At 41.8% G+C, this 71873-nt stretch overlaps 3 protein-coding genes across 9 annotated transcripts in view; 1 reads left to right on the plus strand and 2 right to left on the minus strand.

Moving 5' to 3' along the window:
• Positions 1 to 1079: 1079 nt before the first annotated feature.
• REEP5 (receptor accessory protein 5) lies at positions 1080 to 17225 on the minus strand. Its single transcript, XM_077347788.1, has 5 exons — positions 16854 to 17225; positions 15928 to 16021; positions 6705 to 6843; positions 4976 to 5144; positions 1080 to 3659 (listed from the first exon to the last, which is right to left on the minus strand). Exons 1-5 carry the CDS (start codon positions 16969 to 16971, stop codon positions 3610 to 3612), a joined length of 570 nt encoding a protein of 189 aa, XP_077203903.1. The 5' UTR covers positions 16972 to 17225; the 3' UTR covers positions 1080 to 3609.
• Positions 17226 to 27608: 10383 nt separating this feature from the next.
• On the plus strand, positions 27609 to 49759 carry DCP2 (decapping mRNA 2). 3 transcript variants are annotated; one of them, XR_013233147.1, is made up of 12 exons: positions 27618 to 27810; positions 33077 to 33228; positions 34672 to 34799; positions 35761 to 35859; positions 37380 to 37532; positions 38177 to 38289; positions 38409 to 38516; positions 40056 to 40188; positions 40753 to 40854; positions 43927 to 43978; positions 47155 to 47561; positions 47668 to 49759. XR_013233147.1 is itself a non-coding variant. In XM_077347786.1 (11 exons), exons 1-11 carry the CDS (start codon positions 27758 to 27760, stop codon positions 47310 to 47312), a joined length of 1251 nt encoding a protein of 416 aa, XP_077203901.1. In that variant the 5' UTR covers positions 27618 to 27757; the 3' UTR covers positions 47313 to 49759. The 3 variants fall into 3 exon arrangements, 2 of the variants coding, with proteins under 2 accessions (XP_077203902.1, XP_077203901.1); XM_077347786.1 differs by having other exon boundaries at positions 47155 to 49759; XM_077347787.1 differs by lacking the exons at positions 43927 to 43978; positions 47155 to 47561; positions 47668 to 49759 and adding an exon at positions 42766 to 43904 and having other exon boundaries at positions 27609 to 27810.
• A 6596-nt stretch (positions 49760 to 56355) lies between these two features.
• Positions 56356 to 71873, minus strand: part of MCC (MCC regulator of Wnt signaling pathway) — a 204752-nt gene continuing 189234 nt past the window's right edge. For all 5 annotated transcript variants that reach the window (XM_077347792.1, XM_077347791.1, XM_077347793.1 and 2 more), the window contains 2 exons: positions 63079 to 63201; positions 56356 to 62861 (listed from right to left, as the gene is read on the minus strand). In XM_077347792.1, coding sequence (XP_077203907.1) covers positions 62681 to 62861; positions 63079 to 63201 — 304 coding nt within the window. In that variant the 3' untranslated portion in view covers positions 56356 to 62680. The remainder of the gene's footprint in view (positions 62862 to 63078; positions 63202 to 71873) is intronic.

Raw genomic sequence — 71873 nt, forward strand, 5'->3', positions numbered from 1 at the left:
GTAGTATTTCAGGGGATCATAGCAAGAGAGGGAAAATTTTCTTTAATGAATAACAAATTACCCGTTGCAATTATTATAAGGTGACCAGATTGTCTCACTTTTGGAGGGTCATCTGGGGGTACCTGGCAAATTGTACTTATGTTGAAATTAAAAAATATAAATTACAATACTATTTTTGCGTTCTATGAACATTTTTGGTGCTCCATATAGACCAAATTTTAAATCAAGTACCACTCCCCCCCCCCCCCCCGGTCAATGGTGTCCCGCTTTACCAATGTTAAAATCTGGTCACCTTAAACTATTAACAACCCTAGACCTGGAGTCGGTGTTTCAGAGCTAAGATCAGGCCATAGTTGATGCTTCTATTTTGTATAGCCCTGCTTTATTACATGTTGAATATCCAATTTTTCAGGCCTCCTGTGCTGCTGTGTGTGAATACTAGCTTCCTTTCCCATTAGCGGTGGTTATTTTCAGTGAAACCAATTCATTTCTTTTTTGTGCTACTTCAGGTGATCCCTGTATGCACAGCCCCAAGTGGAGTTGATGGTTTTCTCTACAGCAGGCTTTCTCAACCAGGATTTCATGAAACCTTGGGGCTTCTTGATAGCCCTGGGAGGATTTCCCAAAGGTGTGGGAGTCAATTTTTTATATATATATATTTTAAAATTTCTTAAACATTTATGAAGTGATATGACTATATATGGTCATGTCAACTCCCCTCCCAAAATGGCCAATGATGGGCCTGGTGGGAAGGAGTGGGGCACCAGGTGAGTGTGTATATAGCTGTGATTCCCAACCATATTCTTGCACCACTTCTGGGTTTTCTTGCCTGAAAAACATGTCAGGGTTTCACAATAAAAAAGTTGAGGAAGGCTGCTCTACAGATTTGTCAGCTGACCCTTCTCTCCACTGAGTACTATACAACTGTAAATAGTAAGAGAAGTCAAGTATGAAGACTTTTAGATGAGTTTGGTACTAGCATTCAGGGACAAAATGAATGCCTCTATTGTTTATTCCATTACTCTGATCTTCCTACATGCAGTATGAAAGTTTTCCATAAAAAAAATGTAAACACTGCATTAGTGTTGGATATTTCTTTATTTGTATGTGTTCTTCTAAATACATTACATCTTCAGCACAGGCTGGCTAAGACACTAACTTTTCCAACACTTGCCAAGGGGAAAAAGACACATTTTAACTAAGTCCAAGTGAAGGCTAAACTGTTTCAAGGCTACTGCATTCCATCAGACTCTCAACCAAAAGAGGTACACCCAATGTATGTAGCTGCGAATAATCTCTCACAAGAAGGGCAACCATCTCTAAGAAAGACAGCTTTGCTCACTGGCTTTGCACATTCAGTTTCATGATTTTCCTGCAAGTCCACATGGCACCATGACATGAACTACCTTACACAAAATATATTCAGAGCACATAAAAATGAAATAGAAATAAAGCCCACAGTACGCATGCAAAGCAGTGGTTCTGCTGCTAAAATTTTTAGCATTTTCTAAATTCTTTCAGATTGGCTTTAATTGCAACACTTATTTGACAGATATGAAGTCCACCATCTGTTCTAGTAAAGCTTTGTTTTTCAGCTCCATGGCAGTACAGAAGAGGCTGGCACAAATCACTTGCAAATTAGCAACCCCTGCTAAGGGCAGCTGCCATAGCTAAGCTGTGTCTCCATCTGAGGAGAGACCAATAATGCCAGGACCGTGTTTCATGTAGAATGAGCAGTGCCAGCACTTTCAGGTCTGTCAACTGAACAGAAGGAATTTGACTGAGAAATCTATACATCATGCCCAGTCCAATGATGCAAGATGTTTTAAGGGCACTCTTGGTCTCTCCTCTTCCTCTACATGCAGTGCATTGTTACATAGCTAAAATTTTTGCCTCCTGGCATGACCGTGTCTTTATGTCAAAGAGAAGTTATGCTAAGTGTGATAGAGAAAAACATTTCAGGAAAATCTGCCCACTGCATCTATGTGAATCAAGTTCCATAAAGGAGACAGATCCTCCTCTGCCCCTTATGCATACGAGTCTAGGTCAGAAGAGGCACTTCTGTTTTGTTCTCTATCACGATGGGGCAAAACTATACTATGGAATTAACGGCCACGAAATATGATCACTGCTGAATGCATTCACGGAGGTCAGGCCACTCACAAAGGTTGAATCTGTGTGTCACGAAGACCCACATATTTCATTGTCACACAGTGGAACCCAACAGCAGAGACTGGTTGTCATCCAGGTGTTTTGCTTCCAGGGGTGGAAACAGTGCTGACTTGGTTGGCTCATTCATATGAAATAGCAATGCAGTTTTTAAATATTTGCTCATGGACTGAAATAGTGCCCCCTGTTATAAATAACAGAGAGTTTTGGATCGGTCAATGCAATTCTGCTGGAAACAAGGATTTGGAATAACTGTTTTAGTTCTTGCTGTTAATTCAGGGAGTATGATTCCCTGGCAAGCCCCATGCCAACTGGTGAATGTTGCATAAGAGACTGTCTCATTTTAAATCAAGTAGAAGGAAACAACATAGTCGGATCTGCTTTTAAAAATGTCTAGCTTCAGAAAAATCACGAGCAACCTGGAAACAAATTTTTCAGTTAAAATTATTACTTACCTGTTTCATGACTGGGGGCAATCCTACCTGCTTCTCTCTGTAAGGCAACTGTTTCCTTCTTTATACCATGTACTAAGAATTAAGGCCTGGAGTGAAGGGTAGGTAAAGTTAAAAAGCACCTGGATCTGATAGAGGCCACTTTATGAAACTTCCACAAAGAGCAGAATGCAGTTTAGGTACCACTTTGGAGGGGACCCTTAGCTGAGGCCATGCCTGTGCTGCAAAGTAACTGAGAGCCACCTGACAAGCCAGGCATTCCACACTGCTTATGCTGTGTCCTGAAGTAGGATGGGACTCAGAATATTCAGGCAGAGCTTCCCTATTCTGCTTCAACCATTCAGTGCATCCAACTCTGGCAAACCAAGTTTGGAGTATGTGGTCAACAACAGCACAACTCATACAGACGCATCTACCATAACACTAGCAAGTTGCTAGTGGTGTGTGCAACAATGAACAATATCAGTGGTTCACCACAGCCTGCTTTCACTGTTAACAATATTGTTGCGTGTGGGAAGGAAGATACACATCAACACATGCATCTTTCTGATCATTATTCCCTGCATATGCACATGTGCACTTGCATGAAAATCACCATCATGATATTTTGCTATAAAAGTACGTTACAGTGAGAACCAGTCAAATATTAACAGACATTGCATGCATGGAGTGTAATGTTCACAGCCTGGGGGATATTTTATTTAAATTTACATTAACCGCAAGACAAGACATTACTGAAAGACTTTTCTTTCTTAGGAGACACATAAACTAACCAGCATAAGCATTAGATACCACTCACTGCAATGGTTTGACATAAAATGCTTACTTTTAATACAGCGAACTGCAGAAGAGCAAGCAACTTTAAAAACACATTCCTTTATTAAATTAAAAACAGTTTCCAAGGCAACATTATTCAAATCACCATATCACAGTCCCCAGTAATATCAAGCTGCGGAAGGGAAATGATGAGGAAACTTATTTTCCAGTTTTAGGTGCTTTTCTTTTCATCCCCCAATAGATTTATTGTTGCTTTTTTGGCTGAAATAGAAAGGAAAATCTGTTATGTTCTAACAACAGTGAACACTGCTAAATAAACTGATATGAGCAGAGATGGAAGTTGTAGGAGGCTAGCCTCAACACTTTTAACAATGTGACATTGGGCAAAGATCATGGAGAAGACCATCTGCATGCCTATGCTCATGTGCATAAGGTGCTGTTAAGTTGTAGCCATCTTATTGTGACCCTGAAGGGTTTTCAAAGTGAGAGACAGAGGTGGTTTGCCATGGCCTGTCCCTATGTAGCAGCCCAGGACTTCCATGGTGACCTCCAAGTACTAACCGGGACCAACCCTTCATGGTTTACAAGACTGCATGAGATTGGCCTAGTTTGAGCCAGCCATGTTAGGCATACCGCTTAAGGCACCTAATTTCTAAGCAGTTGGGTAACCAAGCTCCTAGAATTTTGCTATCACACAGGAATGGTATATTACTTTTAAAAGCTTATGTCCAGCTTTCAAAATTCTGCACCTAGAGCTGAATACCCTTATTCTGCATATATTATGCAAATCAAGTTGATGTACATATAATTTGCATGATGGGGTAGTCTTTCCTTTGGCTGGTAATCATGTGAAAAAGTAAAATGTACATAAAGCAAGGAAACCCCTGCTTCTAGTCACTTGAGCACATGAAGCTATCCTATACCAAATCAAGCCATCAGCTAATCATGACCAGCATTGTCTACTCAGGCATACAGTAGCTCTCCAAGATTTCAAGCAGAGGTCTTCCACACCATCAACTACTTGGTCCTTTTAGCTAGAGATACCCAGGGGTTTAACCTGGGACCTTCTGCTCAACAAACAAATGATCTCTACTGCTGAGCTATGACCTTGCTCCCAAGTTCTGTTCAGCAACATGTTTCATTTTTTCTCTCCCCCAGCTTGCTTTTGAAGTTTCACAAAATATAGATAATACATGTTTTAAACCCTTTCTCTGCAGCCTTGAAGAGGTAGAGACTCCTTGCAGATTTGTGAGAAATTAAACATGAGATTCTTGTAATGCAGTACCAACTTCCATGCTTATACGGTACATGCACGGAACTGCATAGTAAACACAGCCCTACACCTCATGAGTTTCAGCTGTTTCACTATAGAACCCAACGCTAACCTAACTCTTCAAAGACAAGAGAAATTGGTTTGAGGTCTGAGGGTAGAAAGGTCTAGAGCACCTTCTTCTAGCAACTATCCCACAGGATTTCTCAGTATGCCAACCACTTCACTAATTCTGGATAAAGTCAGCTAGAAGACTAATGTGGAAAAAACTCTTTGAAGAAAGTTGTAGCTTTTGGCTCCACCTCACCTTCTTTAGTAATCGTATCTGCCGTCTCTGCAGCTTTGTCTTTCAGATCCTTCACTACGCTGTCCAGTTGCTTCTCATGCTTCAGGAAGAAAGGGCGAATAATTCGGTGGTACAGAAACTCTGCTCCATTTGAGGGACTCGGGGCCATGCACCATAACAGGAAACCACACTGCACAAAACAGAGCTCATGAGCTGTGATGCTGCCAACCAGCAGTGGCATAAAAATATCCATTATGAGAGCACTAGGATGCCATAGACAAGCCATTATGTCTCAGCAGCCCACCATAACTTAAGGATAATACTGGTCTACCTTGTTGTAAAGCTTAAGATATTTAAAGTGTAATTTAAACGTTGGACATTAACATCTGAAAAACATGTGGCTACACCTGCAAGCAAACTAAGTTCAATATGCCTTGTATTCAAATAAACATACACGTAGCATGCCTTTGGAGTTAATGTATTTGTCTCTATGTTGTTTTATGGATAGCATGGTGAGTAGAGATATCTTATTAGCTAATCTGTAGTGGTTCTGAGGATACAATCCAGTTCCTCAGTCATAAAGTCTGACTGCATGCTGTTGGGTGGAGTATACTGTTGAATATGTATAGAAGACTGGCAGAAACTGGAAAGGTAGTGAATAATTTATTTAAAATAAAATAAATGCAGCATAAATTAATATATTAATACATTAATTTAATAATGTATCAATGTGTTAACATTAATATAGCATGCATGGGTCTTGGACACAAGCATCTCAGAGTACGTGAAATCAATCAAATGTGCTACTCCAACTTTTTCTCTCATTGTATGAGAGGTTGCTTTTTTTAGTCTCAGTAGAGTGAGCAATTAGGGTGGGGGGAACCACATGTCCAACTGTTAATTAAGGTATGTGATTAATCAGGGTAACTTAATTCAGGTTTCTGAGTGCTATGAGTAGGTGTTGTGCGGGTGAACATTCTATGACCACAGAACACTGGTAGACAGTTGAGGAAAAGTATCTTGTTTTGGTTGGTTGTTGGAGGCTCACTTAAAGGAGACACAACTACTTTTGGTTCCTTATCCTCTTCCAGGAAGGGAAGGGAGGCAACAGAAATAATAAAATATTTGCATTAGAGATTATATTCGGTCAAATGTCCTTGCGAATGTGGACAAACCATTGCCTTTAAACTGTCATTGTACTGATGGTTCGTTCCCAGATGAAGTAGATTAACAGTAGTCTGTCAATATGACTACAAAATGCTGTCTTATCTGGAAGCTGACAGAAGGCCTCTTACTTTATAGCCTGCAGCGCCTCAAGAAAACCTGCACACAGCCTTAGTCCAATAAGCTGATGTGCAGGAAGTCTCAGGCCCTATGCAACCACATTCTTTATGCCATCTGCCACCAACCGTCTCTCCTGATGTCAGCCTGCATCAAGGAAATGTGTTGCTGCTAAGGAGAATGGTCAACAATCACCTCAGGGGACTGATTGGAAGATGGGGTTTCAAAGAATTGCCCCAAGAAACTGTCATTCAATGGTAGTAATTTCCAGTGTTTGGCAAAGGTATTGATTAACATCGCTAGATGCACAACCCAAGCTTACATGCTATATCTAAAGAGCCGTTTATTCTAATCAAATCAACATTTAGTGTACTGAGAGAAAGGGACCCCTCTAAGAAATGATCTGATATCCAATGGAAATTTCCAGCTCCATTTTGTTTTTACTGGGGCAAAGTGAGAAACAACAAACCTTCATCATGTAGTAGAAAGGGAACCAAGACAGAAAGATGTCAGAGAAGAATTCTGCTATGCTGAAGATGCCATAAACCACCCAGTAGGTCAGCCACTGTGTGTCATCATCTTTGTTAGGACTTTCAATGGCCTTGATACTGAAAGAGAAAGGAGCCATCTTAGAATCACCTTCCTTCCATCTACAAGATCCCATTTGCATACAATACAGTCTTTTGAGTAATTTTCTTTGGTTCTATTTCAATCTCAGGTAATAAAGGACTCTTATGCCAAAATAACTCTAATAGTCCTCAAGTGCTCTAGAACTTTGTTGCTATTACTACAACAGATTAACACCTGAATCTGCATCTGTGTGGATGAGGGAAAGGGACTGCTTCTCTGTCACAGGCTAGCGATAAGATGGCAGTGCAGCTACATTGATGCCCAGGATCAGATAGGAAGGCTGAAAATATTCCACAGTGCATATACTTCGAAGTAAGTTCTAGTGATGTCATCTGTTCTTATGCTAAGCACCTCATCTAATAAGTATACACCTCTTACTAAGAACATATGAAGCTGCCTTATACTGAGTCAGATCATTAATCTATCAAGGTCGGTAGTGTTTACTCTGATTTGCAATCCAAATTAACTGGAAATGCCAGAGATGGAAACCGGGACTTTCTGCAGAAAGTTTGTTTTACAGTATGATGGCTACTACACCAGACATGAGTATTAAAGGAATCTCAATGAGAATATTACCCGTCCTGCCACTTACAACGGCATTATAACCTAAATAGTCACACCTATACAAGCGGATGGTCACTCTCCCTAGATGCTGCGGCCTCTTAAAGATCATTCATTTCTGTCAGATGTTGAAACACACAGTTAAATACTAGAGCAGGCTTTCTCAGCCATGCTTATTGAAACCCTGGAAGAGTTTCCCAAATGGGAGGGAAGTAATCTTTTATATATTTTTTAAATTTGTTAAACGTTTATTGGGTGATATGACTATATATGGGCATGTTGACCTGTCTCCTCCTCCCAAAATGACCAATGATGGGCCTGGAGAAGGTGGGAAAGAGAAGGGCCAAGGGTGGGCATGTACATAACTATGATTCCTAACCATATTCTTCATGATCATGCCACTTCTGGGGTTTCTCAAAGCCTGAAAAATGTTTCAATAAAAAAGTTGAGAAAGGCTGCACTAGAGAAAGCGTGTAATTATGCTGTTTGATATTCCTTCAGTGAATCCCAATGCAAAAATGAAAACTGATGTTTCTAAATTCTCACCATGTGACCAAGAACACACACACAAAAAAAGGGATTCAAACATGTCATACTGAAACAAATGAATATATTTAAGGTTGTGCTATTGTATATATTAACTTTTAATTAAATGTTATTTAAACAACAGGCCTCATTTAAAAAAAAGTGTTAAAGAATAGTTTAGAATAGACATGTAACTAGACAACTAGACAAACATCTTAAGAAATATTGCCTGTTTAGATGTTTGTTGACAATTGTAGGATGTGTTAGGAAATTGAATTGTTCCTGGCCATTCTGTTTCAATGGCTTTTATGCTTCTGGATAACCATCACTCTACTATCCTATCACCAATACCCTGCTAATGGTGATAAGAATCCCCTATTCTACTAATAAGCAACAGGCACATTTTTCCACTGGTTCAGAGACCAGAAAGGTGACTAGAATGTCACTCATCTCTTCAACAGGAACAAGCAGTTGTTGCCCTTAGGCAGTGTGGCTGCAACTACACAACCACCAAAAACAGAAAGCCTCACATCCAAAAACAGCACAGTGAGTCTGATTCCTCTTTTTGCATCTCAAGGACAAATCAGCTATCTAAAAACTGTACAGAATCAGCACAGATGATGTAAAAAGGGATAAATATTTTAAACTCGGAGCAGGTTGAGAGATAATTTCCTGAAAGGGAAGAAACAAGGAGAAATTATGGAATACACAAAAGGATGGTGCTGAAATATCCAGAAGGTAATCCACAAGGCAGCGGACCCATTATGGGAGCTCTGAAAGTCACACTGGACTTGGGCCTTCAGTTTTATGTGATTTAATAATGAAGATAAAGCAAAATGGAGGGAATCAAAGTGATTGATTCTGGTAACAGTTCCAAAGCACTTCTTCTGCAGTGTTGTCAGCTTCCTGAGAGCAAGATTACTACATTAAAGTGCTCTGCAGGCTACTTGCCCAACCTGAGCAGTTAAATCAGCCCTGTGTTCCTTTAACACCAAACTAAGCAGGTGATGGTGAAGTCTACTATTCAATTTACTAAAAATTCAGAAAACTGTGCATTTCATGAGTTCTGCATTCCCCATGCCTTTTTGGTCACATTTTACGGGTGTTCTGACTCCTTAGAGTAAGTCTGTAGCAGGGCCTACTTCATAGTTTATATTTTTGTCATAGGTCATGCTGTTTAGCTTTCTGCATCTGTGTAAAGCCACATGGCAGGAAGTCATACAACCGCAGCTGAGTGCACAGGCCACATGTTGCAGTGGGAATTTACAGAACTCACTCAAGATATAAGCTAAGCCTGTGTTTCTTTTAGTACTTGAAGGGGAGATTTGCAAGTGATAACTGGTGAGCAGGAAGAAGTGTTTATTATGCCTTTCCAGGCACTTCTCCCTTATAAGCATCCCCCACCATACATACACATCTGAACAGTTTCCTCCCCCAAAAGCTCATGTGGTATCCCAAAGCAGAGCTAGCTACCCAAAAAGAAGACTGGTATCTGTGGTCTTTTAACGAGGAGGAAGGAAGGTGAGGGTGTGCCACTTTTTGCTTGTTTTTAACCAAGAGAGATGGGGTTCGTGTGTACGTGGCATTCCCTAAATGATCCCTTCTTCCTAACCATTAATTTTACATGCTGTTTTATGTTTTGTAATATGCATTTTGTACTGTTTTTACTTGTTTGAATAATGTGTATTTGTGTGTGGGGGGGTTAATGTTATTGTATTTTTTCATGTATATTTTTATTTTATCATGTATGTTACCCACCTGGGTGGCCTTTGTAAGTGCAGAAAGGTGAGACACAAATTTTGCAAATAAATAAATGTGTAGTAGAGAATCAATTGACAAAGAAAAGGAAAATGGATCTCCCAACCCCGCCATAATTCGGTTAGCAAGCATAAATTAGGGAACACATATTACACATAAGTAATGTACTGGTTCATCTTAAGTGTGAAATCCTTCAAAAATCCTACATCTCTGAATTAGGGAAAGTTTGCATTTTCACAAACCAGTGCTAGAGCAACATCTTTCACCAGGAGCAAATCTAAGATAATTTGGTTGAGACATAAAAAGAATTATGTGAACGTGTCAATACAGGCCGGTATCCCCATACCTATGTGAGCCTGTGGCCAGTATTATACTATTAATATATATAAGGTCACTGATGAAAGAATCTCACTGAAAACGGATATTACCTGGATTCCGTTTTGACAGAAGTCCTAAAGAATAAAGAAACAAGGAAAACTACAAAAATAGGACACTTTTCTTTCTTTTATGAATATATTTATCATATTGCCAGTGGATAGGTCTGTTTCTCTCTGTTTGGTTTAATTATTAGACCGTCCTTCTTATACTCTTGCATGATAAAAAGAATTAAAATGTCAGATTGTGTTTAGAAGGCTTTAGTAGGGGAAGAAAACATTTCAAAAATTTCAAAGATTCCATATTTACATTAGTCCCAAGGCCTAATCCAATACTTTAATGGCAGTGCATTTGAATAAATGAATTGGAATTTCAGTTCTCACAGGTACCTTCCTAAGAATAACTATCCAACCATGATAAAGTTCATATTTTCACATTTTAAAAATAAATGTTAATATACGTGCTATCAATTAATATTTGATCTCTTATGATACTGAGGCATCGTCAGGTTAGCGGCTGCAAAACTGAATGCAAAACTAAGCCATACTGTGCTATGATACAGTATGCCATAACTATAGGGGCTTATTTTAAACCTCAGGGGCTTAGTTACATGACAGGAATGTTTATGAGGTTTCAAAGGGTGCCCACAGAAATTATGAAGGATTCCAGCTCAATGAATCACAGTCATAAAGGGAAAATATATTGTGGATGATCATTTCCCTCAGAGGTATTTTTTATTCTATTACAATAAATAAGAAAGCTGTTCTCATAGAGCTTCTAGATCCAGATTCACATGACTTCCATAAGCTGAACAAAAAAGCAGGTGGACCTCTTTTTAACTTGTCTGCAGTACTGAATGAGGAAACCCAAAGATCTTTTTATCTGTCCAGCAAAGCAAGAACCAACTTGAACTAGCTTTCTATTGCAGCTTGGCATACAGGCTACGAGAAAAAACTCCTATCACTTCAGTAGAGACTTAATGGAATGTTACTAGGTGATGTTATTTACCACTATACCACAAAATGCATATCTAGCCTTTATCAAGTTACAAAATGCTCTTCTCCAGGCCTACTAGCAAATGCATGTACCTCTCCTTAGTGTCACACCAGCCATGCACTTTTGCAGGCAGCGGCTACTTGGCCCAACAATGTGAAAATTGTTGTTCTAGCCAGCTCTGGAATAGATCCTACCAACTCATTCCACCAAGGATGATGGAGGGCTCCCCCACACCAGGAGGATTTGCCACTGCCAGCATAACTCTACCATCACTACCATACTTATGGATTCTATCACCACCATCTATTTCTATATCAAGCTAAATAGAAGATTGACAGTGTGGAAAAGTTCCAGAACTTAACATATGAAGTATACGTTACAATCCAAAGTAGGCAAACCATTCCAAGGCCATGTACTGTTGTATATTTTGTGTCACAGCTTTATGTTAAGATCACGTAAGAATTCATTTTTTTCCAAATGCTCTGCCCTAATTTTACTGTATTTTAAAGAGCCTACAAATGGTTTACCTCTGTGTAGTCTTTGTATTTCATTAGTATTTATAAACTTTATACCTTTATGTACTACATGAGCCTTCAAAGACATTTAACGTTGACCATTTAAGAGGGATTGTTCCATTAATACTACTTTTTAAAAAGCAGATGAGTCATGGAAAGGATTTTTCATGAAATTTTGTAAACCACAAAAGCAAACCAGATCCATCTTAAATAGCATCTGAAAGGCATAGGTTCTTCACCATAGTTCTCCCCCATTCTCCTTTAATAGTTCTTCTGTTTTAAATAATTTAATCACTAATGTAATTGCTTCTACACAGTACAGGACTAATTATGATGGAGTGTACTTATTTTGCATAGGAGATTCCTACTACTCCTGGTTCACCAGGCTAGTGCAAATCCTGAACAATAATACATGAGGTAATAAGGTACAGTATGGCAGAGAACTACCTACCAGTCAGACTCCCTGCCTTCTTTGGTTACCTAATCTGATCAGCTAATCAACTGGCAGTTTATTAAAAAGGCTGTCTTCAGGCTAGTTCTCTCTTCCATCAGGGATGTGGCTGTACTATGACACAGGAGGCACAGAACAATTTCAAATACTTATGGGGGGAAAAGATATCATTCTCATACACAATTGCAATGAGTCAAGAAGAAAGCAAGACAAACTTGCTTTTGCACTGCTTAACTAAGCAAGCCTCTGCCCTTTTGTATCATTTAGCATGGACAGAAAGTCATCTGCAGTCAGAGTCACCAGCTGTGGATTTCTCACACAACAGAGCAGATACAGCATAGCAGCTGATGCAGCCAATACATCCCACAGGCTTATGGCATATATGAAAGAAACAGCACTGTTTTGTCCCAGTAACTCCCCCTTTTCAATCTTTAAAAATACATTCTCAAAGCTGTACTGTAAAATCAGCTTTGTCCAACAGGATCAAATAACTACTCCCAGTAAGAAAAAGATATTAATTATAAGGCGCAAGACCTAATAAACTTAAATTTCTTTGAGACCAAAGTTCAATATTTCTGGGAAGACACCTATTTGGGCATTTAGAAGTTTAGTGTCCTGCATGTTTTACATTTCTGCTTTAATTTTTAATTTGTTTTTGACAGCATAACAAAATTAAAAATTGAAAACAAAATTTATCTCATGATATTGATACATTATCCCTCTACATACATTCCTATTATCACTTACCAACAAATCTTTAAATTCACAAATAAACAAGGTATTTTTTACCTTTCATAATATTCCTAAGTTTTTTAAACGTCTGCCAATCTTTAGATTCTTATATAAACTCATCTTACAGTATTTTGACCAGTATTTCACATATCTAAATTTCCTTATATTTTAAACATTACCTGTCCAGAATATTACCTAAAACAGGTTACATATTACAAGAAATTTATTTTCTACTTTATATCATTATTTGCTACATGTCTTTTTAAATAATTAATAATAATAATTAATTAGAATGTGTATTATTACATCAAAAATATTCTGCCCCAAGCTTCTCCTCGAGTACTTTCAACATTAACGGCTGTCCCCTTTATTCACATTTTCCCCACTTAAAATAATTTTCAAATTTTCCAATTCTCACATCAACATAAATTTTAAAATTTACTCACTGCATCACACTTCTGTTTCAATGTCTAACAAGCAACAAGATTTCATTGTATTTTCACCAGACTTTAATGAATGCGACTTTCCGTCCTACCTGTTAACTGTCATGCATCTTGCTGCTCCTAGGCTGAGCGCTTAAAGCTACGTTTACACTCTTTGCATCCTAAAAGTATGAAATGCTACCCAACAATTTATCATTGCGCCTAACCACTTCCTAATGCTCCAGGCAACATGCCAGCAATAACAGTCTTAATGTACAAATTAAGACTCAGATGAAATCTTGCAAAATTTTTATTACATGAGATACCAAAACAGTATTGCAAGTAAGCTTGAAAACCTGCTTCTACACAGCACTGTCCACCCAGGATCTACAAGGCATATATGACAGGAGCTGTGTACCAATGTCCACTTAATAGGAATCTAATTAAAATGCTTTCACAATGTATTTTACAGATTGTCAGCCAGCCCAGCTGCCTTAACCACAAATATTCTAAATAAATAAATAGGCTGGAATTAGAACTTCAGGCTAAGGCCATTTTTGCACAAGTTCTCTAACTCTGGGTTCAATGCCGTTGGGAAGTGGGTATTTTCCTGTTTCTCCACAGCATCATGATGCCTTCACATAGCTTCCAAGAGTTTACTGTTACTGTCCCATCTTTGTTGAGAGTGTATGTAAGAATGTACAGCCCCTCTTCTATTACACACAGAATCTCATTGTGATTTCTGACAGTGAGTCTTCTCAGATCAGATTCGAAAAGGTAGCTGTGTTGGTCTGAGGTTGCAGAATAAAATCAGAGTCCAGTTGGTCTTAAAGGTGCTACTGGACTCTGATTTTATTCTCCTCAGATCAGGTATTCTGGGCATGCAATGTTTTTATCATATATGGAAGACTACTGCTGGACTAATATGTGCCTCTGGAAAGCAATATTCTTGATAGTCAATACCAAATACAGCAACCATGATGACCTGATTATGAAGATGTTTAAAGGTAAAGGTATCCCCTGTGCAAGCACCGGGTCATGTCTGACCTTTGGGGTAATGCCCTCCAGCGTTTTCATGGCAGACTCAATACGGGGTGGTTTGCCAGTGCCTTCCCCAGTCATTACCGTTTACTCCCCAGCAAGCTGGGTCCTCATTTTACCGACCTCGGAAGGATGGAAGGCTGAGTCAACCTTGAGCCGGCTGCTGGGATTGAACTCCCAGCCTCGTGGGCAGAGCTTTCAGACAACATTTCTGCTGCCTTACCACTCTGCGCCACAAGAGGCTCTTATAAAATAAGTTATACCCTTCTAAATGCTTTACTCTGCTTATGAAGGTACTCTTAGTTTAACAATGATTACAATTTTGGCTGTCTCTAAATTCTACTGTGCTTCTACAGGAAAACACTTATGTGTCCAATCACAAATAGAGAGCCCAAACCAAGAAGGCCCATAAAATATCTCAACGGCACAGCAATTTGGGGAAGGAAAAAAGATCTAAATCCATTGGCTTGATGTAGAAATTCAATAAGAGCCACCCGCAGAAAAGAGAAGGAAGTGATTCTGCCTTATTCCCCTTCTCGCTTTCCCCCCAATGCTGTGCGGCATCTTGTTCACAGAAGTTCCCTAATAAGCAGAAGGAAAGATCCAGTCTACCAATTCCTTTAATGAGTTTTCCAACACTCAACAAAAGATGAACATGAATATGTAGAACGTGTTCATTAAAGGAACTGGTTCCTTTCATGGTAAAAAAGGAGTTACAAGGGTTGCCTAAATGCATGTTAAGATGTCACAATATTTTTACTTACCCAGTTATATCACACCAATACTTGCAATTGCAAACATACTTGAAACATTGGGAGCTGAAGTCCCCAACTGTTCTTTTATACTGTCAAGCATATCAATCACACAGATTTAAGGTTCTCGTGATACTTAATGAATGCAGTATTCCTTTATTTCACAATAACATCTTTCCAGCAAAGCTTCAGAGTTTTGATTACATTAAGGTGTGGCACTCATCCTAATTCATACCAGCTGTGACCAGCTGCCAGCTTTTAGTCAAGATCCCCCTACAAACAAAAAACACATGTCTCAAGAGCTGTTATGGTATTCTACTCTTAGAGCTGAAAGGTACACCCTGCACAAAGGGGCAACAATCCCATCAAAGCCAAGTATTTGTAACACTTTTGCTCACCTCTGTAATCAAGAGAGCTTAAAAGGTACATAGCTCTGTCTTGATCATGCCAAGTCAGATGCTTTAAAATGATGACACATTTATTTAAATATCCTTTTGACTATTCCAAAGTGGAACAAAATTTAAATTTAAGGAAATACATCCAATTACTCCATCACACAAAGCTGGATGGAGATGGTAACTATACATTCTGCCAGGAAAGATTCCTTTCATTTTAAGCCTAAAGCTTGCTTCTCTCTGGGTTCTTTTCCACATTATATGTACTGTGAATTCAGTATAGCTTTATGGTATATGAATTTTCTATTGGGCAGAAGGTCCTCCTGAGTGCCAAACTATGAGGATTGGCAGAAATCGTCCATATTTAAACATTGATTTAAGATTAAACCTGAGTAATGTAATGAGCACAGCATTGATTGTTTGGCAGTCACTTGTAGCCAAGTATAAAAACAAATTCTCTCTAGCATATGGCCCACTCCCTCCATAATGTTCTGCTTCTAGAGCAGCCCCCAGCATACAGCAAGAGAAATAATACTTACGAGATGTATGCAGGGTAAGCAAACCCAATCAAGTTGCAGAGCAGGGATGCTCCATAGCCGATCACCAGATAGATGGCCAGCACACCAACAATGGCTACCACAAGAAAAAGCAGAAAGTCAGTCAATGAGGACAATCACATAAAATGAGACATGTTTTCTTAACTGCAGGCGAGAGGGACGGAAGAAGGCAAATTCTTAAGGCACCACATCCTGTGCTTTTACAGCCAAGTGTATTAAAGGCTGGTGGGGGTGGGCGGAGGAGGAAAGCAGGGTTAACCTGTAGTACTGAAGGGGTACATGGCCGATCAGCCAGGCCAACCGAGGGAGACTTGAGCCCAGCCCGGACACGTCAGCTACTCAAAAACATCCCCCAGCGGGAGTCAGTTTTCCTCCCCTCCTCCTTTCAGTACAAACCCTCTGGATTCTTTTTAGGCCACAGACGGAGGGGCGGCTCTTTCCCCCGTCAGGCTCTGCTCAAAGGGAGCTTGTATGTTGACACTGAAGGAGGGCCCTCGCAACCACGCGCCTGAAAGCAGCCGGGGAGGAGGGCAGCGGCCTACGGAAACCGGAGCCCCCGGCTGTGGGGCGTTGAGTCTCAGGGGCCGAGCGTCCCACGCCTCCCCCTCCGGAGGGGCTTCCAGAAATATCGCGCCTTCGGAACAGGTGCGGGGGCCTCGGCAGCCACTCCCTGGGGCACTGGCGATGGGCGCCGGCGGCAGGCAGGCAGGCAGGTAGGCAGGCAGGCGAGCGGCCTCTTGGTTCCAGCGGGAGGAAGGGACCTGCCTCGGCCTCCCAACTGCCGCGCTGCTGCAGGAACCATCCCCCTGGGGCCTCCTGGCGGGCCCCAGGCAGGCCCCGGGGGGGGGGGGGGAGGCCGGCCAGCCAGCCAGCCAGCCAGCCAGCCAGCAGCAGCAGGCGAGACTCACCGAGAGCGACGTAGGCCCTGCTCACGCCGGTCCTGGCCTCGATCTTCTCCAGGACGCTGGTCAGGAGATTCTTCTCGTGCAGGAACTGGTCGAATCGCTGCCTCATGGACGCGGTCATGGCGAGACCCTGCTCGGGGCGGCCGCCTCGCCTCGAGTGTTAGAAAGGATGGGAGCTCCGCCGGGGCCGGAATGGAGCGCGGCGGCAGGGACGGCGACGCTTCTGCCTGTAGCACCAACCCGCGCCGGACCCGGACCTCGGGAGGGAGGGGTGGGGTGGGGAGGGAGGCGCCAGGAACAGCGTCATGGGAGTCGTGTGTGCACTCGACGTCGGCGCCCAGCCCGCCCCGGGCTAGGCCTCGCTCGCTCCCTCCCTCCCAGCCAGATGGCCACGCCCGGCAGCGCCGCTGGCCATGGACGAGAGGGCGGCCGGCCGCCAGCACAGAGCAGACGGGGGCCAGACTCGGGCGGGTCCGGCAGCGCGATGCAGAGCCGAGCACAGAGTGGCGCTCTTCCTTTGAGAGCCATGTGAGCGTTGCCCGACTCGGTGGAGCCGGTGGGGTTGTTGCCGCGGGGGCCTCCTGTAGCAAAATCCAGTGGCGCCTAAAGACGACCAGCATGTATCGAACTCATTCCTTCAGATATAATGGCCCGTGATGCTCAAAGGTGATGCGCATCTTCCTTCAGATATAATGGCCCGTGATGCTCAAAGGTGATGCTCAAAGGTGATGCGCAAGAAGTGACAGAGGGGCAGTCAGATGGGTGTCTTCTTATCAGGAAACTGAAAGGCCAGCAGGGCCCTTCCAAAAGAGTCCCCGCAGCCCGCAAATGTCAGTCGCGGGCCCTGAGACAGCGTCATTTGTGGCACTGGTGGCAGTGGAGTGCAAGTAGTAGGACGAAGATGGTATTATAATAAATTCATTCGAATAACACAGGAATATTTTGTAGCCTTCCATTAGAGGAAACAAATTTGGGAAACTGACAGGAATATATTTCAGTCTCCCAGGACACTACTGCTGAATATTTCTTCTGTACAGATGCACCCTCTCCCCCTCAGTCAAAGGAGACACCAGTGTCAAATTACTAAAGAATTTATTGGCAACCTTTATGTATTTGAACATTTCTATAACACTTTACCATGGAACTTGCCCAAATGAGGGAACCTCAACGTGGATGCCAAAGTCTACAAAGACGGTCATCCTAAGGGTCTTCTACACAGGGGCAGTGGTAATTCAGGCCAACTACATTTATTTTTCATACCTGGCATTGCATCAAGGTTGAACGGAGGGAGAAGTAAACAAATCAGAATCATAGAGTTAGAAGGGATCTCCAGGGTCATCTAGGGCGGCCAACTCCCTGCAGAATGCAGGAAATTAACAACTTCTTGCCCACCTACCGTAGCTCAAATTCCATACCCAGATGATACCCCCCCCCCCACTTTGGATGTGGTGGTCAGGCAGATGACGAGCACCGAAATGTCTCCCGTTCTACTTCTTTCCACTGTTATTTCTCCCATACCCATGTACCGTACCAATAGTGTTTAGTTTACAAAAAGACATGTACTATCCTCAAGCAGATCTCAGGAAAAGACTATCAGTACCTACTTTGTTCAATATATACCATAATATCAGCTGGAGAGATATGCCCCGATGACAGTGCCTTCTGGTTACCATCTGGCAATATCCAATTGACAAAAAGAAATAAATCTACCAGAGATTATTTATGCTGATTCATCTGGACTACTGGTTATTATTTTCCCTTTCTGTGCTGAGACAAGACATTTCTCCTTTTGCTACTGCTGTTACTGACCATTCTTGATTGCCCCACAACAGGCAGCTGTGGGGCTATACCATGTTTCTTTTCATCTATTAGGACTACAGAAAAGATAGGAAGGTGAGGTTATTGCTAACTGCTGCCATTGAGAATGATCATTTGTACTTACCTGGTGTGCATATGTTTTCCAATGTAATAAGCTGAAGTTCTTGCATATCGTGGAGGGGTTTTTTATGTTAGCAGCTGTGTGAAACAGTGTTGCTTGAAGCACCTTCCACTGATGCTACAATTTTACTGTTGAGACCCAATATAAGGACTTGTTTGGACTATTATTGTTACCTTTAACCCACATGACCTGTACATGTGGTTTTCATCTCTACAGGATCTGCTTTGTGCTTGGCACACACACAAAGGCATGCCTGCTAGCACTGCAGAGATGTATCATCAAAGGAGAGATTATCTTGCTTCCAATTTGGCAACATGTTTATATGGTGCATAATGTAATTGGGCATTAGGTAGTGTGGGACATCTGTAATCTTAGATGAAGAACCCCCAAGAGTCAGAGGTGTCTGTCAAGACAAACTGGAGAACAAAGTTTGAGATCAAAGTTAAGATCAATGAAGCTTTATTGAAGGTATAAGCTTCCTGCACATCCACCCACCCACCCAGAGCCGTAGGAAAGGGCGGTATAGAAATCTAAATAAATAAATATGCAATCATGCTTCTTCAGATGAAAGCTTATACCTTGAATAAAACTTTATTGGCCTTAAAGGTGCCACAGGACTCCAAAGTTTGTTCAGCTGTTTCAGACCACATGGCTATCCATCTGAATCTAGGGCAAACTGAAAATACTATTCTTGCTCAATCCCTTGTATAATGAAACGTTAGCTGGAGTTTAATGTAAGAATGTTCATAAGCCTAGGTTTCTTCTCTAAACAATTGTAAACTTTCAACAGGTAGCAAAAACAAACCCCTGAGTGAATCTGATACAAAGCAAGGTTTCGGCTGATTCTTGCCCCAAAGTAAATCTGTATTCAGCTTTATGCCTGACAAATAGGCCTGGGGACAAATCAAGAGAAGTCTACATCTTAGGCCATGGCTGTCAGTGAAAAGGGATGATGATTTCTTAAATGGGGAACAAGCCCAATCATGCACCTATCTCATTCAATGAGCAAAGGTTGTATTAATTATCAAGTCATAATTAGATAATCAGAGCATATCATAGTGACATCCACATCAGCCATTTGTCTCATTTTGCATCGCTTCTTTGCCTTGAAATATTTTCTTAAATAATATTTATGTTTTTAGCCCAGCTCAGTGTAGGTATCAAAATTATTAAAAACAACTAGTAATCAAGCCCGCTGTACTTACAATGCAGCGGGCGCTAGATCAGGAACTCGCGGCCGGCGAGTCGGCAGGCCACCGGCCTGCGGGACATGGCACTTCGCGCCTCTCGATGCGTCAGGCCGCCGGCAATTGCTCCCTTGGCGGCGGTTCGTTGAGTATGGGAGAGGACTGACCTTTGGGAATTGTGGCATAGTGGTTACAGATTAGCTTTCCAGAGCCATTTCTTCATATATGTGAAGGGAAAATCAGACTGAAGACTCTTCTTAGGGGGGGATCACATGGCAACCAATTCCTCCCAGTTCTGCATCACTTCTCTTGTGTGAATTAGGCCACAGACACTGAAATGTCCCCCTGCCCTAATACACACGGGGTAGTCACAGTACACAGGTGTTCACCCTCCTCCTGTCTCCATTTTTTCTTTGTTGATAAAATGTTATGTGCCCACATGCTTCTTTCATGGTTGCTCCTTAGAAGAACTGGATTTTTGTACCCTGTTGTTTACTACTCAAAGGTGTCTCAAAGTGGTTTACAAACACCTTTTCCCTTCATCTCCCCACAATAGACAACCTGTGAGGGATGTGGGGCTGTGAGAGGTCTGAGAGAACTGGGAATGGGCAGCAGTGACCCAGCAGGACTCAGGTGTCTCAAAGCAGTTTCCAATCGTCTTCCCTTCCTCTCCCTACAGCAGACTTCCCATGATGGTAGAGAGCCTCACATGGAAGCTAGCAACCCTAAAAAGAAGTCTCTCTGTGCACAGCAGTCCTGACCATAGTAAGGTTTTTTTATACTGGTTTTTTATTTGCCAGGCCAGGGTTGACAAAAGTCACTTTAGTTCCCATGTCTCTCCAGCCATTTACTTTTTCACTATTTACAGTTTCAGGCTGTAAATATTCTTTATTTAGATCTTCCTGCAGTTTCCAGACTCACAGGACTGATGCTGGTCTGTCTGTCTGCGCCCCAAAATACAAACAGTTGCTGGTAACGGCTGTCATAGCCCATAGCCCAGGAGGGACACACCCACACCACTCACTCCTAACTGCAGCCTGCAAGCGCCTACCATAGTATCCAGAGTATAATGATCAGCTCCGCAGGCAAAAATGGCTCATTTAAAGGCATTGTATGATTTTGAAGTCCCACCTCCAAACCTCCAGGAATATTTCCAACTCAGGTGTAGCCAACCTCCAGGTGGAGCCTGGAGAGCTCCTGGAATTACAGCTTATCTGCAGAGTATAAAGATCAGCTCCCCAGGCAGAAAGGGCTACTTTGGACAGGGTTGTGGTAGAGAAGAAACATTTAAGGCCTCCCACACAGGTTGTTGTTGAATTGAAAGTCTTGAGGCCCACTGCACAGGGTTGTTGTGCAGATGAAACAGGAGACAAAAGAACCTCTACAACAGCATCTAATTTCGTCTGCAGAACGGTGTGCAGCCTCAAATCTGCAGAGAGTTGTGAAGAAGAAATACACATGGCTTGGCTGTGTCTAACCCCCGGCCAGAGCAGTATTTTAAGTGAGAAGGGGCTTTTCTGTGGCCTCCCTGTCAGCCAAGTGTTTGGCAGAAGGGGGAAGTTCCCTGTCCTCAGAAGGAATGCCCTCACCCATGCCCTCAGGCTCCCCTGCATTGGTCTTGGAAATACTTCCCTCTCCTCAGTCAGAGGCTATCAGAGGCTCCTTCCCAGCAGGCCTGAAGGGAGGGGGGGAGGGAGCACACTTACCAGCCTCCTGGCAGCTCGGTCAGTGTTCTGAGGCAAGTTACAGTTGGACATGACAGTTAGGACAGCCTTGGGGCAAAAAGGGCTGGCACAGCCTGTCTAAGCCTCTGTTCTCATCCCCCTTGGCAGCCCTACTGAACTCCTCTCCCTGTGGTGGTCAGGAGCAGACTGGCAGTGATGTCTCCAGATTGCCAAAGGCCTGAATGGATGTGACCTGTCTGATACGCAGATTGGGCCCTGCTTCTGACAGCCACACCCACTCTCCGCCCACTTAGCCCTTAGCGTTTTATAAATAACAGCTCCCACTGTTACAGACAGCTCCTGCTGTTACATATTGTTACCTTTTAAGAGCTGCTAGCGGGCGTGGTGGGCTAAAAGTCTAATGATAAATAATAAATCAAATAAACAGTGAATACACATTTGCTTGAGGCTGACCTGACTCAAAACATCTCCTGGTCCCCCCCCCCCCATGACCCCTTCCATGACTGAACAATCTGACTTCAAGGCTTTGTCAATGTTATTGTTCTGTTAAAATACTGTTCTGGTTGGCATGCTATGATTATTATTTGACATATTGTTATAATGTTCTATCTATGTAACTATTTTAAAACATTCTATGTAAACTGCCCAGAGCCACATGGAAGGGCGGTATAAAAATCCAAATAAATACATAAACCAAAATTTTACTGCTCAATTAATAATACTTACACATTATCTAATATCATTAATATTTGCATAAGTCTTTTATTAATATCACTTAAATATATTTACTATGTGTTCACAGACCGATTTTTGTGTGGTTACATTGACAATCTAAGCAGAGTTATACATCAGTTATACAGTTATACCATATGCGGTCTGGGCTCAGTGTACCTGAGACCGCCTCCCTGCCTATACCTCCCCCCAGAGACTTATGCTCCGCCACCTTCAACTGGCTGCGGATCCCTGGCCCCAGAGAAGCATGTTGGACCTCAACAAGGGCCAGAGCCTTGTTGGTCATGGCCCCCACTTGGTGGAACAAGCTACCTGAAGAGATCAGCGCCCTGTCCAAACTCTCACAATTTCAGAGGGCCTGCAGAAGGGAGCTCCTCCACCAGGCATTTGCTTGAAGCTGACCAGCCCCAAAACACCCACTGCCCCTCAGACGCTCCCTCCCATGATCAAAGAAGCCAACCTACCCAAAGCTGTGTCAATGTTCCTGTTCCTGTTTAAATATTGTTCTGGTAGACATGTCATGATTGTTATACTTTTTATATTTGTTGCAATGTTCTATGTAGTTTACTCCATGATATTATATGTAAACTGCCCAGAGCCGTACGGAAGGGCAGTATAAAAATCTTAAATAAATCTGTTCTCACTGACCTCAATGCATTTATAATAAGTTTGCTTAGGATGACACAGTACATATATCAGCATAGAAATTGATGTTGCTGAATTCTGACAACCCCTAGCTGTGTTTTTAACAGTTCTCCAATATGAAAATTAATCAGTTGTAGCTTTTCACATTGCTGTTTCCGTACCTGAAAAAACATCTATTTAATTTCAGCATGCCAAGCTGCTATTAAAGGCACAGTAAAAAAATATTGCTATATTTTATTCTTTTCTGGTCCCATGCATTTCAGAGTGTCTTTAATCTGCTCTCATCAGCAGATCATGCATTTCCAGGCAGTTAAAAGCCTCACTGACTGCAAATCAAGCTTCTATTAAAAGCACAGATGTAAGAAAGCCCATTTCTCCCCTTTATTAAAAAGACATCCTTTGTAGGCAGGGAAAGAGGAATAATATAGAGAAAGAGACAAGACTAGTAGACAAGATATGGTGACAACTTCAGATTCAACTGATGAGTTCCAGAGACTCCAAAGATAAAACTGAATCAGTAAACAATCCAGGTGAGACCTGGATAATAAGCCTAAATATTGTACCAGCAAAAGAAAAATACCAGTACATTATTTTATGAGAAATAGGTTGAAATCTTTGTTTTTATTTGAACTGAAAATGGTCAACTATAGCAAAAAGATTTGAGTTAACTAGGTCAAGTACCTACTATATATAAACTGGTGGCTTTGAGTAGACATCCATTCCTCCTGCCACATCATGTTTCTTCCTAAAGGCCTGTAACTCTTAATGCATATGCAAGGGGGGGGGAGGAAGCAGATCACTCATGCCTTTCCCATGTGGGGACTAGTGTGCATGAAGGTGGCAATGGTTCTGGGGGCCCAGAATTAGTAAGCTCAACCCTGTATGTTAAATTAGCAAATAGAAACAGATATCAGGAAACTCATTTGTGGGTGCTATCTTGGGGATCCTTGTGCATTTCCTAGCTCTCCACTAACCTATCACCCAGTGTCCCCTGATTTGGTCCTGTTCAAGTGGGGCGGAAAGAGGAAGCCTCTTGTTATGGGATGATGACTGCCTTTATTTTCATCAAGCTTCACTTGAAGTCTAGGCACTCACTCTGGATTTAAGAAAATAGAGTGTGCATTATGCAGGGGGTTGGATTAGTTGACCCAGGAGGTCCTGTCCAACTCTATGATTCTACATTGGCAAAGGGATTTCTGGTGCCTACAAAAGTTTAATAGCTTCCTGAATCAGTTTATAAAAATGTCTTTAAGGTTCTGCATAATTTTATGTTAGTATTTATGCAGTATAGATATTGGATCAGGGAAGAGAAGACTTTAAAATGTATGAATCCCTTGTATCTTTAATAATTTTATAAAACAGAACTCAGCAGCCGCATCTTCTTTGGTAACTATAAGTGATAGAAACTGCAATTTCCCTTTATTAAATTACTAGGATCCTTGTTCTGAATGGAGCTTGGCTGTCTTATAATGATCATTCCAGTCTTGTAATGCAAGATCACCTGAAGGCCCCAAAGCACCCTCTGGTGGCTAAAAATGTCATACAAAATTATTCATATGAGAACTTTTTCAGAATGGTATATATTCTTTAATATTTAGATTCTTTAGAATATATTCATGTTCTTATGGTATGGGAAAGGTATAAAATATTATTCATTTGTCTGTCTTTCTCAGTGAGACTCAGGGCAGATTATGTACTGTGAGCTAATATAATTCAATGAACAATACAGAGATTTAACAGAGCTATTCCAAAAAGAGGGGGGACACCAGGAAACCCATGTGTATGGACAGTTATTGATCTTGCTCATTTGAAGGTTGGCACCTGCTAATGACCCTGTTCAAAGAAGTCATGTCACAAGCTGTCATGTGAGAGCATAAGAAAGGCAGTCCTCCAAATATGAGGGACCAAGGCCAACTTTGGCTTTGTATGTGATAGCCAATGTCTCGAATAGACACAGTAATTGATGGGCGACCAACAGAGTGACTGCAATAAGGGAATAACATGCTTAGCTTTCAATAATAGTCAAGCTGCAGCATTCTGCACCTACTAAGTCTGAGTTGACTTTGAGGGGAGATCAATGTTAAGTGCATTACTGCCACCTCAGTGTTACTGTGGCATGAATCCAGGTGTCAGACTGGCCATGTCAAGAGAGGGGGCTATCTTGCATGCCAGACTGTATTGGATAAAAGCCTTGTTTCTGCAGCAGCAGTGCTCAGTCCAAAAAAATACCTAAGCTTTTAACCTAGTCAACAAGGATCAGCTGAAATTCATCAAAAATGGGAAACACAATGTCTTCCAAGAGCTCAGCCACAGAGACAGTGCTTCAAGACCTCTTCCACATCACCAGAGAATCTGGATACAAAGCTGGGTGTCATCTGCATAATGACATCCACTCCAAAGATCTCTAAAGTATCTCTCTTAAAAGCTTTACACAGAAGTTGGATAGCATGGGGATATAAGATTGCATTCTGTGGAATACCACAAGACAACTGCCACTCTGAAGATAGTTTTTGTCTAATGGCAACCCTTTGAATCTGATCTGTAAGGAACAATTTAAACCAGTCCAGGACACATTTAAAGGCTTGATTTTTAAAATGAAAAATTAAGATACAAGGTAAATTCAACAAAGTTTGAGTCCTGCTGCAACAAAGGTTAATTCTGAGTAAAATCAGATACATCACAATAATTGATGGTGAACAGATTGAATGTGTTCAAGGATTCATTTTTCTTGGATCACAAATTGATGAGAGTGGCAATTACAGCATGGAAATAAGATGTTAAATTGCTTTGGGTTGCTCAGCAATGATGAGCTTGAATTGAACATGGAAAAGCAACAAAGATTTATTCAAGACCACTTGACTCAAATTTTGTTGTGCTACTTCAGACCAACATGGCTATCCACTTGAATATATCTCTTTGGAAAAGCAAGGACATAAGCCTGACTAACAAATGAAGATTAGTTCAATCTATCATATTTCCAATAGCCACATTTGGGTGTGAAAGTTGGATGATGAAAAGTTTGGACAAGAGGAGAATTGATTTGTTTGCACTCTGGTGTTGGAGAAAGCTTCTGTGGGTTCCATGGAAAGCAGAAGTCACAAACAAGGAAATACTACAGTGCATAAATCTTGGTCTATCACTAGTAGACAAAACCATGAAATTCCAGCTCACTTACTTTGGCCATATCATGTGATTCAACTCAATGGAGAAAGCAATTATGCTAGGATTGGTATAATCACCAAAAGTTATACTGAGAATTAAACTTTGTTGGGTTTAAAGGTACAACTGGAGCCAAACTTTGTTCTATTGCTTTAGACCAACACAGCTACCCATCTGAATCTAAGGTGAATTCAGTTTATAATCCAGGAAGGAGATTCCACTAAGCAGAATCAATTTTGTAGTCATAGTATTTACAAATTCTTTACTGCCAGTAAACTAGTCATAGTATTTACAAATTCTTTACTGCCAGCAATCTATGATCTCACATAGTCACAGACTTCTGATTCTATGGTGTTGTACATGTCATCACCCAGTAAATAAAACATGATGTGAGATTTTTTAACACTTATCCCTTTTCATTTACAAGTCTTTAAAATATTACATTTGAGCTCCTGGAACCAAGAAATTATGCATCCATTTAATGAAGAGTGGAATAACTTGTTCCCACAAGTGACAGTGGTTACTAGTATTTCTAAAACTCTAGTCCCCCAAGTTGTTGCAGGGTATGGTTTTCTCTACCAAGTCACTTAATATTATATGGCCAGCAGGTACACTTTCTATGACTGTTCAGATGACATAGCATTGTAAGCCAGAGACGTGGATAAAGGTTTAGATCTTGGCTCAGGGCAGATAATAGGTTTAATCTTAATAAGGCCTTAATATGTGGAAATTGGCAGCTGCAGTTTTTCATAGTACGGAGGTTAAAAAGCTGATAAATAACATTCCATTACACATGCTATAGCAACAGGGCGTTGTTTCCCTCCTGATTTCCACCTCTAGCGGAAGTTCTGAAAGAAAAGGCCCAAACAAGATGGACCATGACGTTCAAAAGCCCTATTCTGCATGAGAAGTTCAAATTGGTAGCCATGTTGGTCTGAAGTAGCATAATAAAATCTGCATGAGTTAAAACTGCCAAAGGTCACTCACACCTACAGATTAAATCTACGCAAAGAGCCAGCCTAATATGAAGGGTTTGGACCTAGAAGCAGGCCGTGTGGCTTTGAGGAAGTAACCACTCTTAGATTCACCAAAACACGTTCCCAGAGCATGTGCAGGATTATTTTCTGGTCAACTAGCGCGATGACTCGCACAAGTCCCAACAAAAAGAAAATTTTCAGGTCACGAGATGCTGAGCGAGTGTCCCCTCGGTCCGGCTCGCCATAAGGCGCCGTCGTTTCTTTCGTTTCCTGAGTCACTCAAAAGCGACCTCCACCCGCCGCTCTTCAACTGGCTGTCTCGAGGATCGTCCGTCTGTAAGCAGGCAGCTGATTGGTGACTTTCTCCCGACGCCTCTCCTGTTTATTGGTTGTGAGGGCCGACTGCCTCCCCTTTCCCCGCCTCTTCGAGCAACGGCTTGGCGGATTGGCTCCGCCGGCCTTCCTTCCCACGGGGCGGTCCCGCCTTCCCCTCCGTCCTTCTGTGCGCGTCCCCTTCTCTCGCCTCCCCTCTCGCGCGCCACTCCGGGCCCCGCTCCGTCGGGATGAGCCCCGCTGCCTCCCCATGGAGACCAAGAAGGCCGAGATCCCCGGCAGCGTCCTGGACGACCTGTGCAGGTAACGCCGCCGCCGGGCGCCGCCCACCGTCCATCCGCCGAGCCGCGGCTGCGCACGTTTCGAAGGGGAAGAATCCTCCTCAGGGACTGGGGGCAGCGGTCTCCCCCAAACCTCCGTCGCAGGAGCGCCTGTGCGTCGTCTATAGCGGAAGCAGGGGCGGCGGGCGGGGGAGGGAGGGAAGCCAGGCCCCCTTCCTTCCTTCCTTCCTTCCTTCCTTCCTTCCTTCCTTCCTTCCTTCCTAACTCTCGCAAGGCGGCCTCTGGAGTCGGGGAGAGGGACAACACATCGGAGCCGCCGGCCAGGAGACGAAGGAAGTCCAAAAGCCCCGAAACGCCTCGCCAGGGCGGCAGGACCCCTCGTGTTGACCCCTCACGCGAGACATGTCTGCGCCAGCACCTCCTCTGTGGAGGCTGAGGCCGCACCAATATAGTAGGAAATATAAAAACACAGCCTTGAAAGTATGTCCTCGCTTGGGGTATCCAGTCCCTGCTCCTTTAGTGTGGTTATACCCATATGAAAAGTACTGTAAATCAAGCAGCAACAGTGTTCTTTTGACTGCGCAGCAGGCAGAAAAGAAACTGGACAAAGAACAAGAGGCAGGTGTCTGCCTACTTTCCTCCTCTGCGATGGTTCCTCGCTTACAGCTGCGAATTCGGTTAAGGAGGTTCATTATTTATTTCACTATAAACATAATAGAAAATAAATATAAACATGATATAAAACTAAGTAAGCAACAATAAAACAGTGAATCATCAGTTAGAACCAGATTAAAAGTTGTAGAAAACCACATTAACACTGTTGCAGTGATCGTGAACTTCTGAGGTCAGTTATACCTATTAGAAGGACAAAGGAAAAAAGAAGGCAGGAGGGAGGGATTTGCTATCAATGTTAAAAAGTAAAGGTAAAGGTATCCCCTGTGCAAGCACCGAGTCATGTCTGACCCTTGGGGTGACGCCCTCTAGCGTTTTCATGGCAGACTCAATACGGGGTGGTTTGCCAGTGCCTTCCCCAGTCATGACCGTTTACCCCCCAGCAAGCTGGGTACTCATTTTACCGACCTCGGAAGGATGGAAGGCTGAGTCAACCTTGAGCCGGCTGCTGGGATCGAACTCCCAGCCTCATGGGCAAAGCTTTCAGACGGCTGCCTTACTACTCTGCGCCACAAGAGGCTCTGCTATCAATGTTAACTGGCTTTATATCTGTATAGCCAGCCTCGAACACAGGCCTGACAGAAGAACTCTGTCTTATAGGCCCTGCAGAACTCAGAGACTTTTGACAGGGTCCTGATCTTACTTGGTAGCTCATTCCATTAGGCAGAAGCTAGGGCCAAAAAAGCTCTGGCTCTGTTTGAGGCCAGCTGTTTTTCCTTGGGACCAGGAATCCTCAGCTGGTTGGCATCACTCAGTCAACCCTCAGGGGTACTTATTCAGAGAGGAGGCCCTTCAGGTATGCAGGCCCAGACCTCATAAGGCCTTGAAACCTCTCTTCATTTCATTCAAGATTTATTTTATGAGAATCAGGGTACCAGGTACTGGTATGTGTGCTTTTGCTCTCCAAACCTTCCTACACAAAACCAATCCTCTGATGTGCATTGTATAGCCTGAACTCTCTTTCTTGGAGAGAATGCTTAACCGTGAATGCTTGTTTTTCTGTAATACTTTCACTTTGGAGAACAAATGGTATCCTGTCAAAGTAAGGTTGTTGATTAATCAATTTATCACACAGTCCACCTATTTTGGCCTTCCTTCTTTGCTTCCATCGTCATTCTCATGGTAGCCCTCCTCAGCCTGCCTGGGTGTCAGCTTTCCATGGTTAGAGGGGTAGTGTAGTAATAATTGGCTCTCCTTGCATTGACAGAACTCTGGATCTTGTGAATGGCTGAAATTTATGGCACTTGTGTGTAGAATCATCATCATGTATAATAAATATGTATTCTGCAGTTTTAATCACTTAAAGATAGCAGATACATCCCTGTGTCTTTTAATGCTGAAATTAGTACTGTTTCTATGGTCACCGGCTAATTTTCCAGCATGGATTATCTTCTTTTAAATTTTTTATATTTTCTTTTATTTCTGTTTTTGAAGGAAACAGTACATAGTATGTAATACATAAGTTTAAAATTTCTTAAAATGTTTCTTCGTAAGTTTTTGTTTTAAAAGTAGACAAAAGTTCTAGTGATTAATTTCTTGTGTAGCTGATTGAATCATCATCATCATTGTTTAATAATTAAGGGATGTTTCTGTATGGCATGTTAGTGCCTGATCTCTTTCAATGGCCTGGTCAGTGCTTGACAATGGCAAGGCAGATGATGAGATAATTCATTAGGTAACAAATAGTGGTATTTGGAAATACAAAAGTAGGGATTGGTCAGAAGCTAGGAAACAGTGATCTAGAATGCCAAGATCAATGCCATTTGTGCATGTGGACCAGGCTGGATTGAATGGCAGGTAGGATTCTGTCTAGCAAACTAGAGCTTATTTCCTGTTGAGCCAATACAGGGAGCCACCTAGCTAAGGGTGTGCACTAGCATTTTAGCTGTGTTAGGGAGGAACGGCACAGTTAGTGAAATATTGGGAGTTTTATTGTTCTAGAAAGCCATTTTGTGAATTTCAAAACAACTTCCCTTTTTTAGTTAAGACTATGATAGTTGCTTGATTATTTCACAGAGGAAGCTTAACATAAAATGTATAGGGGTTTGGACTAAATTTTTCTTCCAACTGCACCTTCTTGACCTTCCCATGTGGAATTATAGGGAGACTGAGAGCTGTGGGAGTCCAAGAAGCACTCAGCACAGCTGTGGCCCACTACGTGTTCTCCAGGTCTGTGGAACAGGCTCTATTAGTAGCTCCTTAAAGGGGATGGGATGTAGCCCCAAAGCTTTCAGGGAGAATATAAACAATCTGAATATTGGATTTGGGGCGGGCTCATTCTCACCACACTTCGTCCACACTAGTTTCCTATGTTCACCAAACCCACCCCCACCCCCTGGAAGATTTCTGTTCCCTGAGAACCAAGGCTGAGATGGTTAGATGGGTTCTATCATTGGGCTTACATTTGATTGCCTAACCAGAATCATGCCAGTACAGGGCGTGAGGCATAAAAGAAAGATGCTTCATTCTAGTTTTGCCTTTTGCTTGGAAAACAATGAGATTTGGGACACATTTTATCTGGGGTGGGCATGTGGAACCATCCGGGACTCAGTCTTGCTAAAATAACCTCTGGAATAGAGAACCATTGTTTGTAACGTCTCTAAGATAATTATTTAGCTTTGTTATTATCACTGGTCCTTTACTGAATATTCTTGCACATTCTTTTAGGAAATCATCATTTAAATTATATTTGGTGTATTCTTGAATTCTGGGGTTTCAATCTGAATCCAGTACTTTGGTCCAGGTTAGCTACAACTATCAGAGTAACTTTCTGGAACTCACTTTATAAGTGCCCAACCTTGCAGGGTTGATTTCCTGTTTAGACCTGGGAAAGCTAGAGGCTTGAATCCTAGGTTTCTGACATGCTGGATAGTTAAAAGGGTTGCTGGTGGAGATATCCTGATGTATGAATTCAGACTTTGGATTTTTGTTTTGCCTAACCACTCACACCTCTTAACTTGAGCTCCATAGCTTGGGGAACTTGTGACATGTTGTTGTTGTTATATAATAATAATAATAATAATAATAATAATAATAATAATAATAATAATATTTTTAGACCGCCCTTCTCCAAAAAGGTCTCAGGGTGGTTTACAACATAAACAGTTAAAAACACAATAATATCCCCATAAAACCCCCCAATTTACGTCAAACAACAGATCACATATAACATATAAGTGGCAGTGGTCACAATTCTAATCATATTTACCCAACTTCCCCCATGTTCAGCCTGGTGGGGAGAATAATATTCAGAAAAAAGGTTGCGCTCAATATTGGAGGGGATCCTCCGATGGATTAGTGGGAGAGCTGCTCCAGCCTCAACCATATGCCAGGCGGAAGAGCTCCGTCTTGCAGGCCCTGCGGAAAGCTGGTAGATCCCGCAGGGCCCTTAGCTCTTCTGGGAGCTCATTCCACGAGGTTGGGGCCAGGACCAAAAAGGCCCTGGCCCTGGTCGAGGCCAGGCGAACATCCCGTGGGCCTGGGACAACCAGTAAATTCATACCCGCAGAGCGGAGTGCTCTGTGGGGGGCATAAGCAACCAAGCGGTCCCGCAGGTAGATGGAACCCAGGCCATGTATAGCCTTAAAAGTCAATACCAATACCTTGAATCTGATTTGGAAACAGACTGGTAACCAGTGCAGATGACAAAGCACCGGCTGAATGTGGGCCCTCAAAGGTGTTCTAGTAAGGACCCTGGCAGCCGCATTTTGGACCAGCTGTTACTTCAGAGTCAAAGACAAGGGAAGGCCCGCATAGAGCGAGTTACAGAAGTCTAATCTGGAAGTGACCGTTGCATGGATCACTGTGGCCAGGTGTTCCGAGGACAGGTAGGGCGCTAGTAGCCGGGCTTGGTGAAGATGGAAAAATGCTGTCCGAACTACATTGGTGACCTGAGCCTCCATAGAGAGGGAGGCATCAAATGTCACCCCTAAATTCCTGGCAACTGGTGCAGGTGCTAATCGCACCCCTTCCAGGCATGGGAGGCACGCTTCCTGGTCCTGCCCAGCCACAGGTCCTCCGTTGTGGAGGGGTTGAGTTTCAGGCGACCCTGCCTGAGCCATCCAGCCACTGCTTCCAAACAACTGGCAAATGTATCCGGGGTGGAGTCCGGCCAGCCGTCCATTAGGAAGTAGAGCTGGGCGTCATCCACATATTGGTGGCATCCCAGCCCATAGCCCCAGACCAGCTGGGCTAGAGGGCGCATATAGATATTAAAAAGTGTGGGGGAGAGTATCACCCCCCTGCGGAACCCCGCACGTTGAAAGCGGTGTGGAGGTGACATGGTCTTCTGACCTATACTTGCAATACCCCATTCTCACTGCTTGTAACTTTGTGTGTGTGTGTGTGTGTGTGTGTGTGTGTGTGTGTGTGTGTGTGTGTATTTGCCCTACTGAATTTGACCTCTTGTCATAGTAGCTAAGGCTTATAAAAACTTACTCAACAATATGTTTGTGAGAGTTTACAGGAACATGATACTTTTAATTAATAATCTCATGGTGGTAACTGGAGGTTAGCTCTTTCTAAATACATAAATTGATGAAAACCTTTATTTGTATGTCTTCAGTAGACTTCTAAATGGCTTGTTATTGAACATTAACTTTTTTCTCCCCCAACAGCCGCTTTATTTTGCACATTCCCAGTGAGGAACGAGACAATGCTATCAGAGTATGTTTTCAGGTTGAGCTTGCCCATTGGTTTTATTTGGATTTCTACATGCAGAACACACCAGGATTACCTCAGTGTGGGATAAGAGATTTTGCTAAAGCTGATATCCTTTCTGCATTGATATATATATATATAATTTTTTTTATTGTGGATCAACTTTATGTAGAGGCAGCAATTGTGAAATTTCTGCGTTCTTAGCATCTGTCTGTGTAATGTTTGGAATATGATATGACTAGGGTGAGCAGGATTTGCTTTTCAACTCAGGTAGTTTCTGTCTGGGATATTTTGAAGTATTTCACCCTCAGTATTGCTAGAAGTATGTTACATATGTTTTCTGTGTCTATATGTCTCCCACTGGAAATTGCATATCGATTCTTATACTTCTAGGAATGGAGAACTTAATTGGGGCTATCAACAGTCCTGGAGAAATGTCCTGTCACCTGAGAGCTGAAACTTCTTATGGTATAATAGCCCATTAATTCTCTGTTAAAGGGACAGGGCATTTTTTCTCCAGGCAGTTGGCCACCCTGAGCTTAATTGCATTGTATCTGCACAGCTTCCTTATCACCCATGGAAAGGGAAGACGGCTTGCATATGTATGTATGCTTAGGTTGCATTGTTACTGCATTTCAGTTGTTACCTACTAGCATTGCTTCATGAGGCACATATTTTATAAGTTCTGCTTAATTGTGATGTTTATACACTTTCAGCCACAAAATTGTCCTAGTAGACTGCAGAGTGAGTACTGAAACTAGTCTAAATTTTTAACTACCTTGAAAACAAATAAAGATTAAATCTAGACAAATAGATAATTTATCCATAAAATTCTAATTCCCAAGTGATTGGCAGAATTAAAAAGTAGCTGAATTTTTCAGAGTACTATAAATGAGACCATCACAAGAAAGTCCTACTCCTAGGGTAACCTGTTCCAAAACATGACTGATATACATTTCAGTAATCAGTTCCATCCAAGTTTAAAGAGTTGTCTTGCTGCCACTGGCCAGAACAAGACTGTAAATTGGAAAAGGACCTTCTATTGCCAAAATAATCAGAATCCAAACCCATGAAACCTTATGCTATAAAATATGTGTTGGTTTTTAAGGTGCCCTGAGACTTGATTCTTGTGTGTTTGCTGCTGCAGACTAATATGGCTACCACATGAGAGAACATATGAGTATTGAATCTCTGTTATGCAACATCTGTCCTGACCAGAATGGTTCAGGTTAGCTCAATCCTGTCAGGTCTTGGAAACTAAGCACGGTTGGCCCTGATTAGTATTTGGATAGGTCACCACCGAGGAAGACCAGGGTTGCTACACAGAGGCAGGCAATGACAAACTGTCTCTGCATGTCTCTTTAAACTCTGCATGTTTTCTATAAATCGGTTCTGACTTGATGGTACTTTTACCACCCTTATGCAACATCTAAAACATCCCCTGAAGGTAGTGCACATAAAGAAGGAAAAGGACTTGGTAGAAATGTGGTTGTAAATTTTTAATGGAGATGGTGTGTGTCCTCATGCCATGACTTTCCTTGACTGCCTGTACTTTTCAATCATTGCCCTTTTTTACTGCCTCAAGGTGAAGATGTGCAGAAAGTTTTAGATGAATGGAAAGAGTATAAAATGGGAGTGCCAACATATGGTGCGATTATTCTTGATGAGACACTTGAAAATGTAAGTGGGATACTCTCCTGAAGGATTTCTTTATGCCTTGAAGAAGTTAACAGTGGATTCGACATTAACTTTTAAAGGCAGTGTATTGAAATGAAGCTGCTTCAGTGACTTCTTAATGTCGTGTTTTATAAATGCTTGGCTCCTAGCTGCATAATGCGTCTTGTGTTTTATTGAGATTCTTCCCCCCAATTTAGAGATCATCTTGGTGTATATTTTTGACTATATTAAAACTGGTATTACAGTACCTACCGTATTTGCCAGCGTATAAGACGACTGGGCGTATAAGATGACCCCCCCAACATTTCCACTCAAAATATAGAGTTTGTTACATTACAGTACAGTACAATGGGCCACTATGGGCAGCTATGTCTATCCCAACTGAAGTGCACCCGGCCTATAGGATGACCCCCCCCCCCCACTTGGAGGCATGTTTTTCAGGGGGGAAAAGTAGTCTTATACGCCAGCAAATACTGTAACTTTGACATGTATTAATGTTAAATGTTAGCAATAGCAATATTGCTGATGCTTCTGCTTAGTTAATTAACTGTTCCTCTTCATAGATTCAGGTAGGTAGGAATGTTGGTCTGAAGCAGTAGAACAAAGTGTGAGTCTACTGGCATCCAAACACCTCTGGTTTTTTAACTCTTGTATTTGTATGCTAATATGCTGCCATTCACAAGTTTTAACAATTGCTTTAATCTAATCTCAGCTTTACTTATTGCTCAGTTACTCTTACATCTTGGCTCTAGCTCTTCCTAACAGCTAACCCCGCCCCCCCTCCCTGCTACCCTGTAAGGCTTAAAGATAACTGTTGCAATCTATCTGATGGAGTGTGCATGCACACACAATTGCTTATACCCGTAATTAAACTTTGTTGGTCTTAAAGGTGCCACTGGGCTCAAACTTGGTTCATCTTCATGAACACTTAGTTATGTGTCTAAACACAATTTAAATTTTGCAGGTGCTCCTGGTTCAGGGTTACTTAGCGAAGTCTGGCTGGGGATTTCCAAAAGGAAAAGTGAACAAAGAAGAGGCGCCACATGACTGTGCTGCTAGAGAGGTGACTGAGCTGGCGGTATTTGGGTTCAGATATTGTGAATGAAACAGTGATCTTAGAGAGGGATAACACTATGTAAATTTCTTTGAAATGAATGAAGACTTTGTAGCATGTTCGATATTTATGGTTTCCTACATGGTGCAAGTGACATTGCCACTTAAAAGGTGAAAGACCACTGCCTGAGAACATAAGACAAGTCCTGCTGGATGAGACCAGTGGTCTAGCATCTTGGCTCACACAGTAGACAACCAGTTACTCTCGAGGCCAAAACCTTCCCGTAATGTTGCCTCTGGATCTGGGATTTGACGGTTTACTGCTTCTGGATGTGGAGATTCCTTTTAGTCATTGTAGTTAGTAGCTGCTGATAGACTTGACCCTCCATAAATCGATCTAATCTCACTTTCTGAGTGGCCATCACTACATCCTCTATATAACAGGAATGAGCCTTGGGTTTATATCCTCTACATTTTAACCACTTCAGAAGTATTTCCTCTTGTCTATCCTGAATTTACTGCTCAACAATTCCGTATCGTATTTTTAATATGTTATGAACTGCCCCAAGCCCTATGGGAGCGAAATCATCATCATCATAAATAACAGTAAGGTGCCCAAAGTTCTAGTATTTTGGGAGAGGGAAAAAAGTTATCTCTTTTCACTATTTCTATCCCATGCATAATTTTATAAACCTATATTATGTTCCCGTCCCCTCCCAGTAATCTTTTTCTCTCAACTGAAAAGTTCCAGCCTCTTAAGCTTTTCCTCATAGGAAAGGGGTTTCAACCCCTGAATCACTCTGGTTATCCCTTCTGTATTTTTCCAGTTCTTCAGTGACTAGAACTGCAGACAAAATTCCAAACAAGGTCACACTATAGATCTATACTGGGGCATAAAAATACTGGCTGTTTATTTTCATTCCATTTCCTAATAATTTCCAGCATTAAGTTTGTCTTTTGTTCAGACTCCATTAAATTTCCCTGCATTTAACTTAATTTTTCATATTGTTGTCCAATCAGCCTTGGATTTCACCATCCTATTCTTTAAATTTTTCTTTTAGAGAAATTACCTAAGATCTTGGAGAGCTGCTGCTAGTCCTCATAGACAATACTGACTGTGATAGGTCTGTTGCTATAAGACAGTTTCATCCATTTATGTTACTCATTTGACACTAAATCCTGTTTGCCAGTCACATAATATCTCTGTGTTATAACTTGTCCCCTATGCTAATATGATTACACGCCTGTGTTTCACTATTGCTGTGTCTGAGCTGAGAGTACTTATTAGAACCTATCTAGCTCCTGCAACTGCACATCAGAAGTCAGGAGAAGTTGGATAATTACCTACTATTATAGGTGTCCTCACTGCAGGGTACCTAAAATGCTTCTGTTCTGTAAGGTTTGTGGACACTGGGTAAACCCCACCATTATTTGTTTAAATCTTGTATCTTTAAATTAGGATACAAGATAGCCATTTTATAGGATTAAACTATATATGTCAGTTTAAAAATGTAATCTATTTACTTTCAGGTATTTGAAGAAACTGGTTTTGATATAAAAGACTATATCAATAAAGATGATTATATTGAACTAAGAATCAATGATCAGGTGGCACGCTTATACATCATTCCAGGTATTCCAAAGGACACAAAATTTAATCCTAAAACAAGAAGAGAAATTCGGGTAAGTAAGCTCTTTTAATGTTTTTGTAGGCTATGATTGAATTCATGGACACTGAAAAGTTAATTTAACTGTATGGTATTCAGTGATCAATAGTGCAATCCTGTCAAGAGTGACTCCATTTTGAACCCATTGAAATCAGTGAGTTTACTTTGGGGTGGAGTCACTTTGCATTGGATTACATCATATATACCATGAGGAGTAACAGCAGCATTTCCTGTCTAGCATTTGTTGGCATAATCTTTTGCTTTGTAGAGTGGCTAGCATTACAGTACAGTGAATGTATTAAATTGACATTGAAGCCCTGCAGTGTGTTTCTCTTTAATTAAGGACATATTCCTTTTATGTTTTATCTCTTATTTTGGTTAATCTTAGTTTTGTAAAGTGCTACAAATTGAAAGGATGCGGGGATAAAACTTGTTTTCAAAGGCAATATACACTTGCAGATAATAGGTACAGAGCATGAGTGGGGCTGGAAATTATGGCCAGAGTAGATGGATTTATAGGAAGATGATGAAGAAATGGAAATTCTCGACATCCTTTTTGGGCACTGGTGCCTGTCTTGAAGTTTTCATTTTTATAAAAAAAAAAATGGTGAAATTCGGTCCTCTGGATGCAAATCAACAAATCTCTTTCTTGTGTTTCAGAACATTGAATGGTTCTCAGTTGACAAACTGCCTTGCCATAGGAATGATATGACCCCGAAATCCAAGCTAGGTTTGGCACCTAACAAGTTTTTTATGGCTATTCCCTTCATAAGGTATGTTTAGAAGGAAATAAGAACATAATGTTTCATTTCTGCCTTTAGGCAATCATTTTATGCTAAACCATACTAAGAGAAGTTTGGATTTGCTGACAAAACTCTTAATTTTTTCACAGACCATTAAGGGATTGGCTTGCTCGACGGTATGGAGATTCCTCTGATAGTGACAATGGAGTGTCATCCTCTGGTAGCACACCACCTAAGCCAGGCTCAGAAAAAATGAGGTAACAAGCTACCTATATTTTGACATCTGCTAATAACTTTGTTACACTAGATCAGGGGTAAAACTGCGGCCCTCCAGATGTCCATGGACTACAATTCCCAGGAGCCCCCTGCCAGCAAATGCTGGCAGGGGGCTCCTGGGAATTGTAGTCCATGGACATCTGGAGGGCCGCAGTTTGACTACCCCTGCACTAGATGGTTGGGGGTTGGAAATTAATTCCTAATTGTAAATATTTTTCAAAAGAAATACCTTTTTACAGTTTTCTTTATCTGGCAAGATAGCAGAAAGAGTGAGCTTTAATAGCCATAAATTGCCCTCAAGTCCTTTCCTATTGCCAGATGATAAAATAACACTCACAGTCATTTCAATAAATGCCTTGCAAACTGAAATATCCCTGAAATAAATATAGCAGCTTTTGGGACACAAAAGGTGCCATACTAATGTAATGGAATCATATGGCTGTTTTGCAGTCCAGTATAGTTATTGAACATGCATGTGCAAGTGTGTGTATAACAATAAAAGTATTATTACAGTGTATAGAATAGTTTCAGTTGTTACTATATGGTTATATGTATGTATTTGATGCTTGTACTTTGTAGCAAGTCATTCTTCATATTCTGTGACAGTATTTTAATTCACTGGGTTCTATTTTGGTTCTGGAATACAAATCAAACACATACAGTGTAGCTTAATAAAATTCCAGTGTAAACAGCAGTGATTACAGCTCTGTATTGGAAAGCTACATATACAGCTCATCCCACACTGCCTTGTCTTACATAACTACTTGGATCCAGTTCCAGCATTTGAGAAATGGCAGTTGTGTTTGTGCACCTTAGGGCCTGTATATTTCTGTACTGCCCCCTCACCCTCCCTGTATGTGGAATACATAATAATGTGTATATAAAGCATGAGACCTCTGATTTCCTCAGAAACCATTTTTTAGGGAGAGAAAAGAAATTATGCCTTCAAGATATTGGAGTGTGACGGATATATGGCAGACATACAAAACAGTAAAAATTTAAAGGAACAAAAAATCATCTAAGAAGATTCACATCAAATAAATTGGCCAGTTGTTTCCAGACTATTTTGTAATGCGCGATACTGAACGTTTTTTTAAGCTGCTACAAAACCCGTGTACAGAAGTTAAGCAGTATTAACTACAAGATGCACTATTACTATCAAAAACTTAAGTCACTGAAAATGAAAAGATGAACTAAAAGGTCTAGCAGAGAAGGGGTGCATTCTTTACAGTTAACTGCTGCTAAGGTAGCTAATCTTGGTCACCACCTAGATCACTTTATGCTACTTTAAAGCAAAGATTATTAGACTGACAGTTGTATAGTCAGCATCTGTAACAATGGTTACCATTCTGTAACAGGTAATATCCAAAGAGAAAATGTATTCCATATTGTTGTAATGGGCACTTGACATGAATGGCTATGGGAATGCCTCTTTTGCTCTTTTTTGTAAGCTGTTTGTGTTGTAGTTTCTTATGTTCCTCAGCTGTTTTTCTTAATAAGATGCTTTTTTGATGGATTAGATCAAAGCTTCATTATAGCCAGCAAGTGCTATCAGATGGTCCTTCAGGAGATCAGTGGACAAAGCACAGACAGTTGCAGCAACAAAAGCCACACAACAATCATTTTGAGATGTCTGAAACATTAAAACTAAAGGTCAGTTTCTTTTTACTAAATTCTTTGAGCTTCAGAGGTTCCTGTGTAGGTTACTGTTTTGACTTCTTAAACCTCAAGTTCATAGCAGTCAAATAGGGATACAGTGTTAATAAGTTGGAGGTATTCCCTGGAGCCTCTTGTGGCACAGAGTGGTAAGCAGCCGAAATGCTGTCTGAAAGCTCTGTTCATAAGGCTGGGAGTTCGATCCCAGGAGCCGGTTCAAGGTTGACTCAACCTTCCATCCTTCCGAGGTCGGTAAAATGAGTACCCAGCTTGCTGACTGGCAGACTGGGGTAATGACCGAGGAAGGCACTGGCAGTATTGAGTCTGTATTGAGTCTGCCCTGTATTGAGTCTGCCATGAAAATGCTGGAGAGCGTCACTCCAAGGGTCAGACATGACTCGGTGCTTGCACGGGATACCTTTACCTTTTATTCACTGGAGAATGGTGAATGCAGATCTGTTTCTCATGTGCTACCTAGTTATTCAGTGGCAAACTTACAGAATACAATTTTTGACTTTCTGACTGTTCTCTTTTTTCTTCCTTACGTTGTGATATGTTCAGAGCATACGAGGCAATGGTAGAAAGCAATACCAAGACACTCCTAACCAAAAGAAGAGAGCAAATGGAGTCCATAGTCAACCAGCTAAACAGAATCAAACTTCGGTAAGATATTCAATGGTAAATGAGAATTGCACCTTGCTGAGAAGGAAAGTATAGTGATACCTTGAGATGTTGATTAGGAATATGGTCACAGGTTAGTCAGTTGACTAATCACATATAGAATCATAGAGTTGGAAGGGGGTCATACAGGCCGTCTAGTCCAACCTCCTGCTCGATGCAGGATCAGCCTAAAGCATCCAGGGAAAGTATCTGTCCAGCCACTGCTTGAATACTGCTTGAAGACATATTGTTGTCTAGTGATCAAAATATACTGAAAACATTAACCTTATTTGGAACTGGTAATAGGAACTTCCAGCAACAGGTATATAAAAACTCAAAGTAATTGGTATTGTAAAATAGTGAAATTAACTTCAAAAATGTTGTAAAAACTTTTTAATAGTGTTAGATAAGGTTTTTGTAAATGTAGATGCTGCTTTTTATTTTTATCAGGATATGGCAATAGCAGCTATTGAAAAACAAGCCTGTTTGAAGATGCCTACTTATAGCAAGCCCTGTAAGTGAGGTTTTTGCCATTTTAGGTAGGTTTGCCCCAGGCAGAAGGGCAAACAGCTCTCACTTCTGGCCTTGCTCACAGATGGCATCATAAGGAAATATTTTAAACATTTTAAAGCCAAACTTCCACCCAACTTTAGGATAATTAAATCAAGATTAGAAACACATCTAAATATTTATTTATTTATCATCTATACCGCCCTCCCCGGAGGCTCAAGGTGGTTTACATTATAACAGAGAACCATACATAAAACAGTATGTATACAAATAATTTAAATAGTTCATAGAAACAAAAATATGAATGTGAGAAAGGATCAGCAGAAATCTGTGAGGGAGCACCAAGTAAAAATACAAATGAAAGGTTTTATCTGCTGGTGGAATGGAAGACGATGATGAAGGAGAAATATGATTCTTCTGGAAAAGAAATTCCATCGTTTTGGTGCCATGTCCGAGAAGGGCCTTTCTCAAGTTGCTACCCACTTAGCACAAGATGACTGGGGAACTTGAAGAAGAGCCAATGGAGAAGACTTGTAGAGGTTGGGTAGGAAGAACAGAAAAGTTGCCAGCTACATCATTGCATTCTTCTATTTGACTGTGGTCAAATGATAGTTAACAATATTTGATTGGCTAGCTGGCTATACTAACTGTAATGTATCCTTCCACACAATAATCGGGCCATTATTTTTTATTGCACTTTGACCCAACACTAATAGCTTAAATGCATGTCATTGGCAAGATAGCATAGGCTGTGGTACAATGGTCTAGGTGCTGGCTTCCCAGTTAAGGGCTTTCCTGTTCCAGCTCTTGGCTGGATTTGGTTGGGAAAAGATGAGTATTTTTTCTGACTTCCAAACTTGCTTAAAGGTAACAGTTGTTCTTATGTTACATAAAATGCATACAAAGTCACAAACAATGGGATATAAAAGCAGCTTTTTAGGTAAATTTTTGAAATAAACATATGATGTATAGGTCCTAGGCATATATTAATTGAGGTCCTTACGCCTAAAAGTTTTCTCCTTAATGGTTCCTTCATTTCTCATTGTGTGCTATTCTTTCCAAGGGTTTGGGGAAAGAATATGAGATTTTATTCTCAGGGCAGGATGTACAGTATAAAACAACTATCATTGGAAGCCAACACAGATGTGGAGAAGAGGCTGCCTAAAATCCTATTTACCTCCAAAAATTCTGAATGAATCTCAAGTTTTTAAACTGGATCCCATTAAGAATCACTAGTTCGTGTAAGGCAGGTGCTGTTGTCTCGTTTCTCTTGCTACATTGCTGTCAATTGTAGCTTGTGTTGTCTACTTCAAACTATTCCAATGCAATTAAAAGAAGATGCACAAGGCAGAGTTTTACTGTTGGCATTCCCTTCTATGTGCCAAAACTGGTATTATCTGATAGGTGAGAAGAAATGTGATAGGATAAGTGGACAGCATCCAGAGGAGGCAGCAGTCTCTGCAACTGGGAGGATCCAAAGGGATCGTGAGTGGAATGACTTAGGAGGAGGACTTTGGCTGGGGATGTTGGAGAAGAAGGGAGAAAGACAACAGAGAAGTGATGGAGAAATGTTTGGAAGGTAACATTCAGTAGGATATAAAAGTCATTGGGGAGGATGAGAGAAGCAGGAACTGCCCTGTGAGAGGAAGTTCTATTATGGGACTCAGAAGATGAGGCCTTGTGGAAATATTGAGGTCCTTTACAAAGTGATAGCATTGCAAACGGATTGTGAATCAAGCCAGTATGGAGGAGGGATGAAAAAGAGTTAAGAGTAGCATATGAATGATGGAGAGTGGGATTCAGTGCAAAGGGAAAGACATGTAGGAGAGAGAAATGACTGTGAAGGATGTGTCTGTACATAGGCTGCCATATAGAGGATGGAGCAGTGTTGTTCTCTCTTGCCCCGGGGGGACGGACCAGAACCAATGGGTTGAAATTAATTCAAAAGAAATCCCGTCTCAACATCCGGAAGAAGTTCCTGACAGAGCAGTTTCTCAGTGGAACAGGTTTCCTCAGGAGGTGGTGGGTTCTCCATCTTTGGAAATTTTTAAACAGAGGCTGGATAGCCATCTGATGGAGAGGCTGATTCTGTGAAGGCTCAAGGGGGTGGCAGGTTACAGTGGATGAGCGATAGGATTGTGAGTGTCCTGCACAGTGCATGGGGTTGGACCCATGCGGTCCTTTCCAACTCTATGATTCTATGATTCTTGGTCATGTGTGTGATGCTAGGTTTAGGAGCTGTGGCTGGAGTGCATCATTCCGTCTCGGAAAGGAGCAGACCTGTTCAGAAAGCAGCCTCCAACTGGATTGCTCTATCAGATACTACCCTGGCACAGCATTTTTTTAGTCCCTTCTCCTTAGCTTCATAAATATGAGAGTGAAGTTTGTGCATGATGAAGTTCTGGCAAAGCCCTGTTGATTTAAATGGGAAAGATTTGAACGCATGGTTAATTCTGTCATCTGAATGAATGTGACTCGCTCTACATAATTATGGTTGAGTTGTACCCATTATTTTTAAGGTATTTGTAATGAGTGAATGTAACATGTGGCCATCTTCTTAATTAGAAATGTGAAAAGAAGTTGCATCCAAGAAGGCTTCAAGATAACTTTGAAGCAGGCAAGTGTAATCATATTTCTTCATTTTCATTTGCTAATACTTGAAGGTAGTAGACCCTCTTTTTCATTTTATGCTATCTTCTGTGTGTCAGAAGGCAAATTGATTCTGAGAAAACTTTCTTACACTTTAATATTGTGTCCGGTTCCTTACAACTGTTGTTTAAAAAACTACTGATATGGAAGTGTAATCAATCAATCCATTTGTTACATTTCTAGACTGCCCTATTGCACCTGACGTCTTGGGGTGGATCACATTTATATATACGTAGTGCCATTAAAATCATAAAAACAGCAATCATAACATTAAACAAGACAATATTAATGACCCTGCTTGTAAGCCTGTTCTTATTTGCTTGGTTGGTCTAGTACAGGGGTAGTCAAACTGCGGCCCTCCAGATGTCCATGGACTACAATTCCCAGAAGCCCCTGCCAGCATTCGCTGGCAGGGGCTTCTGGGAATTGTGGTCCATGGACATCTGGAGGGCCGCAGTTTGACTACCCCTGGTCTAGTAGGTCTCTCATCTTCCTTCCTTTAGGGAGGCAGCAGGAGAGAAGGCTGTTTAAGCAGCTATTATTACAGCAGCAGCAGCTGGGGACCATATACAGCAGGGGTAGTCAACCTGTGGTCCTCCAGATGTTCATGGACTACAATTCCCATGAACCCCTACCAGCAAACATTGGCAGGGGCTCATGGGAATTGTAGTCCATGAACATCTGGAGGACCACAGGTTGACTACCTCTGATCTAGAGTATATTTAATATGAGCAATGATGGGTTGGATTCTTGAGGAGAGGAGGACATCCTGTTTGACTTGGTACTTCGTGTCCCATCATCTTGGATACAGGAAGTAGGTTGCAGTTTCTGGGCTCTTGAACAAGTGGAAGCACAAGGTGGCAGCTGCAGGTAGTGGCTTGTGCTAAATGAAATGTCTTGTATCCCCCTTGTGGTTCCACTTTGCTCTTGTTCAGCTGATTTCTGGGCGCTGTATAGAGGGGGCAAGTGCTAGGTGTTGCGAAGATCTTGTGCAAGTGGAACAGGGCTAAGTTTGTTTGTTTCTACTTGTGGATTGTTAGATCCAAACTTTTCTGTCAGATGGGAAGGAGTACCTGCTGTCTTCTGTTCTTCTCCATGGTCTGAGAGATCATGCTTTTGAGCACGTTCTCTAAGGCGTTTCTTTATGCAGCTCACAGGCTACCAGGTCCCTTAATATGGTGTCCTTTCTGTCTGAGTTTACCGAACAGTCTCTTACTTTACATTTCCCTCAGTCAGTTTTGTCTGTTACCTGGTTTAGGGACTGGGGAAGAACGTTGGCCCAATGTTAGACCATAAAACCAGAACTCCATACAAAGTGATTTATTTACATAGTCATATTTATGATTCTAGATATGATATGACATGATACACAGATCTCAGGCATGCACTGACAAACACTTGTGTCTGATTACCATCAACCAGCTCCTTAGGTTTGATTCTTGCTTACTATGTGACCCTTTCTTAAGGGCATGAGGGAATTTAGGATTTTCTTTCCGGAGAAGTAAGGTAAAGGTATCCCCTTTGCAAGCACTGGGTCATGTCTGACCCTTGGGGTGATGCCCTCTAGATTTTCATGGCAGACTCAATACGGGGTGGTTTGCCAGTGCCTTCCCCAGTCATGACCGTTTACCCCCCAGCAAGCTGGGTACTCATTTTACCAACCTCGGAAGGATGGAAGGCTGAGTCAACCTTGAGCTGGCTGCTGGGATTGAACTCCCAGCCTCGTGAGCAGAGTTTTCAGACTGCATGTCTGCTGCCTTACCACTCTGCGCCACAAGAGGCTCTTTCCAGAGAAGTAAGCAGTATCAAAGCCTACTGGCTGCCAAAAGCCATTTCATGTGGGGAAAAGAGGTCCATGTGTTCCCCGTAGTAGGTTAGTAGCTCAGCCCATAGGAAATCATAGGACTGCATTACAAAATCATTGCACTTGACATTGTCATTCAAGGACACAGTTCCGTCACAAGACATCAATACTGGGATCACTAGATAAACATACAGAAGGGCCTCAGCAATAATAATATCTCAAGATTTTAGGCTGGGGGATAGGCAACCTCCTGAGTGTTAAAGACCATCCACAGACTTGCAATATCTAAACTTTGCCCAGATGTAGTAGCTGGTTTTTCATGCCCTATTTTTGATCGACCCATCACGACCTCATGGACAATGATCCTCCAGGCCTTCCTGTCCTCTACCATTCCTCAGAGTCCATTTAAGTTTGCACCAACTGCTTCAGTGACTCCATCCAGCCACCTCATTCTCTGTCGTCCCCTTCTTCTTTTGCCCTCGATCGCTCCCAGCATTAGGCTCTTCTCCAGGGAGTCCTTCCGTCTCATGAGGTCGCGATGGGTTGGACACGACTTCGCACCTAACAACAACTTTTTAATGCTTGAAGGAGTCTCCAAGCATTACAATCTCCTTCCCTTTCTCTCTCCACAACAGAACCCCTGTAAGGTAGGTGAGGCTGAGAGAGCTCTGAGAACTGTGACTGGCCCAAGGTCACCCGCTTGGCTACATGAGGAATGGGGAATTGAACCTAGTTCTCCAGATTAGAGACTGCCATTCTTAACTACTATACCAAGTGGGCTCTCCAAATGTTCCTGTTTGCTTTGTAGCTATGAGAGCCAAGTACTCAGCTGCTGGAAAAATGAAAGAATATAGGAAGTGTGCTGGGACCACAGAAACAGATACCACGTATTGCTACAGTAATTATTTATTGAACCCGCATCCTCTTTTGGCTATGCAAAATGGGAATGGATTTTACAAATGGGGTTCCATCAAGCCTGAACCACAGAGACATGCCGGGATCAAAGGTCTGGGGATATTGGATCTCCCTAGAAAGTCTTCTGATTTCTGCTTGCTTTTGTAGTTGGGTGGTGTCAGTTCAGAACTTGGTGAATTCTCTGAGACTGTCCACTAGGAGAAAGAAACCTTGAAAAAGCAAGTGCTTCAACCTTGCATATAGAACCGGAGGTGACTTCACTTCACTGTAGCCAGTTAAGAACCCAAAGTGACTTTACGTCAGCCAGTGAAGAAGAGGCATTCTTTGGTACCCCATTTCATGTGTGGATCTTTGATCTTAATAGTGGGCTTTTGTCACTTTGACCTTTTTTCACTGCTGAAGGTTTGTTCATCTTTCTAATGCAGAAGCTACGTATGACGTGTGTTGTGCCAGTGAAGACCAACTCCCAGAACATGGACAGTCAGTGTCATGCAACGGTCATTGCAAGTTCACTTTCTCCTCACGCGCTTTCCTAAGTTTCAAGTTTGACCACGATTCTATCATGAAGAGTTTTGACCTCTGACATATGAACACACTTCAGAACAGGCAACTGCCTGGGTACAGTTGAGTGGGTTTCCTAAATCCAGCCTTGATCCTTTCTCAGGTTTTTAAACAATGCAGGGACCTAGTGATGGGCTGGGAGGCTTTGTTCTCATTGCAGTATGGAGGAGATATCATACAGTATTGCACTTTAAACGCAGTATAGCTTTTACCTACAGAAATGCTTTCCAATGGTTCATGTGCTAGTTCTCAACTATGCATTACAGCAGGGGTAGTCAACCTGTGGTCCTCCAGATGTCCATGGACTACAATTTCCATGAGCCCCTGCCAGAACAGGCTCATGGGAATTGTAGTCCATGGACATTGGAGGACCACAGGTTGACTACTCATGCATTACAGGGCATTCTTTTCATTTGTTTAAATTGCTGTGTTTTTAGAGTTAAGGAGTATTTTAGCATTAGTACTAACTTTAGCATTTAAATTGCTCTGATGTACAGTTGCTTGTGAGTTTCCCAGATTTTGCAACAAGATGGCAATCCAAAATGAAACCTCTGTGGAGACCAGGGTTGAATATTTGAATTTATGTCACCCTTTTGTGAATCTTGCAGGCTAAAGGCAAACTTTTGTTCTTCAGAATAACTATTCTGGCTGGATTGTAGCTATATTCACCTTTTGTTCTTTGTTGCACTGTATTGGAACTCTTTTTATAGGCATATCATTTAAAATTGTGTTATCATGAAATGCTGGATTCTTGTCTTAACCAACCTTTGAGTTTCATTGGGCTATGGCAACAGAGTTAGCCGTGACCAGTTTACTTTCTGTGTGCTGGTATTGTTGTTTCTCTCTTTTGAAATGTCTACTCAAAATATTCTCCATTAGAAAAGATTGCAGCTCCTTTGGAGATTTAACAAGGGAAGAAAAATAGGATATTGAGAAATTTATAGAATATAAACTAGTCTTTTAAGGTTCTGCAGTGGATGAGTTCAACATATGGGCAAGACAAGCCATTCCAATTCACTGTTTAATCAGGTTTGTAATTGTGCCACAGTTCTCTATCCAGGAGTATTTTGACTGACCTACAGTGAGCTTATTGTGCAAGAAGTTGCTACAGATTCATGAGGATTCAGCAGTTCAACAATAAGATGTATATCAAAATGTGAAAAAGGGTAGGAACAGAGAACAGACTGCAGGAGAATGGAATTAGAAATGGTTATAGCTGTGCTGAAGGAATGTTTGGATATGTGAATGTAACTTTCCTACAGAACTGCTGATAGATGACTGTTCCTCTCAAAACTCCCCCCCCCATTACCTTTACAGCTTGTGTCAGCATTTCAGATTTTGTTCTTGGTGAGGTAAATGTCTAAACTGGAAAGTTTGATGAGCCTGTCCTATTTGGGGATGGTGCCCCTGAAACACAACCTGCTCTTTTACCAGCACCATCCATGACATTCCCTTTGATAAGTACAAGAAAGCTTATATGTAAGTGTTGCTTCTTCTTGCTCTCTGTAGTGAGAGAGGCTCAAATTAGTTTCCATGTGAACTCAGTTTGTTTCCAGGTTTTTTTTTAAGTTGCCTGTGCCTGCCTGTTGAAATCCAGACTTTGTTCAAATCAGTCAATTCATTGGATTTGTTGATTTCTTTAAGAGCAAAGCAGCTGAAGGGCTGGTGTTGTGTGGCAGTACACTTTTTATCTGATCACTTTCGTGTAAGGGAGGGATGCTCAGTATTTATTGCAATAAAGTGCCTAACATTCCAGCTTTTCCTCCATTGCAGACTGGATATTCAGGCTGCTTGTGCCAAACATCTTACTTGTTGCTTGGCTTCCCAGGAATGTTAATGCTGCTTCCTTTCCATATTACCATTGAATGGGAAGCACATTGCACAGTTGTGTGAATCTTACGTTTGAAATGGATTTCCTCTTGGCATGACATCTTAAACAGCTGTTTGACAATATATGATGGAATGAAATAGCAAGATCTGCCCTCCACATAAAGTGAACTCCAATTTTGCAACAAGTATCTTCCTTAGAAAAGACAATGTCTGAGTTCATTAAAAATTCCCAAATGCTACAAAAACTAACCTGGATTTAATAATCAAGCCTTAAAATAGGTTGAAAGTAAACATGATAAATATGCAATATTTTTCCAGTTTAAAAGGTACCATATTTCAAAGCTGTATGTTTTTAATTGCTATCATGTTTTTAAGTGGTTGGCTATAAACTTCTTTATGGGTTCCTTTGGTGCCCTGCACTGTGAACATTTCAGGTTGTTTGTTGGTTTGTATATTATGTTTTTTGTTTGTAGAGTGTTTAAATGAGTCATTTTATACTTACGTACTCTGAAGTGCAGGCATATGGTTTACATGGATTTCTGTAAAACAATGAAGAAATGGCAATTTGTTGATTGTAAAATTTTTGTCTTGTCTAATGTGGGCATTTTAAAAGATGGGAATAAACAATCTGTGAATGAATTTGGGATCTTAATAGAAGAATTTTACTGCTTGCAAATGTGGCACTGTGTCCTCTCTTTGCCAGATCTAATTGAATTGTGAATGTTGCTTATTTGGTCCTTAAGTCTAAATGACTTCTGTTAGTGACCAAGAATGAAAACTTTGATCTTTGTAGAGTTTTGACAGTTTTCGTTTTGGTGGGTCATAAATTCTCTGGTATGCAGTCAGCTTGCCTGTTGCTGACATTTTTTGAATCTAGTACTTGAGATTTACAAAGAGAAAAATTGAAGAGTGCAAGTCATAGGGATGTTGGAACTGTACCTCTTCCAGGGTGAGTAGCCTTGGAACAATGATGTTTCCTAGGACACATCTGCAACAGCATATCAGCTGTTAAGGAAAAGAGAACCGACAGCAAGTAGGGAGTTTTGGTGGCTTTTGAAGAGTCTGTGTGCGTGCACACATGCAAGAGAGATCCTGGTTATTCCCCCCCTCCCCCCCAAAAAAATGTTTTGCGGTGATAATAGTTTTTTCACATAACATTTGGTATAGTAAGGGTAGTAGGTTTATGTGTCTTCATATATTTTTTCTTTTCCCACTGCCTCTCTCCTAATTGGGAAAAACAAGCTATCTGAAACTATTTCCCAGTTGCCTTTACAGATTTTATCTCTGCATACGCAGTTACGGGACATGACATTGTACTGTGTTAAATGTGTAAATTTCGGGTGCTCCGTTCATGTTTCTTTTCAGAAGAATATACATAACAGAAATAACATGTGCAATATGAAGGCATTCACTTTAAGACGTGACTTTCAAGAAGAGAAATCTATTTGGCCTGCAAGTGATAATTTCTTGCTATCAGAACTGACACGTACAATATGTCTTGTATGCTTATATTCAGTCTGAATGTCATTCTTTAGTTACACTAAAAATAAGAAACCTTTTCACTAATTTTTGTTGAAATCATAAGACCTATGTCCCAATGCTAAGTCAATTTTTAGATTCTGCACACAAATAGGTTCCAACAGAACAGCCAAACAACTGCTTTAGAAATGGGTAATACATCAAAAAGCAGTTTGGTGGCCTGGGATCTGATGCTTTTGGAGTTTGTAAAAAATCCACTGAGGTACATGTTAACCCTTAAGTGTGTTGGAAGTAGTTCTTTACGATCTGGTTAGTATAGTTTCTTTAAAAGGAAGTAGAAGTCAGGAATAAAGTAGAAGAACTGGACCTCTAAAATAAAAGGTATGGGCAGGTCTATTTCAAAATTGGAGAAACTCCCAATGATTTCTGAGGTGGTAGAAGACATAATGAACAGTTAAATAATATTTGTTAGGTTTGAAAATAATGGTAAAGTTCATATATATGTATATACATATATAATCTGTTTCATATAATATATTTCTGATAAGGCCTTGGAGAAGAAGCATGTCTCATGGTTTAAGTGCCACTGAGCACTTAACACCCACTCAGGGCAGCTGTCCCACCCGAGTGCTGCCTCCTCCAATCAGCTTGCCTGTCTGTCCAGTAGCCAGCCAATCACCTTCCATCCCCACCCCTGACCACCCCCTCTTCCTTCCACTTCCCTCCAAGGCTCAGAGGCTGCAGATTCCCCCAGGAGAGGGAGAGGCCATCTACAGAGTTCTTCCACTCCACCCCCCCCCCAATCTAGCACCTGTCGTATTCCTGAATGCAATGGGCTTGGCCCCTAGTGATATTATAGAATTTAGTAAATGGAGCACTGTTAAACGAAATTTTGTGGTTAATAACATATTGATCATTTTAAGAACACAAGTTGCAATAGAAATGAAGTTTTATTTAGCTGCAAATATTTAGATGTATGCATAATTATAGTATTTGAATAGTAGTATGCTAGTTTATTTTCTAGCCAGTTTTAATCAAACTATTCAATAAGAATCTTAAATGTTGCTTGAGCTTAAATATTTCAGTTTAATATTCTTAGACCCTGCTTTTTGATGTAGTATTAGACAATTATTCACTACTACTATTATGAAAATCAATACAGCTGCAACTAAAATGTTTGCTTTGGTAGGGTAATGTGATCTAAAATGCATTCATAAACAGGCAACAGATCACTTTATAATTCATGTTACTTCCGTAGTGTTCAAATTTGAGTTAAATTTGGGAAGAAAATAGCAGTCTGAATATCATAGTGGTCTTTATTGAAAAGTTCAATCTTAAAGAGGGGTATGGAGGGGAAGGGGAAATATAGATCTCCAATATTCTCATTAAATTTTGTTGGACAAAATAGGTAGTTTCTCAAGTGAGTTTTGAAAAATATTGGCATACAAAATAGATCTTATTTTAATCAGATGTGTTTGTGTGGGTGCGTGCTTTCAACAGTTTGTACACTGAAGTGCAGTTTGCCTGATTATATTAATACTACTTTTATAATTTATAAGGAACATCTTGCTTCTAAAATGAAAGTATTTGATTTCTGGATGAATGCAATAGTATGGCATGTAATTACAGTGCTGTACCGCTGTGGCCATAAATGATACTGCAGACAGCATTGCCTTTGTCAGTAGAAAGCAATTTTCTCCAAACACTACTACACTGCTCCCTTGTCTATTTCCCTATCTCTAAGGCAGGATTTTCCCTCCATTATTCTTTCCCTTTTCTGACTTAGCCACAATGTGTTTTCTTTTTTGTTGAAGAACTCTGGCTGTCCGACCCTGACACAGTATGATATAGTAGGCATTACAGAAACTTGGTGGAATGATTCTCATGACTGGAATGTAATGGTGGATGGATATGAACTGTTCAGAAAAAACAGAATAGATCGAAGAAGTGGAGGAGTGGCACTGTATGTGAGGAAAGGGCTTACCTGTCAGGAAATTCTAGTGAAGGAGAGCATATCTACAGTGAAAAGCATCTGGGTGAAAATAAGCGAGGGGAAAACCAACAGTGTGGTGGTTGGTGTCTGCTACCGACCGCCTGACCAACGAGAGGATGTGGATGCTGCACTTTGTGAGCAGCTTGAGAAAATATCCAAGCGACAGGACCTTGTAATCATGGGTGACTTCAATTTCCCAGATGTGTGCTGGGAAACAAACTCTGCGAAGCGTCCTCAGTCATGCAAGTTTCTGACCTGCCTGGCTGACAATTTCATTTATCAAATGGTAGATGAACCCACAAGAGGTTCAGCCATACTGGACTTAATACTGACCAACAGGCAAGAGTTGGTGGATGAGGTGAAGGAGGTGGGGACCCTAGGGGGAAGTGACCATGTCCTCATAGAATTCCTTTTGAGATGGGGAGCCAAGGAAGCTTGTAGCCAGACGCGGATGTTGGATTTTCGTAGGGCAAACTTTAGTAAACTCAGAGACATGATGAGTGTCATACCATGGATGAGAATGCTGGAAGGGAAGGGAGCATGTGAAGGGTGGGCGCTACTCAAACATAAGCTATTGCATGCTCAATCAATGACTATCCCAGAAAGACAAAAACACTGCAGGAGCTCTAAGAAGCCTATTTGGATGAACAGAGAACTTCAAGAGGAACTAAGAAAGAAAAGGAAAATGTTCAGGAAATGGAGGGAAGGACAGAGCTCTAAAGAAGAGTACCTACAGGTTACTAGGCACTGTAGATCAATCATAAGAAAGGCCGAAGCTGAGAGTGAGCTAAGATTGGCCAGGGAAGCCCATTGTAACAAGAAAAGATTTTTCAGTTATGTGAGGAGCAAACGTAAAGTAAAGGAGGCAATAGGCCCACTGTTGGGTGCGGACGGACAAACTCTAACGGAAGATGCAGAGAAAGCAGAAAGGCTTAGTGCCTATTATACATCTGTTTTTTCCCACAGGTCAAAGTGTTTAGGCACATCTAGAGATGGCCGTAGCCAAAGGACAGTGTCTGGGTGGCAGGTTAACATGGATAGAGAGGTTGTCGAGAGGCATTTAGCTGCACTGGATGAGTTCAAATCCCCTGGTCCGGATGAAATGCACCTGAGAGTACTCAAAGAACTTTCCAGAGAACTTGCACAGCCCTTGTCCATCATCTTCGGAACCTCTTTAAGGACTGGAGATGTCCCGGAGGACTGGAAGAGAGCAAATGTTATTCCGATCTTCAAAAAAGGGAGGAAGGATGACCCGGGAAACTACAGACCAGTGAGTCTGACCTCTGTTGTGGGGAAGATAATGGAGCAGATATTAAAGGGAGCGATCTGCAAACATCTGGAGGACAATTTGGTGATCCAAGGAAGTCAGCATGGATTTGTCTCCAACAGGTCCTGTCAGACCAACCTAGTTTCCTTTTTTGACCAAGTAACAGGTTTGCTGGATTGGGGAAATTCAGTTGATGTCATTTACTTGGATTTTAGTAAAGCTTTTGACAAGGTTTCCCATGATGTTCTGATGGATAAATTGAAGGACTGCAATCTGGATTTTCAGATAGGTGGATAGGGAATTGGTTAGAGAACCGCACTCAAAGAGTTGTTGTCAATGGTGTATCATCAGACTGGAGAGAGGTGAGTAGCGGGGTACCTCAGGGCTCGGTGCTTGGCCCGGTACTTTTTAACATATTTATTAATGATCTAGATGAGGGGGTAGAGGGACTACTCATCAAGTTTGCAGATGACACCAAATTGGGAGGACTGGCAAATACTCCGGAAGATAGAGACAGAGTTCAACGAGATCTGAACACAATGGAAAAATGGGCAAATGAGAACAAGATGCAATTTAATAAAGATAAGTGTAAAGTTCTGCATCTGGGTCAGAAAAATGAAAAGCATGCCTACTGGATGGGGGATACGCTTCTAGGTAACACTGTGTGTGAACAAGACCTTGGGGTACTTATGGATTGTAAACTAAACATGAGCAGGCAGTGTGATGCAGCGGTAAAAAAGGCAAATGCCATTTTGGGCTGTATCAACAGAGGCATCACATCAAAATCACAAGATGTCATAGTCCCATTGTATATGGCACTGGTCAGACCACACCTGGAGTACTGTGTGCAGTTCTGGAGGCCTCACTTCAAGAAGGACGTCGATAAAATTGAAAGGGTACAGAGGAGAGCGACGAAGATGATCTGGGGCCAAGGGACCAAGCCCTGTGAAGATAGGTTGAGGGACTTGGGAATGTTCAGCCTGGAGAAAAGGAGGTTGAGAGGGGACATGATAGCCCTCTTTAAGTATTTGAAAGGTTGTCACTTGGAGGAGGGCAGGATGCTGTTTTTGTTGGCTGCAGAGGAGAGGACACGCAGTAATGGGTTTAAATTTCAAGTACAACGATACAGGCTAGATATCAGGAAAAAATTTTCACAGTCAGAGTAGTTCAGCAGTGGAATAGGCTGCCTAAGGAGGTGGTGAGCTCCCCCTCACTGGCAGTCTTCAAGCAGAGGTTGGATTCACACTTTTCTTGGGTGCTTTAGGATGCTTAGGGCTGATCCTGCGTTGAGCAGGGGGTTGGACTAGATGGCCTGTATGACCCCTTCCAACTCTATGATTCTATGATTCTATGATATTTTACAGCTGGCTCAGCCAAGGAACCTGAGGCAAGGATCAGGCACCCACTTTAAACATTTGAGGTGTTTTGAAATTTAAAAATAACAAAGCATTTTATTTAACATAGAGGAAAAAAGTCAGGTGAAATCAGGGGTATCCATCCAAGGTAAACATCCAAGGTAAACCCAGTACATGCACAGACATTAGTACATATGTTTCAAGCTAAGGAGTGTTTAAGCTTTTCACAGTGATTTCAATTTTTATGGTGAGAGGCTTTTGTTTGAGTCTTTTCCCAACATTCCAGCATACTTTCTTTGACATTTGAGTATTCTCGGAGTCTGTTTGCAGAAGGCTAGTACACTTTCCCCAGTATCCAGCCCCGTGTCTTAAAACACCAGAATTCATCTTGAGTTTTTAATTGTCTCATAAGATCTTTAAAGGCAATTTCTAACCATACCAGACCAGAGATTTCTGCATTCTTCATAGCTAACTCTGTTTTACTGCTCAAGGAAATCATTCTCTCTAGATGATCTAATCCCTTTCCTTGGCCCAAATGGGGGTCTCCATCTAACTACCCACTAGCTCTTGCCAACTTTCCTCAGCTTTCCTGTCTGTGTTAAGCCGTTTTGAGCCAGGGCAGAATTCCAAATCTGTCAGTTCTGTACTCTCCTCGGCATGCAGCTCCTTCAAGGCTTTCTTTGCCCAGCTGATGCTAACTGGTCAGATTTCTTGGAGCAGCCTGTCACACAAGTCTCTGTGAAAAATAAACCCTTCACGGTCCTTCAGTTGTTTGTACAGCACTTCTAGGCTTTAAAAAATGCTGTCATTACAGTTTCATGCATGGATAAACTAACATAATTAAACTTGAAACCCATTGAAAGTGAGAACATAGGCCAAATATATATGCAATGTACTGTTAAGTGATCAGTGTGTTTGGCTATCTATACAGCTCCTTTGTTACTTGTCATTAAAAAGATTTATTTTCACATGTACTCTTTTCATGTACAGTGGAAAATATGTGCACAGGATAGTGTCATTCAGGAAATAATTTCCCTATCCTAAAATCAGAACTGGAGGTGACCAGATCTCCCCGTATCATCACTTAATACATTATGTTTTTTGGGATTTGCTAAAGGGGAGAAATATAAAGTTGTTGCAGTGGCATTTTTAGCATTAGAAATTTATTCAGAATATAAGAACATTTGTAAAAGTATTATAAATGCCTCTGTATAAATAAATGCAGTTTGTACAATTCTATATCAAATAAACACAAATAGCAATTTTACAGCAGCTAAGGTCCTAAAGCAACTGGGGAAAAAAATGAAAATGGAAGTTCTCTGTGAAAAATCCTACTATAAACAGAACAATACTGACATTTAATGCAAAATTAATCATATGTGCTTTGTAAATAACTAAATACATTCAAGCTGGTATAAAAAGGGTTGTATACCTTAATTGGAAAAATAACAGTTTTAGAATAGGTTCCATGCAATGTCTTGACAAACTCAACAACTTCTAGAAACCTCTTCTAATAATACAACATAACATTACGTTTAGAAAATACGATTGAATGAATAATTGTCATTAAAACAAAACTTTTCCACTTAACACAATGGAATGGACACTTTTAGAAGCTTTTCACAGCAAAGGAAGCAAGATGGCAAGTTCTCCCGAGCTAGCACAGTCTGCTCTATCTGGCTAGAGACTGACTGCATCAGAACTTCGATGGTGTTGAAACACTTGTTCAACTGAGAGTGGAATGTGTGGTTTTCTTCTGTTTGAGTCTCAGTATCCTACTTGTCCTGAATTCTAGACTGATGTTATCAATGCCATTACATTTCCTCCTAAAGGCAGTGACCACTTCTCATTGCTACAACCATATGTGGCTAAAAAAGTGACCCTTCCCAAGTGACAAATGTAATAAAGAAATCACTCCTATGTTCTTGGCAGAGAAGAGTCACTGCCTGGGTTTTTTTTTTTTTTTTTTGCATGTAATGTAATCTGCAAAGGTCTACTTTTGGACTCGATCATGACTCTATATTGACATTCTTACAATATTGTACTAAAAGTGAAATATAATGACACTGCTTATGGTGTATCCCTCTCCAAATCACATGTATCTGGGGAAGTAACCACCCTACCCTCCTTGGTCACTCTTCAACACGAGAGATCTGCAGAGGCAGAACAAGGCACTGGCTAATTAAGCAAGTACCCAGCTTGCTGCTGGGGGGTAAAACGGTAATGACTGGGGAAGGCACTGGCAAACCACCCCGTATTGAGTCTGCCATGAAAACGCTAGAGGGCGTCACCCCAAGGGTCAGACATGACTCGGTGCTTGCACAGGGGATACCTTTACCTTTAATTAAGCAAGATTACGCTTGCAATTTGTGTCCCAGAAGCTGGGAAGCTGGCCTATGTTCTTTTAGATGCTGCTCTGGCTAGACCAGGATAACTGTTTATCTTGATCCCTTAAAACACACACACACATCTATGTACCCCCCTCTGCAATGCAGATATATTTTTATTACTGAATTTGGTCCACTACTAGAGAAGAAGAACGCGCCATCAGGCAGACAAGCTTCCTCCTGTGGTCTGCTTAAAGTTCTCTCAGTGGTTTTTACCACCTTCATTGGTCAGCTCTAAGAAGTGTTTAAATCCTTTTCTCATATGGGGTTGTTGTATGTTGTTTAAGATGCCAGCAAGGTTACATAAAAAGTGGTATGGCACAAGGGCCATCTGATTCATCAGACCCAAGTGGAAATGCCCTGTAAATCCCTTTGCAGGCACTGTTATCCCAAATTATTTTCTATGGCAGCTGTAGCAATTTACCAGCAACTCCCAAGTTTTTCTTTCAGGATGTATTCATAAACTTTTCATGGTTGTGAAATCTTATAAGTTGCTGGAAACCCAATGTCTCAAACCTTGGTTTTCTTTTACATATCTTAGTTTCTGTATATCACAGCTTTAGGAGCTACCTCTCTGACACAGAACTGCAATCATCAATTAAGTATCCTGGCCAACTCATCAAGTCATACTAGAAGGTTTTTGGCGACAAAGAACTTCAGAAAGGGGGGGGAACCCAAGGCAGCTTTTACATGGATGAGGGAGAATGAATTATCTGCCAGGTGCCTTCACTGTTTTTATCCCTTAGGAAATTTATTTTCCTTGTTTATATGTAATACATATACAGAGACTGGCCTTGATAACGAGTAGAGGATTTCTTGGTTTCTGGAGTATTTTGAACCAGTATTACTATTTGAGAGTCAGGATGACTAGATCGCCTAATGGGAGGATTGAGGGTACTGTAAACACAGTGAAATGTAGGGAATTGGGGTTTCACAACTTCCACTGGTGGAAAGGAGGTCATACTCTTCAGGCAGTTTCCTTCCTTGGTTGGAATTTTGGGTTCTAAGCAGTCTACTGAAGGCATCCAGCTTGTGGAATGGGCAGCAAGGTCTAGGTTTCTTGTGGAGATTCCTCTCTCCCAAAGAAATTCTATGCCCATTCCTATGAAGGTTTTGTGGATGTGCCTTGAATTAAGAGATGGACAACTAAAAATTGGCAGGAAGAGCAAAGAGGATTAATTTGTATATTAATTTGTAAATTTGACCATTTGAATTCCTAGATGGGCCTGCAATCCATAGTACTTGGATCAAGAATGAGAGTTGGATTATGGCCTCTTCTCTGTTTGTAGATTACAATTTAGAAATAGCTGCTTAAATATCTTGGATGATGTTTGGATCTGCCCTAAAGAACAAAATGGCACCTTTAAGACCAACAAAGTTTTATTCAAGGTATGAACTTTATGTGCAACCACATTTCCTCAGATAAAATATCAAGATATATTGTATCTGAGGAAGTGTGGGTGCACACAAAAGCTCATACCTTGAACAAAACTTTGTTGGTCTTAAAGGTGCCACTGGACTCCAAATTTGTTCTGCTGCTTCAGACCAACACAGCTGCCCAGTTGGATGGATTTACCTAATTGATTTTTAGCTGAATGGTGAACAGCCAAGCTGAGGTTTCCACTACTACACTCATTGTAGTGTGTCCACCATGGTGAAGCATGTCAGTCTAATCAAAGAAAGGGCTCTAAGTACAAGATGGTTTCCGTACCTAATATTAAAGTGGTACTACCCCCTTCCACATTAAGTGATCTATTGCAGGCATCTTCCCTTTCCCCAGCCTCAATTACTGTGCTCCACTAATGTTGCAGGTTCAGAAATAAGAGAAGCCAAAGACAGTAAAGGAGGAGACAAGGATAATACTGCTGGGAACTCCACCAGCAAATAAATTTGCCCTTTAAAATAATCATTAGTGGGAGAAGGAGGGAAAAAATGAGAAAGATTTGCTGACTACAATCCCATACCAAAGCCTGGATGCTGAAAATAACCCAGCTGTGCTGGAATGTCAAACTGAAAATATAACCTCTAGGGGTATGGAATTGATGGTTGGCCTTAAAAAAGAAGAAGTCAATCATTTCATGCTTACGGACTGAAAATAAGAATGAAATACTAATTCTGCCAAATGAAACCAACATAAATCCAAAAAGCAGCAATACATTCTTTTTGGCTCAGTTCAGATATCCCATCAAACCAATGATCTAAGAACCCAACTAAATAGGCAAAACTCTGCTCTAGAGCAGTTTGTCCATCTTTTCAATAGTGCCAATACTACATGTGCCAACAGTTTATGGCAGAATTCTCAAGAATGCACATAGTTATCTGGGGTGCTTCTTTAGTTATATTAAAAGAAATCCGCCCCACCCATCTTTTGTCCCCCCACACTCCTGACGGGGTGGTATGAGTGGGGCTCTCTGCCGGGCTTGACCAGCCGCTGTTTTGCTCCTCCCTCCTGTGGCTTCCGAAGATGGGAGGGCGGGCTGGTCAGGGCCAGCGCAGAGCCCTGTCACTGCTGTTGCCACTCATCAGAAGTGCAGGTGGACAAGGGTTGGGTGGGGTGGCAGCTGGCCAAGCCTGGCAGTGAGCCCTGCTTGCCCAGCCATCTCCTTTGCCATGCTTGCTACCACTGCCTTGGGTGCCTCTGCAACTGCTGTAGCTGCCGCAACCTGTGCTGCAGCCACCACCTCCACTGCTGTGGCAGCTGCTACCACTGGCCACCTCCCTGTCTTTTATGTCATGCTTGGGGAGGGGGCCAGGAAAGACTGACATAACGTCCATTACAACTTCTGCTCCATTCCAGACCCAAGTGCGACATAAGATGTGTTACACATCGAAGGACCAGCTTTTGTTGAAATTACTGTTGTATGGCAACATATTAACCTTCCTCACAGTAAGCTGGAGTAAGCAATGCAAAGATGTACTTTGAATATTAGGACAGGGTGGAATGAACTAACAGTAAAAGACCAATAATAGTTTTACAGATCACCACCCAGCTAAGGGATTTTAAAAGCAGCAGAATATGGGACCCCTCTATCTCTGTACTCTTCCTCCATGACTCACTTATTAAGACATTTGAAGAAACACAAACATGACTTACCTAGTAGTGGATGACCAACACAAGTTGTGACTTATAGCCACAAGGTTATTGTGCTCTGTGAATGAGTATCCAGGAAAAAGGAACAAGATAGATCATGTCTGAATATGCACATCTTATTTTAAGTTTTGTATATTTGTTTCAAATGTACACAACTCTTGGAAGCTAAATATTAAACCAGGTTTCCCAACATAGGCAAGTGTATCACTATGAACTAGCTGAAACAGAACTCCCAACTGCCAGAAACCTCTCAGGCAACTAGTGTTACCTGCATTTTTTCTCCTAAATTTGAATATACAATAAGATGCTTCAGCATAACAGGAAGAGAAATAGCAGCTGAAGTCCAAAACTTCAAGCTGACCAGAAAAGCACCTCAGCTCAGCTACAGTTCAAAATTTATAACAGCAGCAGCAGACCTTTGGAGGCCATCCTGTTGGGACAGCTGAATTTATTGCAAGTGTTTAACACAATCACAGTGCAAGGAAATAAAACTAGTTCCAAAAGCAAGGCACCATTGAGTTGCATGTGCCATGACAAAGAAATTGCACTCCCTCAATATGCAGCCATTAACCCAATACTTGTTCTGCAGCAGAGCTCTACTGAGACACCACGTGGGAAGTTTTGCCACATTTATGCCTTTGGGGGAAATAAGAAGCAACTGCTGATTAGCAGAGCCAATCAAGTTTCTTATTTAAGTGTTCTGTATGATGCCATCTTGCTAGTACTTGGATCATATGAGAAGTTCTACAGGACTGAGAAGACAGAATTAGCACCACAACTGAGTTCCCTTGGAAGTGACTCTTCACACACAGCCTTTTTTTTTTTTTAAGCAAATGCTTTTCAAAGAGCACTTCTACATTCATCTGAACAGGCACATTTCTTGAAACCAAAGACATTTTCAGCTAAAAGGCATTATCGAGCTGAACTGTGGACTTTAACCACTTGACTGCTTTCGTATTGCAGCAGCCTAGTCCACTTTGGGGAAATCTTGGCAAAAACATGTTTTTTAATACTAATCTTAGTGACAGCCCGGACAAGCCATCTGGTGAAAAATGCTGCCTCTGATTTAATCTTGCTGCAGTGCTCTTTGCTGTAAACTGTGCAGCTACTGCAACTTCATTTGGGAGGTGGGTACGTCAGAGAAAAAAGCACCAACTCAGGTGGGGGGGTTGGGAGTGGCACTGCAGGAGGTGTGTGGGGATACCATTGCTAGGTTGCCTGAGCTGATCCTGCCAGTGTGTCTGGCTTAGCAGCAACCAGGTGTGTGTGTGTGGGGGGGGGGTGCCCCAGCTCCTGAGTAGACTCTATTGGACATTGTTCCAGCACAAGTTTACTTTAAAAGGCCTCAGTCTTAAAGCACCCGTGTATTATTACCTTCCTTTTGAGATGGATGATGGAGAGAACTGTATGACTACATAGCCATCAGTTTGGCAGCATTAAGTGCTTGTACAGCAAGATGCCTGCAGTCTTCAGCCATATGGAAACACATGATGCTCACTGGGTGAGTAGGGGGTGCTACAATGTCTGCCTACCCACTCTCATTCTGCAATGGACAGCAGGAGGAGGAGGCAAGGAAAACCATTCCCATCCCATGAAAGCTACCGGGGGGGGGGGGTTTCAAGGTTTCCCTCAACAATAGATTGGAAAGGAAGGTTTTACGGAGTGTTCTTGCTGTCACTCATACAGAAAAAGGGATCTTTTAATGGTGTGAATAAAATAATTACATAGTACCTTGATAAAGAGATACAATTACTAACAGGCACTGTCTGATTATGGGCAACCAACCCCCCCCTTTCTTTTCTGGCACTCGCTTATGGCTGGACTTCTTCAAAGCCGTGACCTCTCTTGGGACTTGCTGGCTTCCATTTTGCTTCAGATTCCCTTCTATGTTCAAGACTTAAATCAGTCTTGCAAGGAGACAGGTTTGCAATGGCACATGGATTTTTTACAGAACAAAACAAAACAACAAAAGACTCCTTTCACTCTGCTTAAAGTGATGTTTCATTGGTATGGGGTCTTGAGTTCTCTTCTTCTAGCAATGCAATTCTTTGTTTGAGCATTCTCACTTGTGTCTCATGCCTTTCAACCATAGCCATCATTTGAGACTCCAGTTTTTTCAGTTTGTTTTGATGCTTCTTCTTTGCTTTTTCATAGGCAGCCACAAGGTTACTGTAGGGGGTGGGAAGAAAATTAAAGGATCATGTCAAAGTAGTATCCTAGCAATAGAATTCTGTTACAAAACTCTTGAGTAGTCTCCCATCCCAGACAAGCATGCAGTGGTTAAAAATGTGGACAGGTTCTTCTTCAGTGATTCTGTGGCATAAAGACTGTTGGAAGAACTAGCTCAATGCAGCACAAGGTGCCCTTTATCAAGGGGCATATTTACCTGTTCGCTCTTTTCAAGTCATTAACAAACTCTGCAGACTGCTGATGCCTGATTTCACTGCTCTTTGTCAGTCTCTCTAAGGCACTCACTAATTCCTGTACTCTGGATTTCAATTTCTTTTCTCTGCATGAGGACAGAAAGCAAAAGGCAGATATTTATAGTCCCATGTGAAGCTAGAGCAACAAGCAATCTTGACTAGTAGTGTTTAAATCAATTGAAAGTTAGAAGACCTCTTTCTTACACATATTTTAGAAGCACAGGAACCACAAAGCACACTTCGCTTTCCACCCATGCCTTATCCCATTTGCTGGAGAATTGAGATTACATGTGGAGGGATGACAGTGTGAACGCCTGTGTTATCTCATGGTACTTATTTATTGAAATCTTTATAGCTGGATTTTCACCTTGGTTCAAAGTGGTACGGAAAGGAACTGTACTGCGGTGAAACCCACTGCCCATGTTCTATAAGTATCAAGGTCAAAGTGAAACATTCACAAGCAGACCTCCTGTATCCAGAATATAAGCAATCTGAGCAATCTTGCGGTGGCTTAGGTAGGGAAATAGGAAGAAAAACAAGGTTGCATTTACCTGTCACTGTTGGCCATTGAGTATCTTCTGTGCAGGCACACAAGCGGACTGTGCATTACAGCTAAAATCCTCTTTACAGCTAAAATCCTCTTGGGGCAATGTGCATTGCAGCCACAAACTTATTCCCACCCAGGACCCATGCTCCTGTGTGGCAGCACTCCCCTTGCAGTACCTCTAGTGCTTCCAAAGCAAACCACACAGTGGGACACGGAGAAAGTTACGTGTGCCTTCACAAAAGATACTTGCACATAAGTGCAACCTTATTTTCATTGTTGATCTTTTGTTTAGTTCCATATGGTGATTCTAGCAAGCTACTTCACCAGGCAGTGGGGCATGCTCCACTACTTGAACCATGAATGAAGAACTGCCTTGCCCACTTTTGCCTCACATCTCATCTGTATATCCAACACATAGTGATGTACAAATGTGTCTGCTGAAACCAGGTAGCTGCTCTGCATAACTCTGTCAAAGCTACTCCATCCAGGAAAGCCATTGCCCTAGTATAGTGCGCATGAATGTTCAATGGGCATGATAGTCTGGCCCTCTCATAGCAATTTGTAATAGCCCTAACAATCCACCTGGGCAGAGTCTAAGCTGAGACTCTCCTATCCTTCTTTGAGCCCCCAAAGGAAATACGCAACACTCTATCCCTATGAAACGCCAGGGTTCTCCTGAGATAAAATGATAATGCCCTCCTAACATCTGAACCATTTCATCATGGCAAAACTAACCTGCACTCCTTCTGGATGTAGAAACCCTTTTCCCTCCAAAGAATCTAACAAAGCTCCAATAAATTGGAGTCTTTGCAATTGAATTACCGTATATACTCACATATAAGCCGAGGCACCTGATTTCACCTCAAAATGCTGGAAAACTTATTGACTTGCATATAAGCCGAGGGTGGTGTTTGGATAGTGGTTTTTTCCTCCTTTCCTCCCCTCCCCCTGTTTTGGGCAGGATCTTTCCCCTTTTCTTCCCACCTTCCTCCTCCCTCTTTCCCTCTGAACTGTCTTGCCTTTTGATATCCAATCCTGTGCTGCTTCCCTTCTTCTTAGCCGGGTGTTCTGTTCCCTCCACTTTCCATGCCTTCCTCTAGGGAGGTTTCCTCCTCCTGCTCTCGGCTCAAAGAGCTTCAGAGCCTCCTTCAGCTTCCTGCACCTGCTAGCCTCTGACCTCGTTAAGGCAGGGAGAGGGGGAGGCGGAGACTGTTCTTTCCCTCCGGGGCTTGCTGCGTCTCTCCTTTGTTCCTGCTTCCGCTCTTCAGGCAAGTAGACTTGTCTCCCACCTTCCTGTCTTGTCTGGCAGCTGTTTTTTTTTTATACCCACATATAAGCCAAGGGGGACTTTTTCAGCTTAAAAAATGGCTGTAAAACTCGGCTTATATGTGATTTCTCCCAATTCACTAAGAGTCCTAATCTCTGACAGGTCTCCAAGACGAGAGAGCACTGACTCAACAGGCATTCTTTCAACTTTGCCACCAGTAGGCAATCATCCGAATAAGCAAATATATGGCAACCCTGGAGACAGAGGTAAGCAATAACTGGGGCTACACACTTTGATATCCTGGGTGCAGTAGCTAGACCAAAGGGTAGAACAGTGTACTGGAAAACTCTCTCCCCACATAAAAAAGCTTAAAATGTTGCTGGTGAATGGAAATATGAGAAACAGGCATATTTCAAGACAACAACAAACCAACAAATAACCTTTAAAATGAAATGAAAACCATACATAACTTTGAAAGAAAAAAGAATGGAACCCTTGGATGGTAAAGTCCTCAACTTTAAACTCACCACAGGCCTTATAGCCAAATCTGTAGAATGTCATCCTGGATTAATCTCCCATTTAGAAAGCTTAATAGCCTCACAGTATAGGAATTTAACAAGCAGGCATTTCTAATCCAGTAGAAGTTCCAGGAAGGGAAGAATCTTCTCCCACAGAAAAGCTGATAACCTATTATTATTTCATAATTAAGCAATTTTAAAACTCAGCACTGCTGATGACTTCTTCAATTTCAAGCAACTGGACCTTCCAAATAATCTGCTCTTCAAACATGTGGAGATCCTCCATGATACAGGTGACAGCTCTCCTACCATGCTGGATCCCATGGATTCAATCACTCATACCTTCTCTATGACTGTCAGGAAGAGAGGAGAACATGTCCAGTGGGGTATGATCGCTGATAGAGAATACAACCGCACCATATATGGGTGATGATAAAGTTTTGTGTACCTGGGGTTTGTGAAACTGTCTTGCCGATCCTCCAAATACCCCAGTGACATTATGTAAGGATGAAAAAGCACAGATAGTTGAGGCTGGGCCCACAGAATCATGGCTATTTGTTCCAGTTCAGTCTCAGATAGAACCTGGTCCCGTAGTTTGCCAGTATCTCCGTCCACATTAAAGAGACACACCAGCAAAGATCTTGGACCTGGAGAAGAGGTTCTGGGCCTCTCCTGTAAGGCAGGTGTTTACTTAGGAGTGCCAAAGAGGGCCTTCTGTTGAGGAGCTATTCGTGCTTTTTATTTACCTTGCTCTTAACATTCTTTGCCACAGAAGCTTGATGAATTCTAGGGGATCATGACTGGATACTCTGAGATACAGACAAACATGTTGATTCCAATGACACAGAAGCAGGATCTCTGTCCGAGCCAGACTGGGATGAAGGCTCCAAGATCTTTTCCCCACAAATCTGCCTTGAGTTTTGATGCCCTATCCCCTCTAGCTTTCAAGGTAAAGTACTGGCAGGCCTTACATGTGGATACACTATGCACTTCACCCAGAAAGAATAGATAAAAATTGCATGAGGAGCACTTCTTGAAAAATTACAGAATCATAATGTTGGAAAGGGCCATAAAGGTAAAGGTATCCCCTGTGCAAGCACCAGGTTATGTTTGACCCTTGGGGTGACACCCTCCAGCATTTTCTTGGCAGACTCAATACAGGGTGGTTTGCCAGTACCTTCCCCAGTCATTACCATTTACCCCCCAGCAAGCTGGGTACTCATTTTACCAACCTCGGAAGGATGGAAGGCTAAGTCAACCTTGAGTCGTCTGCTGGGATTGAACTCCCAGCCTCATGGGCAGAGCTTTCAGACTGCATGTCTGCTGCCTTACCACTCTGCGCCACAAGAGGCTCTTGGAAAGGGTCATATAGGGCATCTAATCCAAACCCATGCTCAAGGCAGGATCAAGAAGGCCTTTTGATCCATGGAAAATACTCAGAAGCAAATGTAAATCCAAACAATCCCCCAGTAGTCACTAGAGACTCTAAAGTACGACCTACTCCTTCTGCAGCAAAAGAGGAATGTATGCTGGAGCACATGCCACTGGGTGGTTACAAGCTTCTGGCTCCAGCATGCAGAACCCCATAGAAGCTTTTAGCTGCAAAGACCCATCCAGTGGCAGGTCCATGTGGATATGCACAGAAGATCAATGATGAACCACCACTGCCATAAATGACTGAAACTCAGGTAAATGTAAATTTGTTTCATGTGTGATAGCATATAAGTCATACACCACTTTGGTATAAGAAAAAGATATGTGGCCCCAGGCAACTAATGCTTACTTTTCAGTTGGATATATATGGTGACTAAGAAATGCATCCCCTTTTTCATTGAAAACCAAGATCACAGATGTGGCAAGATAAGCAACCCTGCTGCAAAAGGCTCTATCTATGCACAATACTGCTACCAACATGCTGAGAACAGAAGTACCTGCCAGCACATTTTGCCACTGACCTTTATTCTGCATTGTAAAACATGAGCCACTTGAGATTCTTTTTCTTAGACTGCAGTCCTTGACAGACCTGTGGGTGGCAATATTTTACAACACCAGGAGTTGTCCACCATTCTGCTGGTTCAGCAGATTGCATTCAGCAACTAGAGACAGCTGAGTCTTTGAAAGATTTGTTGGAAATGCACTCGATTTTGTCATTTGCCAATTTACTGAATATGTACACTGAAGGTTCAAGATAGCATACAGCAGTTAAAAATATACTTAATGCATCATTAAAGCTGATCCACTTAAATCAAGAAAGAGTGGTTGGCATCCTTCAGTTAGGGAGGAGGGAGGGGGTTAGATTTCTTACTATTTATTACTCTCACCATCAGACTATGTTAGAGTTTTAATGTTTTATCTGTGAGGATCTTTTATGTTGAACCCGCCATGAGCCAACTTGTTTGATAGCAGCGGGTAATAAATCAAATCACAAGTACATAAACAGGCTTGGGATGGTTCACAACATAAAATAAAATAATAAACCAAATTAAAACACAGTAAAATACAATAATAAATAGTTTAAAGGTAAAAGAAACAGTTCCACCTTCTCCACCCCTGCACATCCTCCGTTAGATACCCAGAAAGTGTATAATATTGGGGTGGGTGGGGGGATAGGGGAAAGGGAGGCCAGTTTATTTCCAGTTTGCCATGGTCTCAGCCATGTGCCTGGTGGAAGAGGCCATTTTGCAGGCCATGCAGAACTTTGACAGTTTTATCGGGACCCAGATCTCAGTTAGCAACTCATTCTATCAGGTGGGGGGCAAGGCAAATGAGGGCCTGGCTGTTATCAAAACCAGACAAACATCTTTCGGGCCAGTTATTACCAACAAATTGGTGTTAGCAGAACATAACATTCTCTGAGGACATATTGGGGGGAGTTGGTCCGTCATATATGTAGGGCCCAGATTGCAAGCCTTAAAGGTCAGTACTAAAACTATGAATCTGATCTGAAATGCCATCGGGAGCCAGTGCAAGTGTTGGAAGGCAGCTCAAATATGCCCTCCACGGGGCCCTCACAAGAACCCATATGGCTGTATTCTGTACCAGCTGTAATTTCTGGGTCAGTGCCATGTGGTGTGAGTTACAGTAATCCAACCTGAAGGTGACTGTTGCATGGATCACTGTGTTTTGTGAAGCCTCATAGTTTCACCTGATGCATCTGGTAAAACACCAGATGTGACTAGTGCATCCATTGATAAGGAGGCATCAAGGGTCATCCACAAGCTGTTGTTCTCTGTCAAGGCAGGGGAGGGTCACCTCTTCCAGTGCCTTCTTCTGCAGCCATATAACCGCTGTCTTTGAAGGATTAAGCTTCAGGCAGCTCTGCTGGAGCCACCCTGCCATGGTCTCTAGGCAACTGATCTGGAGGTGTGTCTGGCTGGTCATTAATCAACAGATAGAGCTAGATGTCATTAGTATGCTGGTGACACCCAAGCCCATATCTCCAAACCAGCTATGCATACAGATGTTAAATAATATCAAGGAGAGAGTCACACACTGTGGTATCCCACATGGGAGTTGATAGCAATGCAACTTCTCTTCCCTGACAGCTACTCTCTGTCCTCGACCCTGCAGAAAATAGGTCAGCTACTGTAAAGCCAAACCCCATTTTCTCACACTGCCAAGGCAGCAAGCCAAAAGCTTGTGACTGACTGTGTCTAACTCTGCTGTGAGATCTAACAACACTAATAAATCTAATGGAACTAAAACAGTTCTGCAGGGCCTTCAAAAGGGAGCTCCTCCGCCAGGCATTTGGTTGAGGTCGACCGGTACCAACAAAACCTACTATGCCCCTGAACCTCCCTCCCAGGAATCCATGCACCTGACTTGAAAAACCATGGACCTGTTTGATTGTTGTTCTGCTGAACTGTTATTCTCTGTTGTTATTGTCATTATTGTCGAGAACTGGTCTAAACTGAATAAAATGAAATTCAACAGGGACAAATGTAAAGTTCTGCATTTAGGTAGGAAGAACCATTTACACCAATACAGGTGTGGTTGTGTTGGTCTTTAATTTAATAGCATTCTTGCCAGTGTTCCCAACGTGCTATCACATTTACTAGCTCTTGGACCAGGTCCAGAATTGCCTCCCTTCCAGTAGGTTCAGTGACCACCTGCTCCAATTGTACAATAAGCAAAGAACCTTCTTTGGGTAATGAGATGTTGAAGAAAGAGTGTGTAATGAAAAGGCACAGATCTCTGAATTCTGCAGATAGGTACATCATTATCAGAAGAGCTCCACAGATTCTGCTATAATCTGTCTCAGGACTTTGGCCTGATCTGCAGCAAAGTCCCCAGACCCCTCACTGTTTAATGTACATGGTAATTAGGTCACGAAAGAAACTGAGTGTGGAATAAATGTTGGCATGAAGCTGTGAGCACAATGCTTTGGGAGGAGAAACTGTTTTGCTTTAATACATAATTTGGGTTTGACAGCTGTGTGCAGACAGTGTAGGAGAATGGAACATTTTACCATTGCTTCATTACTGTATGCTTGGCAGTGCAATTCACAGTACCAGCTTTTGCCTGCTGGTTGAGAATTAGGCATTTTAGTTATTCAAGGTAGACTTGAGTTCAAAGGCAAGTGACGAGATCAATACTAAAGCACCTATTTAAGCACCATTTGGCTTTGCAAATTCTGATATCTAAGCCCCAGTCTTTGGCCAAACAGTCCTAAGAAACATCTAGTTTTTGCAGAGGCACATGTAATGGATTTCATTCTAAAATTCAAAAACAAAATGGAATTTTATTGATAACCAAATGAGACAATAGAGCCAAAGATATGCAATTAAATCCCTCTTTTCTTTTGAAGTTAAAAGCAATTGTGGGAAGGAGGGGGGACTTGGTATGCCTTCGATACCATAATCAACTGATTGCATCCATATCTAGACTTCTGGGTAATCACAAAGACTGTTTATGCACTGGGCACTTCACTGCCCCAGCTCTCATGCAGGAGAACAAATCGGGGGTGGATGAGGTGCACCGGGCCAAATGCTCCCCCATGTAGGTGCAGGGTGGGGCAACCTGCCATGACTGAAACTCCAGCCTGCAGCTCAGCATGAAAACTCCAGTGCATAAATGGTCAAAGTGGTCTGCTACACTCTTTCCCTCTCCCAGCACAGTGTTGCTTATCTGATGCCCTATCCCTTTCTCCTCTGTTGCTTATAAGGATTTGGATTTTTAAAATAATGTATGATCATGTGTTATGCATGTTATCATGTAAATGTAAGTTATCATGTGTTGAAATAACAGAAGAAATTCCAAAATAAAGCAGCTCAACACTGGTCTTCAAATAAGTCGACCTTGGTGTGAAGGATAAAGATCAGCATGGCATCTCTGTGGCTGAAAGTTACTGCTGACCAAAAGAATGTATAATAGTGAGTCAGTGTGGTTCAGCAGGTAGACTACTGGAGTTCTCTCATCGGCAATTCTTTGGCTCTCTGTCAGCTATTTAGCTATTGGTAAAATACACATGTGGGATAATAGTGATATTGATGGGTGAGGCAGAGAAAGAGAGGGAAGTTTGTACAAGTTTTGGCACCTACAAATGAGAGGAAAAGTTGGATTTTTGTACCCTACTTTTCACTACTCGAAGGAGTCTCAAAGCAGCTTACAATCACCTTCCCTTCCTCTCCCTACAACAGACACCCTGTGAGATAGGTGAGGCTGAGAGAGCTATCAGAGAACTGTGTCTGGCCCAAGGTCACCCAGTTTGTAGAAGAGCAGGGAATCAAACCTGGTTCTCCAGATTAGAGGCCACCACTCTTAACCAGTATACCAAGCTGGCTCTATTATATAGTAACACATACCATTCAACTAATAGATTAATCTCAGATCATGATTTTGCACTTTAGATATGACACTGGCAGATTATCTGTACTGCCAAGTTGCCATAACTTTTTGGTATTTCTGCAGAGGTCACAGAGAATTAGCGGAACAGATCTGTCACATGGATTTAAGCTGAAATCATTTATTTTAGGTGGCCCCTAAAATGCTGTGACTTTTGGCCTAAGACTTTAAGGAGAGAAAGTGGGATACAAGTACTTCAAATAAATAACGTACTAATCGTGCAGATCTGAATTGTAGATATTGAGCTAAATACTTTTGGTATTCCATTACAATCATCCAGACCTTTTATTTCTAGCATTAAATGCATTTACAAATCAGTATGGATATTCACATTGGAAAAATTGTCTGTGAGGAGGGCAGAGAAATAGGGAAGGGAGAAAGCAGCACACATAGTCCCTCCAAGTCCTGTCTACTTCAAGGGAGTAACAAAGATTTTAAATCCTTCCCCTTTTCCATTCATTTGCATAGAAACCTAGAAATCTGAACTGAAACCATTCTATTAGGTCACCTTATTCTGTCTTTGCCAGTACATGATTGTTTCCTACAGCATCTTTCTCTCATTTCCTGCAGAGAGATACTATA

Source organism: Paroedura picta, chromosome 7 (genome assembly GCF_049243985.1).
Source record: "Paroedura picta isolate Pp20150507F chromosome 7, Ppicta_v3.0, whole genome shotgun sequence".
Lineage (NCBI taxonomy): Eukaryota > Metazoa > Chordata > Lepidosauria > Squamata > Gekkonidae > Paroedura > Paroedura picta.

Excerpts from the sequence above, each read along its gene's own strand:
- DCP2 (XM_077347786.1), top strand. The coding sequence starts at position 27,758 with ATGGAGACCAAGAAGGCCGAGATCCCCGGCAGCGTCCTGGACGACCTG. Across the intron at positions 38,517-40,055 it reads CCAGGCTCAGAAAAAATGAG|ATCAAAGCTTCATTATAGCC; the intron begins GTAACAAGCTAC and ends TTGATGGATTAG. Across the intron at positions 40,855-43,926 it reads CTAAACAGAATCAAACTTCG|AAATGTGAAAAGAAGTTGCA; the intron begins GTAAGATATTCA and ends CTTCTTAATTAG.
- REEP5 (XM_077347788.1), bottom strand. The coding sequence starts at position 16,971 with ATGACCGCGTCCATGAGGCAGCGATTCGACCAGTTCCTGCACGAGAAG. Across the intron at positions 16,022-16,853 it reads CAGGGCCTACGTCGCTCTCG|CCATTGTTGGTGTGCTGGCC; the intron begins GTGAGTCTCGCC and ends TTCTTGTGGTAG. Across the intron at positions 6,844-15,927 it reads GCTTACCCTGCATACATCTC|TATCAAGGCCATTGAAAGTC; the intron begins GTAAGTATTATT and ends TTTCTCTTTCAG.